The 71,630-nt window shown below is 38.5% G+C and overlaps 4 protein-coding genes across 6 annotated transcripts; 3 read left to right on the top strand and 1 right to left on the bottom strand.

Moving 5' to 3' along the window:
* The first annotated feature begins 35,213 nt into the window (after positions 1-35,213).
* On the top strand, positions 35,214-51,643 carry gnl2 (guanine nucleotide binding protein-like 2 (nucleolar)). Its single transcript, XM_036587397.1, has 16 exons — positions 35,214-35,406; positions 37,359-37,443; positions 37,576-37,670; positions 38,957-39,096; positions 41,814-41,998; positions 42,143-42,209; positions 42,344-42,502; positions 43,733-43,846; positions 45,216-45,344; positions 47,247-47,351; positions 47,452-47,610; positions 48,885-48,992; positions 49,283-49,785; positions 50,100-50,185; positions 50,910-50,989; positions 51,174-51,643. The coding sequence occupies exons 1-16, from the start codon at positions 35,343-35,345 to the stop codon at positions 51,306-51,308; spliced, it is 2,214 nt and encodes a 737-aa protein (XP_036443290.1). The 5' UTR covers positions 35,214-35,342; the 3' UTR covers positions 51,309-51,643.
* An 8-nt stretch (positions 51,644-51,651) lies between these two features.
* Positions 51,652-53,556, bottom strand: dnali1 (dynein, axonemal, light intermediate chain 1). 2 transcript variants are annotated; one of them, XM_036587430.1, is made up of 6 exons: positions 53,252-53,552; positions 52,920-53,056; positions 52,655-52,824; positions 52,199-52,377; positions 51,860-52,024; positions 51,652-51,763 (listed from the first exon to the last, which is right to left on the bottom strand). In XM_036587430.1, exons 1-6 carry the CDS (start codon positions 53,330-53,332, stop codon positions 51,728-51,730), a joined length of 768 nt encoding a protein of 255 aa, XP_036443323.1. In that variant the 5' UTR covers positions 53,333-53,552; the 3' UTR covers positions 51,652-51,727. The 2 variants fall into 2 exon arrangements, with proteins under 2 accessions (XP_036443323.1, XP_036443316.1); XM_036587423.1 differs by lacking the exon at positions 51,652-51,763 and having other exon boundaries at positions 51,806-52,024; positions 53,252-53,556.
* Positions 53,557-54,823: 1,267 nt separating this feature from the next.
* Positions 54,824-59,742, top strand: snip1 (Smad nuclear interacting protein). Its single transcript, XM_036587411.1, has 4 exons — positions 54,824-55,120; positions 56,578-56,707; positions 57,263-57,789; positions 58,813-59,742. Exons 1-4 carry the CDS (start codon positions 54,957-54,959, stop codon positions 59,066-59,068), a joined length of 1,077 nt encoding a protein of 358 aa, XP_036443304.1. The 5' UTR covers positions 54,824-54,956; the 3' UTR covers positions 59,069-59,742.
* A 6,740-nt stretch (positions 59,743-66,482) lies between these two features.
* Positions 66,483-68,668, top strand: gpn2 (GPN-loop GTPase 2). 2 transcript variants are annotated; one of them, XM_036579262.1, is made up of 5 exons: positions 66,483-67,361; positions 67,558-67,621; positions 67,784-67,944; positions 68,041-68,171; positions 68,351-68,668. In XM_036579262.1, exons 1-5 carry the CDS (start codon positions 66,945-66,947, stop codon positions 68,421-68,423), a joined length of 846 nt encoding a protein of 281 aa, XP_036435155.1. In that variant the 5' UTR covers positions 66,483-66,944; the 3' UTR covers positions 68,424-68,668. The 2 variants fall into 2 exon arrangements, with proteins under 2 accessions (XP_036435155.1, XP_036435148.1); XM_036579255.1 differs by having other exon boundaries at positions 67,465-67,621; positions 68,351-68,452.
* Positions 68,669-71,630: the final 2,962 nt, after the last annotated feature.

Below are 71,630 nucleotides of genomic sequence, written 5' to 3'. Positions count from 1 at the left end.
ATCTTTCCTCTGTTCAGTCCAAGTTCCTCTGCTTAATCTTGGTTGTAAACTTGAACTATTTGTATTGTAAGTCTACTGCCACAGGAGGCTGGGTTCTGCTCTTGGTTCTGCTCAGCAGTTCTTCTTCATGCTCTTAAGAAGCTCTCCTGCTACTGTCACTGTAGGCTTGCCTACATTTCTGTTTTGTGACAATGTCTGTCTGTAAAAAGCTCTGTATAAATAAAATTGAATTGAAATGGATTAACAGACCTGAGGTCTAGCTGCTGAGCAAGGCATTAGGAAGTTGTTGATGGTTGATTAACTGGCTGTTGATGAACATTGTTTCATGAGGAGAAACTCCCCACAGGGTAATTTATGTATTTTGCACAGCATGCACCTTTAAAATTACAATTATGAATTTTTAAAGCTGCATTTGTTGATATTGACTAGGTGGCACATTCCTATTCTCAAAGATTTAAAAACAGCAGAAAATTAAACTGGATTGTTTAGACATATGTAAAATAAATAATTGAGAGCTTTCTTGTCTTCTATATGCCACAGATTTACAATTTGAAATATGTTATTGTGTGTTATGTGTTATTGCCTTGATAACTTTCATTTAATTTTTGAAAGTGATTTGAGTTATGATCAACAGTTATGATCAAAAGATTGCCTCTCATGAAAACGTAAAGAAAACTTAACTAAAAACAAAAGTTTTCTCACTTTTAGCATGTTGTTCATAGTGAGAGAAAACCTTTCCAAAAGGCTTGCTTACTACTTTTCACTTGTAGGGTTTGACATGAAGTAAGTCACCTACACTGGAGGACTACAAGTGTTTTACTGCAGTGTATTCACTAAATCTGTTTTTCAACAGCTGTGCTAATGCTTTGAGTGCATAAAACAGATTCACAGTAGCTGTGGTGCTAGTCTTGAGGGTGTGCCACAGTCAATAGACAGACATGAATAAATTAGACATTATAATGAAAAATATAATGAAAACATTGAGAGGTGCTACATGTGTCTTCCAAACTACAACCTGATCTGAGCTAATGTTTCTTATGACTTCTTAAGAACTGAGCACTTCAAAGTTTCACTCTTTCCTCTTCTTTTGCATTCCTCTCCTTTGTATTTAGAGTAACTGAAGAGTTGGACATCCCATTATTTATTCTCACTATATTGTCTTTTGTATTAGGCTGAAAAACTGTAGGCCTATGGTATGGCAAAGAACTTGTTTTTTGTGATGTGTCAGCTGTCACCTAACCAAGTAAACAAATGCAATATTACTGAGAAAATAATTCAAAAATGAGGGAATATAAAGGACACAGTTTTAAGTAATTACAAGAGTAAAGCCATTACAAGAGTCATAACTAATTCAAACACTGTTATTGATAGCAACATGGTTTGTTAAGCAAATAGATTTTTACTAACATGTCAATTAAGTTCTTTGGTGATATCAAAGTCATGGCCCCAGATATTTATTGCTATCACATGCATTTCCATGGTGCAAGAAAATTTCAGTGTACACAGAACACAAAACAATGATAACTGCTGTTCTTCATTTTCTGTGTACTTTTAACTAATACCTGCAGAAAAACTAATAGATTCAACAGTCAGAAACACATAAACCAAACTCTGAATTTAAAGACTGAGGCTAGCAATTAAAATAAAGACATTTTTTTTTCCACATAGACGAACTGCTTGAACTTAATGGAGAGAGAACTTAAAATATTCATTTGATCTTGTCATTCTTTTTTGTTTGATGACACACTGACCTGCTGTGAGAAAGCTGGTGCGTCAAGTTACTCACACATGAAACTGAGAGATCAATGATCAAGATGAAAAATGCTGTGCTGTCAAGATGTAAAGATGTCCAACCTAATCTGTACCACATGCTGTGAGCAAGCATCCCTTTTATAAAGCTGATTCAGCAAGCTCCCATGACGCTGCAGAGTTTTTCATACAAACTCTGAAAGTGGCCCACATACCAAATAATGATTTTTATACACATAAACCAAAACCTGGTCACTGACCAGAAATGGTGCTTTTTTCTTGTTACATCTCTCAGCTGAAAACCACACTTTCCACTGTTTAACTTCTATGTGCATTCAGGCTTCGCTCCACAGCACTGCTGAGCATATTTCTTTACAGAACTTCATCAAGACCAACATCAGAAATAAACCTCTAAGAAAAATAGATACTGAGTGAACTAAAAAAGCTTCAAGTATACCAGAAAGATGAAAATGGCAAATGTTTAGACATGTTACCAGAGAAGATCATGCGGCACTTACGCAGAATTGTGAGTGTGATTTTTTTATCATTAAGCAGTGTTAGGTATTTGAATAAAACATTACTACTGCTAAAGAATAGCAGACCAACTTCCTCTCCAAGTTATTTTAGATTTTTGTGAGGTCACATAGAATCTGTAATACACTGACTCACAAAATATAATCTTCTTTAAAGATGCTACAGATGGCCCCACATAACGTACCCAGCAAATGGACATGCATTACAACATATTAAGATTGGCAACATCACTGAAAAGTTAATACAAAATAAACATTTTTTTGGAAGTGAGGCTTTTTTCATTGTCTGTCTGAACCAGGAACAGATGTAAAATCTGGCTGATGAATTGAAACCATGTGAAACAACTCTCACAGTCTTGCTCCAATAAATATACCTTTCAACACGTTAAGTGTGAGTTAGGCAGAGAAAAAAAGCAGCATAAAGTTAGTTGAAGTTACATGTGGTGTCTATCAGCTTTATCAGCAACAGATTTACACTATAGCGAATCTCATTAAAGTGAGTTCCTTACCTACAGCAGGGTCATTTTACCAGACAAAAGTAAGTAACATCAGGCAAGCTAAGGTTACATCTATGCTCCATTTCAGAGCTTTGACATTACAGATTCCTCAAGTTTATCTCATTTCTGTTCCCCTTTTTTTTACCAGCTATACACTACATGGATATGATCACTCCACAAATCTAACAACACTAAACACATTATTTAAGCACTTGTTGTTTAACAAAGCAGATCAGCACATTTAACTATCTAAATTCCAACTGAGCAAAGAAACATATTTATTGCCTTTTCCTGCAATTCACACTCATGCATATACTCACCTAGACATAACTCAGTCACCACTGGGAGTTTAAGTGTGAGTTCATCTCTTGGCAAGTAACTCTCAGTCCAAACACTGAGTTCATCTTTGATTGTTCCAACAGGACTCTGCTAGCACTAAACATTTTATTACTTGGCTAAAAGGACCTGAAATATAGTAATGATGTCCTTGGTTGTGAAGATTAAACCAGAAACAGTAGCCTCTCATTTGTGACTGTAAACCCAGCAGAGGGTAGGCACCGATTTATGGTGCATTTAACACAGGCTATTATAATAGAAATAAGCGTTAATGATAAACGCCTTAATTATCTCTTACATCCATCTTTTTTTGTTACAAAAATAGCTATAAGAGCTCCCTTAACCCCTTAAAATCCCAGGTTTATTACATATTAAGTCTTATTATTCTGTAACTACAGCGCAAACTAGCTGAGCTATTCTTAGGTTACAGAAGTGTGTAATAAAATTTTGGGTCCTCCGGTGGGCCCTGGGGTTAACATTACTGCGTCAGATGGCTATGGGATTAAAAGGGAACTCTTTACTTTTAACTTTTTTTCAATTAATAGTAAGTCTGTCCCCATTTTAGTGTAAGATTAGCCTCTACTCTTCTGTGAAGGACTTACACTGGATGTTGGAACATTGCTCTGAGGATTTTATAGCGTTCAGCCACAAGAGCATTAGTGAGGTCAGGTACTGATGTTAGATGGTTAGTTCTGGATCACAAACACCACTCCAACTCATCCCAAAGGTAACAAATTGTGTTCCATCACTGCAGAAAACACAGTTCCACTGCTCCATAGCTAAGTGGACATGGAGATCTAAGGCTCAAGTGCTACTTAATTGGCAGTGCTTTTCTAAAGAGATGCAAGCTGTTTGTGCACAGTTGAACACCTGTGTCGGTAATGAGTGCACCAGAAAGTAGCTGATAAAAGGGACGAATGGATACTTTTGGACATATAGTGTATTCAAGATGAGTTCCAATGATGACATCTTGTAACCTGTACAAGGCATAGTAGTGTAATTGTTTCAGTCAAGGACAAAAATTCTTTATCAATCAAATCAATTTTACTTTGTCAGTGTTACTTTATTGGAATGTTATTTCATCAGCGTGGGATTATTTAATGCATCATGTACAGTAATTACATTCTTATGAGAACTGACATAATAGATGTTATTTATCTTATATAAAGTGTGTTTTACCTAGTCAAATAAGCATATCTGCTTGAATATAATAATTTTCATTGAAAGTGAAGAAGATTGCATAAGACTATAGATAGTTGTGGGAAACCAGCAGTGACAGTGCAAACCAGAGCATACCAAAATGCATAGATCTTCACTGACTAAAACCTCAAACTGTTCCTTTTGAAAATGCATACTTGGCTCATGGTTAATAAGATTCCAATTCACAGACACAAAAAACAGCTGGTACTGCAGCACAGGGATATACAGACTATTTTACTGCAGTCTTTTATGCCCTCAGCATACACAGGGTAAACTTCAGACAGTGAAACAGGGCACAAGTTGATTTGAAGTGATTTTGCGGTTAGAATTTATGTAAAGTGTTGCTTTTGTTCATCTAAGCTAACATTTTGCTTTGTGTTGTTTTATTCAAAGTATTTATTTGAGCTGAAAAACACCAAATAAATTGCTTGTTACCACATGAAGTCATTGTTGTAGATTGACTTGACAAACGTTTTGTCTTTTTTTTACAGTGAAAGTCAAACTGGTGTAAGAGCAGCACTGTTCAACAATGATTCGCTTACAAATATTTCCCAACCTCACTGGTAGATTTCTTATTCTTCACAGGCTATCGTGTACATCAAAGGTTCTCAACCCTGTTCTCAGGGAATAGACTTGGTGTGATTCACTTTTTCAGCTGAATCAGCAACATTTTTTCTTATGAATTTTAAGCAGTAAAATTTGATCTGGGTCAAGGCTGGTGTAAACAAACATTTTCTGGAATTGTACATAACTGAAGTAATATTTCTAGGATTTATTCCTTAGAAAAAAAGCTGTGGTGGTTGGTACATGCCACTGACCCTCTTTTAATTATTTTTGCTAAAGTGTTTATTCATTTTTCATGCAATTTGGTTATTTCAACCAAGATCATGTGCCTAAGGATCTCTCTCTCTTTCTATTGCCACATACAGACATTTACTTTCCCAGAAACCCCACAATCATCAAACAGGCATAAAAATGCTCGTCAAAAGTCCTTAGAATGGATGAAGTTAGGAGAACAAGCACTTCTTCTTACCTCAGTTCAAATAGGAGATGATCCATGATTCTCAGGCATGATTCTATAAGAACAGAAGGTAGAGAATCCATGCTTTCCATAGTGTTCTTGACTGTTCTGCAAAGAAAGCTTTCTTCTTTTTCTACAATAAAGAAAGCACAAAGCAGCAGCCTCGATATTTTAAACAATGAACCATGAATGACACATTGACTCTGTCTTTATATACAAATGTTGGCTGTGCCTCTGTCCCAACTCATAAGCTGGATCTTTTTGGCTTCTCTTTTTATCCTCAGCTCAGGTTTGCCAAGATAGCTTTTAAACACACAGATGTGTCCAGCACTCAGGTTCTTGTCTCTGATAATTGGACGTTTTATTAACCTGCCAGTTGTGTAGTGGCAAGTTACATTAATCCCACCTGAAATTAAGCTCTAGTTAGACATAGCCATTCAAACATATATACTTACTGTGACAGTAAACATTTAGAATTTATTTGGTTGATGTTGATAATGATGCTGCAAACACAGTATCACACTTTCTGTTTTAGTTTTTAAGAGCCCAAAACTTGTCTCGGGGCCAAAGTTTGTTTGTAGTGTCAAAAAGACAAAACAATGTAGAAACGAAGAAAGAAGAGTTTTTAAAAAATTATTTCATACGAATATACTGTACAATACACTATAGACTGAAATACTTCAAAATACAATCATAAAAGGAATGTAGCAATTCAATAAGATAAATATAGAATTAAAATATGTTTGTTCTCTCAGTGAGGAGGTGGATTTAGGGTAACACACTGGTGGGCCAAAAGAAACGTCCTCATGGACCAACTTTGGCCCTGTAGGCCACACTTTGGGCAGCCCTGATGAAGAGGGTAAAAACAATGCCAGTAAGCATGGAATACTATAGGGGAGGGATTAACATGGAGCACAACATTGCATGGATATTTACTGCAGTTAAACAGGCTCAAGTTGACATCTTCTCGTATTTTCATAGCAACATTATGTGCTCATTTTCACATTCACATTTCAGAGAGATTTCTAGACATTCCTCCTGAAGAATCTGTAAAACTAACTTTTTTCCTCTAAAATATTTTTCTTTCTTTAGATTTCTGTAGATTTCTTTCTTTGTGTTTGCATTGATTTACCAGACTTCTGAGCAAATGTTATGTTGTTTGGTTGAAATGTTCATAAACAGTAAGTGCTGCAAACAAAGTTGTTTTGTAGCAGAGATTTTTATTATATTAAAATATATTAATATTTCTTAGATACATTTACAATTATTAAGAAAAAAAGCAAAGTGTTTTAGGTTATGACCCTTCTCCTCAACCATATGTATTGAATAAATGCAGACTCACTATTTTAAAACCAATTGACTAAGCTTGAAAAGCATTTTTTCCAAAAGTACTGACATGGTGATCTGAGGATGAGGATTCTCTAAAACAGCCATAGAGCTGCACAGTGTAGTGCTGTCTGCCAGTTGTCAGAACAACTGAAATTGTTTTACGTTAATTTTTTATGCTCTTAGTCATTCACCTTTTCTTTCTGTTCACAGAGGCTGAACCTTTGTTCAGGCCTGATTCAGTCTTTATGGCTGTTTTCTGAATGTGAAATTTTCTCCCATCTATACTTGGTATGGCAGGGATTTCAAGAAGCTGTTCGTTTATTGTGGACAGATGATATTGTTGATGTCAAATGGTTCCTCTATAATTTTATGGGATTTGTAGATAAACTTGATAAAAAGCATAGAAGTCAGAAAAAATGTTTCATACAGCAGTTGTTTGACCACAAAGTATTGGGACAATTTCTAGTGGTACAAATGTTGGCATGAACTCCATATTGAGACTAGACAAAGTGAAATACAGACAAGACTAATGAATACCAGAGTTGCTAAGTGCTCTGTTCCAAGTGGTTTTGTGAGGCTGTTGTGTGTGAGATAAGACCCCTGTTGTCTCGAACACACACAGGAGTGCGACCTGTGAAACACTAAGCAAGTCATGACAAATTCCCTCTGTCTGAATATGACAAAGGAGCTGCATATTCTTTTATTAAAAGTTTAGTTGAGGCCAATCCTTCATTTTTTTTTTTTTGACCTTCTCTTCTTCTGCTGTTACTTGGGCTTGTTAAGTGCCGTCCTGTGTGCTTCACACAGAAAGTGCTTGAGCAGACCAAGGCAGAATGACCTCAGTTACACCTAAAGGGGCTGAATTTATGGAGGGAAGTACTGCAAGACAGGCTTGGCTGTGCTGATGCTAGTACAGATGCGTGCCCGGTTAGAAAACACCATTATTCGGCATGGGCCATTCATCACATGGAAGCATGGGGGGACCTCACTCTAATTTACAGGTCCTGGGGCTTGCATCTAAAGAAATATTGTGGTTGGCTGAGAATGTCACTGCTGCCTCTGGACTGAACATTTTCTAATAGCTTTGGATAAGTTCTAAGGAACACATTTAAAGTTATAATAAAGGGCTAATCAGATCATATGAACAAAGCTAGTAAGACGACAGAGTATGCTTTATTTCAGTTTCAGCATTTTTGCCCAGGGTCAACATTAACTTTTTTACATATACTTTTTTACAAACATTTTACAGTAGCCCTATAAATATATATATATAATATATATATATATATATATATATATATATATAATATAAACTGTTTTAATACATGTTGTATTTTTCCTTGCTGTATTTTATGTTGTACATTTGTACATCCTATTTTGTCCTAGTACTTGTTTATGTGGGACACTTGTAAGAAAATTATTAGCTTCACCAGTTAAATACAAGTGAATAGCTGGCAAATGGTTAGATTTGTTACAGTATTAGATTAATTTTTTTCTACTTCTGATATCTAATCCAGCATTTTCTGCTTATATCACTTCAATAGCAATACCAGGTATTGGATTTGTACCATTTCTATTTAATATTATTATTTAATACTTTTACTTTACTACATAAATTACTAATACTTACTCTATCCTTTTCTATCCCAGATGTAGTCGGTCAGCCAAGACATGTTTGGTACCCAAATTTTGCTTCATTAGTTTAGAACTGGAGCTATGAGGCTAACATTGCTAACAAACACTAGAACTTAATGGTCACCCAAATATCCAAAATTAATTTGTGTAAAAATGCATCCCCACACCTTTTCGGTTTCATACATCCACATGTATGAAAGCATAACATTAAAACAATATTTAATTAGACAAATTAATTAATGTAATTATAATAATCAGCCCAGATGACTGCACAATGCAGAGATGCATTTGCTCTCTTACTGTCACTAGCAGTTTAATGTTAATTCATTCCTTTGGAATGCGTTTTCCCTCTTTGCTCATTTTCCTTTAGATCACACTCAATTTGCAGCGCATGGCAGGAAAGGATGTTGGAGTTTTTCGTCTCAGTTCTCTGTGTTATTACATGCGATAAGTACTTTATAAGAGTTATTTTGACTATTTGCAGCTATATTAACTATTTGCAGCAATCATTTTTAAATGGTGATCCTCATCATGCATTGTTGTTTTAATTGATTCCTGACCTTGTAAATGTGTAGATGTGAAGAGGTGCATATACTTTATGCTTTAAAAGCTGCTGTCATGATCCAAATGTGTTGAGGCCAATCAGATCTTATGTCTTCTCCTCACAGAATTTATATCATATTGTATTTGTAGTATTTAAATTTTTGTCATTTAACAAACTCAGTCAATCTGCCATATAAATGGTTGTTTTTGCATGTACGTGTTTGTGGACACAATTGGTGCTCAGCAGAAGCAAGACGAGAAGTTGTTTAACATTTGACATTTGACATTTGACATTTTGACATTACAAGTCCTGCCAACCCTAACTCAGTGTGTTGGACCCTAAAAAGGTTTCTACAGCTCTCTGTATTTTTGTCAAGCCATTATATATGAATTATACTTGAATTACATATATGAATTACAATTATATATGAACTGCATTGTGGCAAAAGCGCAAAAGTTATTTATTTTTATTTTCTCCTTTTTTGACTCACTGTACAGAGGAGTTCTGTCTGCTCCATATATAGCTTTACTGTGTATGTATATCTCTGACTTGCTGTACTTTTGCGTGTTTGAACAAACCTTTATGTTATTTATATGGCAACTTGTAAAATAGTCCTGATGCTCTTTCCAGGTCTGTAAACTTGAAACCCTTCTCGTACAAATCTAGATGACAGAGTGTAAGAAGAGAATACACACTGCAGAGTCATGATGAAATGTCCTGCTCCATTTTCAGAAAAAAGAAGGAATAACAGCATCCGTGATAAATGTTCTTGTTTGATCAGCTGCGAGAAGAGTCAGTGGAAGAAAGGAACGAGGGAGAGTAGAGTGCAGGCCGAGAGACGAGTGCACATAGTAAACGGGATTGAGGCCAAGGGTTGACTTCCTCATTTTATGACCACCTTGGTTAAGGTCATTAAATGAAGCTAGAGCAGCAGCATCTTGATTATAAGGACCATGACAGCACTAAGTAAACACATCTCCAGGCATTGTGCAGGACAGCTATTAAAAGAGACTTCACTGGCCTCTTTTAACTGAGGTCAGTTCAGGTCAGATATTAAGACTTGTTACTGCTGAGACTAAGTTGAAACACACAGCAGATGATGGCTCAGGACTGTGTGCAGAAGCCAACAGTAGCTTAGAAATGCACACATAGTTGTAAAGGGTCTCATTTGTGTACCCATCATAACAACAGAACTGGACAGAGCTGTGGCTAGCAGTGCACTTGAATCACAATAATACTTTTCTAGCAATATCCAAAACCAAAGAATATGAAGGGTGATGAATGGTCACGTGAACCAACAAAGGTGTAACTAAGGACTTAACTGGAACTGCACAATGTACATTTTTTTTCATAAAACTGAAAAGGTAGCTTTACTGTATCAGGAGAAAACACACTAAAATATGCTGTCCATCATTTTGTAGTCAGAGGCGTCAGAAGTTTGCCGGATTTTACAGCCACGGATGTGTTTTCTACTCTGGTGTCAGACACAGAATTTCTGAACGAATCTTCTCAGCCAGGGGGGTTCGGTGCTTAGCAAAGAAAAAGAAAGAGGCTGCCCCTGAGCCTCTTTCCACCTCATCCTCATGGCATTCCACCCAGGTCCAAAATGTACTTAAATGCTGGCTAAACTCCCGCTCGAATGCACTGGTGACTAAAGTCCCAAGTTCTTTGTGCGTCTTGCCCCCCCAGATGGTTTCTCTGTTTCTGATGAGGAGAATTTTGCCTCCAAATTTGCTTGCAGCATTTCACTCGAGCTCACAACAGAATCAAATGAACTCAGCTGAACTGCTGCTGGCATCCATGGCAGACGCTGCTTCCCGTGGGCTTATTTCAATGCCTGTGGTGGATGCTTGCATTGCTTCTAAGGTAGTGTTGCAGGATGTAGCACTGCACCCTGACCCATGCTGCCCCAGTGCATAGATGAGCTCTTTTCCAGGGCACATAATACAGCTACCAGGTTGGCCAGGATTGTTAACTCTCTCTCCCTTATGCTCTTGGTCCTGCATTCTTATCTGCAAGGCCTTAGCACATATGAAGTGACCAATGAACTCTTTAATGCTGCCCTTCAGTCAGTTTGCTATCAGGCTTGGGATCATGGCAGAACGGTAGCAGAATTTAGTTCATGGCCACTGCCAAGTGAGTCTGGTGCATTCTACGCATTCAGATTCATGAAGGGTAAGCATTTGCTCTCTGCCCCTAGTGGAGACATCACACGTGCTGCGCTGCTTTTACCTCACAGGCCTCGAAGACCATGCTAGCTAAGTGCATAGTGTCTCTGGACGATATGTTAGCTGAAGTGGCTATTTGCACAACTGAGCTAACAGGTTACAGGCTACTACTTCTCTGTTAGTTTACATTAGCTATAACCTCTTCTCAGGTTTGCAGTCGTGCAACAAAGTTTCTGCCATTTCTGTGTCAAAAACATGTTCCTTCAAGGCGGATGTGCTCAATGCCCTGACATTCTTGAACCATAAGACAGCCATGATTTATGCCCATGTTGCTTCAGATTGGATCACTTCTGCTGAAAGCAAGCAAATAAAACGCCAACAACCAAACAAGCCAGAGGCACCATAGAAGAAAAGTGAATCCACGGCTGGGTCAGACCTGCAGCAGAAGAAGTCTTCCCGTAGTTTGGTTGAGAAGGTAGATTGCTCAGACATAGCCCAAATAAACTTACTGTTAAGGGCCTTAAGCAGCAAGAGGCCAGCCAGGAGAGCCCTATAGCCCCGCTGGAACCCACAGGGCATGCTTTGCCTTCTATGGGGGAGGGGTTTGATATTCATTTACGGCAGCATCAAATTCAGATTTCCCGCTTGATTCTGCCCAGGCTGAGAGCACATTAAGGGGCACTCAGCTTATTTCAGAGCCTCAATCTGCCTCTCCATCGTGGGACTCCAGCAAGAATGGGTAAGCTTCTACAGCAATGCCAGTAAAGTAGGTCTACATTGCTGTTAAGGTTGCCTTGGCTAAGCTTGTGCCCCAGTGCTCCAGACACTGAGAATCTGTGCCTTTTTCAAACCACTTAGGAGAAATTCTCCATGCCAGTGTGTTTGGTTTTTATTGCTGAGTTTACAGCTGCCTTTCAATCTGGCCTGCATAAGCCCAGAATGGGCAAGGTGGGTGGTGGACAAAGAGGACCTCCTCTCTCACCAGGGGGGGTAAGGTGTGACATATATGACGAGAGTTTCTCCAGCTATGGCTGTGGCCCTTAGGGCCACCTCAAATCTTTTATTGTTCTCTCCCAGAATCAGAAATATGATTCAATGCTTGAGATTCTTCAACCCATGCCTTATACAAGGGCAAGTGGCAGGTGCTTGTAGGCTGCTGCTCAAAGACCCAAATAGACCTTTTTTTGGTTCTATGTGGAAGCAGTGCTTTCATTCCTGCAGGAACTAAAGGAGATGGGGAGATCTCCCTCTACTTTGAAAGGCTACGTTACTGCTTTCTCTAGCCGTCTGGCTCCGAGCAACAGTCAATCTCCCACAAGCTCATTGTGGCCTTCTCGAAAGGGGCACAGAGACTTCGCCCACCTAGCTTAATCCGGCCACTGCCCTGGGAGCTCCCCACGGTGATGGATCACATGTGTGATGGTCCGTTCGAATCCTTGACGCAGACTGTTCTCAAGTGGCTGTCACTGTAAACCATGGGGTTGCCACGGCACAGTGCAAAGGCAAACTACACACATTATCTGTCAACCCCCTGTTTCTCCAGTGAGGTCCAGATGATGTGAATGTGACAATGACGCTGAATCTGGCTTTCCTGCCACAAGTTCTCAGTCCTGAGTTTATTGACCAGTCCAGGTGGCGTACACTGACCAGTCAGACCCCAGGAGACAGCTGTTATGTCCTGTCAGGGCATTAAAGTGCTAAGTCTCTGCTACTGCGAAGGTGAGGAAGAAAGACCAGCTGTTTCTATGCCTTTCAGAAGCTAAACAGACTCTCCTCTCTCAAAGCAGCAACTTTCGCACTGGCTGGTGGAGGTGATTGAGCTGGCTTACGCAGTTGCTAACTGTTCATTGCCTGCGCCTGCCACTGGCCATTCCATCAAGAGAGTATCCACACCTTGGGCCACCTTGAAAGGGGTTCCTATCATTGACATCTGTGCAGCAGCCACATGGTCTAGGCCCTGCACTTTTTCTCAATTCTGTGGTGTCAAAGTGGCAGCATCATTGGACCTGACATTGGCTGTTCTGTCCCATGTCACAGGCTGGGTCTCATGCGCTCCTCATGATGACTTGGGCACAAGTCATCTACTCAGTAAATACCATCCCTAATACTAGTTATGAATGTAACTGTGGTTATGCAAGTAGTAGATGACCTCCAGGATTCTTGGCCACTTGGAGTGAGCAAGAAGATCCAGGTCCCTGAGGAAGTTTGCAGTGACTTACAAGATGTCTTGTCTTGGTGATATCACATGCAGGGGTTACAAACAGACTCATTTGGTGTACATTCTCACGGTCAGAAGTTGCACATGTAGGGAAATATCACCTCAGTAAGTACCCCCCCTGGCAGTCAGTCATCCACTACTCATATAACCACAGTTACATGCATAACTAGAGTTTTCAACCTGACATATGACATATAGATTAAAATTTACTTCAAACTATCATAAACCAATGTATTAGGCACCAGACAACATATCATGAACATTTAATGTAACAGCATTCTGTGAGGTAGCTTTTAGAGACATTAAACAGATCAGGCAACTGTTTCCACTACCTCTGTTAACAATTATGAGTGAGTGAGTTTGGCACATTTCACATCAAACCACTCTGAATTACTTTGTTTACATCTTAACCATTTTATTATACAGATTTTTCTTTTGTAAAAATCAGTAGAATTCCCCTTTAGCCCAGTGCAGCAGAGAGTGATCATCTCAAGTTAGTCAACGATGGGGTAAATAAAAACCCCACTATCCTCCATCTGTTGTATAAACTGAGGGAGCAGAATAGAGTATACTTCTCCAATGGTGCTGTCACCTGAAAAACATGCTGTAGTGTGTGGCCTCTTTTGATCTTCTCTGAGCAGGGTCCTCTGGAGTGACGGGTTCACGTCATGGCCTGCAGTCCAGATAGCACATGGAGAACAGAAGTCTGTGTCAATAACAACATCATCAAGAGCAAAAATGGTCTGCTCTGTTGTCTCTATCTAAGTAAAAGGGCAGCTGATAAACTCGGGAGTCAGAGCACTCATTCAAACATTTAAGCTACTTTTGGGCTCCTGCACAAGGATTGCACTGAAGGCTTTGATATGTTTCAGAATCAGGCCCATTTGGGAAAGAAAAACAGACCACTGCACAGACCAAGCTACTGACTCAGACTTAAGGACTCAATAAATATGCTTTTTAATAGGCAGTTTTTTGGTTAATAAAAGACAACTGTTTATTATAAATCTTTATTTAATGACTGCCTGTTATTTTAGTCATCTTTAAAAGCTAATAGCCTCAATTTGGTATTAGGTGACCTGCCAGCTATTCCTTTCTCACGAACGACCTTAAGTTTCTCATGCCATGGGCCAAACACAGAGACACACTACAGAGAGATCCTTCATGACAGTCGGTTGTCTGCCTTTTAAGAGGAAAGAGCTTGTTTGTTTTGGCCAAGGTATAGACAGACCTACATCTGCCAGCTTCTCTAAGCAAGTGCTCTTGAAATCAAGATTGCAGGTGAGGCACCTTTTTCGTGTTTCACTTTAGATTAGCACTGGGTTTCCGAGAAACCCTTACCACACATATTTTTCTTATCAGAAGGTAATTATTTTATTATTTCTTTAAACACAACAGGATAGTTTGCATACCTGCCTTCTATGATTCGCTTTATTTGACAGAGCAGTCCGTAAGAAACAAATGAGTAGATTTTAGGCACATTTTTTTAGAGAAATACAGCAAGAGTTTTAAAACTAAGAGGAATTCCTTAAACATCATACTCAGAACACAACCAGGAAAGCTTTGAGCTGATATTCTGTAATTACAGTGACCTTGATCATTTTCCTTTCACAAATTGTTTCTCAGATTTTGTTACTGATTTTGCTAAAAGACCACTAAGAGCAAAGTTATTTTGATTTTCTGTACATATTTCTGGTAATAGTTCCCACGTGTTTCATTCAAGACATTTAGCAGATCAAATGAAACACAACATTTACATGAAAAACCTATTGGATTAAATAAACTCATATGGTATTACAAGTCTCTACTAATCTAAACATTATTACAAGAGCAGTAGCCAAAACCCACAACCTTATAAGTGGCCATTTCTAAAGTTGGAAGAAATGTATTGATTCAATTTCCATTTCCTATGTTAGCTATTATTAGTTGCAGTTATTTACAAGCCATGAAAAGGGCCCTCTTACAGCTTTCAATAATAAACAATATGAAAAATACACCAGTATATAAACCCAATTAAAAAAAAAAAGTAAATGCAAATGAAAACAGAAAGCAGTAATTTATCAATCTACTTTAATCTGTATTTGAACAAAAAACAGCACAAAGACAATATATTTAATGTTTTATTTTAACAACTTTTTTTTTTTTTTGGTAAACATAAACTCATTCTGAAACTGATGTCTGCAACGTGTTCCAAAAAAGTTGGAACAGAGGTAATTTAACACTAGGAACACTGTGAAATGTTCAAAAAACATCTTAAACAGGTGATGCAGTCATGCTTGAGTATAAATGGATCATCCAGAAAGGGCCTCATGCTATATGAGTAAGGATGGGTACATTTTTTTCACCATTTAAAGTGCATAAGAACATCAACAGATTCAGGGAATCCAGAGAAATCTCTGTGCATAAAGGGCAAGGCCAAAGCCACTGAATGTCCATCATTTTCAATCTATCAGACTGCCCTGCATGGAAAACTGGAAGCTTCTGTGATGCATATCTCCACATGGGCTCAGGAATACTTTGACAAACCACTGTCAATATGCACCACCCACTGTTGCATCCACAAATGCAAGTTAAGACTGTACTGTGCACAGTCATATGTCAACAACATCCAGAAACATTTCTGTTTCTTCTGGGCTCAAGCTCATTTGAAATGGACTGATGTATGTTTTGTTTTGTAGTCTGTGTCAACCTTTCAGGTTGTTTCAGGGACATCCATGTAACACAACAACACCAAGCCACATTCTGCCATATTACAACAGCATGGCTGCTTAATCAGAGAGTGCAGGTGCTAGACTGGCCTGCCTGTCCTGTTTTGAAAACATGTGTCACGTTACTAAGCTCAAAATACAACCACACAGACATAATTCTCCTTGATTAAGTTGTGGCTTTAGTCACCAAATAATTATTAAGTACTGTTAAAACAAAAGGTGATGTAATACAGTGGTATATTTTCCTGTCCCAACATTTTTGGAACATGTTGCAGGCATCAAAATTGAAATGAACATGTATTTACAAAAAAATAAATAAATAAATAAATAAAATATTTTCTTTTCACTGTTTTTAATTGAATACAGATCAAACAGAATTTACTAATCACTACTTTCTGTTTTCATAATCATTTCACGCACAGTCACAACTTTTTTAGAACTGGGTTTTTACGTACATACGTCTAAGCAGACATGGTATAAATGTAAAAGCCAAAAATGATTTGAATAAATGTAAAGTTCAAAATAATTTCCCTACAAATTAGAAATTACTTTTTTTCAATCCTGTTCCTTAAAAACCAAGCATTAAACCAGTTATTCTCTATTAAACGGTAGATTGCATGTGGTAGGCTATCATAAACACTGCATTTGACAAGCAAGGTTCTGTTACTCCCTACCTCAAGCCTCTGCCAACAGATAATACAGTGATTTATGTGGTGTGAAAACTGCAGCTGCAGAGAGCACAGAGCTAAACAAGTGGAGGATTTGAGGAGGAGGAGCAAAATAAACAGAGTAAAACACATTAGCAGAAGTTTTCTTTTTCTTTTCATTGTTTGTTCCCATCTCACTTTTCTCCCAGTCCATGAATTGTAGCTTTTTCAATTGATGTTTAAACTGGCAGTGATTTGTCATTATATGAATGACATTTAGGATGCATTAGAGTGCAGAGTGGGCTGCTTGATGGCCTGTCTGCAGAATGTAGAGAGAGAGGGAAGGCCTTGTAGTTATGGGACAAGTTGGGGATACAGAATACTATTGCATAGACATCACCTCAGCATTCAGTACTTTTAGATTTGCGGGAGATGTCACCACCACTGGAGGGCAATGTCTAGTAGTGTAATCGCTGCTGTTTTCAAAAAAGCACCAACTGCCACCCCAGTAGCACCAACCTTTCCATTTTGTAGTTGAATAGCCTGATGCTCTTTAATGCCAAAGAGAGTTGTGCTCTATTCCTGCTGTGCGAACCACAGTGCATATTCATGCGTGGTTGAGATTTTATATCACACATGCTCTCTTTAGTTTGTGTTTTTGAGATCTTGTTATGTCCTTACTGTTAGAGCAGTTCAGTTTCATAACTAGGATCCAGTTAAATACTATGGGCTCCTGTTAAAAAAATACCCTCAATTAACCTTCAATTGCTAAACACATGACGATGTAATATGCTTGTTTATTTTCTTGTCTCCAAAGGTTATTCTCTTGTAACCAAAGTAATAGGTTTGCTTAATTAATCTAACTGCTCACATTTTCTTTTACCTTACCTCTTTACAGCTACCAGCTATCACAAGTCAAAACCTCTAGAGTCAGCCTAAATGTAAGACTATCCATTTGGATCCCAATAAATAGACATCATATTTAGCTGTCAGACATGCTGCATGCGACATCCTTATATAACCGTATAAGGTTATGTATACTTCTCAAAAACACTTGCAGTGTGACATAGTAACAACAAACATACATTGATACATTGTTGGAATGAAGTCATTGTAATCTTTCTAGTTTTTGGAGTAATTGTAATCTTTCTAGTGTTTATGCAGTTTTGAAAATGGTCACCTTGGATGAGATTCATAATGAATAAAAGGGAGCTATCTGTCAGGACAAGGTGATGCAGGCTATGTTATTACACTGACCTTAAACCACTGTTTTGGAATTAAGATTCTTTTTGGCACTAACTGACTATAGAAAACAACAGCCTGTATTATGTTACATAGTTATAAGCTGTGAAATCAACTGGCTAATCCATGCCGTTCTATTTGACAGTGTCAGTGAGTGTACAAGAAGGCATGCACAATGTTTAGTTTTTGAGGGCTGTCAAAAACAATTTGGGTCCCACACTCAATTTTAAAAGAAAGAAACCAAATTAAAATGGCTCAAATTTCTATCTGTGAATTAACAAAAAGCGTCACAAGAGTCTGTAGTAAGCACTGCATTCTTGAATCCTGGTGCTTTTTTGGATGTGATCATCTCCACAACCTAGCATAAGTGATTGTTGATCTACAACAAGCACATTTTGTGCAATAAAATGTGCAGACTATTCCTGTTAGTGTAGTTGGTGGATTTTAACATGTTGGGGAAAAACATAAAATGTGGCCTGTGCAAAAGTGCACTAAAATCAGCAGAAAATGCTATAATTAAGTTTGTTACCTGTAGAGCATGTGTTTTCCTTTAGAAATTCCACAAAATATGTAATTTGATTAGAGGTATTGAATCATCTGCATACAACTGTAAATGCTTAAACTGCTTAAAATTGTACCACCTCTAACTCAACAGCTTTCTGCATCTCCCTGAGCATACATGTAGCATTGTTCATATTGTAGTGTCCTGGCATAGAAGCAGACGCAGGAGAGACCATGATTTCTGCTACAAGAAGTGCTCATTATTTACACCAGCAGAAAAAGCACATAACACAGCTGGCAATAGCAGGAAAGGTCACTACTAGCAATAGGTCTTCACTTTATGGTAGATGCAAACCCACTCTAACTAACCCCATTGCCCAACACAAAATGATACAATAAACACACACACACGCCTTAAAGGTCCTTTGGCAGAGGGGGCAGGGGCTGGATGCTTGGTGAAGCTCCGCACACCACACCCTCAAAGCCCCCCGTAAGCTGGAGCAAGAGGCAGCCGCCATAATATTACAACTGCTTAATGACCTTGTAACTCATTTGGGGGAAAATATACATAGAACAATTATTTTGGGTTTGGAACATTTTTGTTTACAACAAAACTCAAACGCAGTGAATTTTTTTTTAAATGTTATCAATTTTTCCCGCAGAGAAAAAACGGTTAGGCCTAGAGTTCCCAATATAGGCGATACTAGCAATTTCCCACGCCGTGGGATTATGGCTCATTGCACTATCATAAACCATGACCTTCATGCCTTGGTCTGGATCATCTAAAGGATGTGTTAATCTAGTCCCTTTTCTGGTAAACTCTATAACATCAAGTGCTCAGGGTCCCAAGTCATGTATGATTTTGCAAAAAATGCTTAGAAACTACCATGTAAGATGGCCAATTCAATGTACATTTAACACACAAAGTCCTTTGATTAGGCTGCAGCCTGGCTCTGTTGCCCCTGCGGAGGACAACCACTTGCAACAGCATGGCTTAAACAAGACAAACTCCTCCTTCTCTTTATATTGCCCTCTTTTCTGCTGAATGAGAGTTTTTGAGGACACGTTCTCTGGCTCATCTTCTAATGAGTCTGATGAAGTGGCTATGTTGATGGGCACTATATAAAGCTGGTCTTGGCTCATCTGGGTCTAGATGTCCTTCTCACTCATTTTGGCTTGCAGGGATTGTCTGGAACTACAACTGTCTGTGCATCCTCCTTTTTGTGCTCACATCAGACAAAGAGAAATCCTAGAATGTTAAGACAGACCTGGGATATTATGGCCTGGAAGGTATGCCCCTACATATACCTGATAGTTTCCTTGATCATCATCAGTTACCAACCTGAAGCAATTATGGAGAGCACTTCAAGTTGTATGCTATATTACCTGAGCCTGTGACAGGCCGAAAGCTTCTCAGGGTTATGGTTATCACGAAGTATTGTTGGCTTAGTCTCCATTCCTGGGAGGCCTGTAAGAGGATCCTGAAAGATCTCTGGTACCTGAACAGCTTGGCACTAAGACTTCAGAACTATAACAGTTGTGAGAAAATCTTTCTGGAATTATCTTTAGAATTATCTGGATTTCTGCATGAATGGTTTATGACAGTACACAACATAGAATATTTTATACTAGTGTATCTTTAAATAATCAAGGTCCTCTGTGGGAAAACATATGCAAATAATATGGCAATAATCTCAACCACATGCTTTCTGTAATGGATCAGTCATGCACACTGGTAAGGATGTATTTCAGCCCATTCCTCAATACAAAATGGATCCAGTTTGTTTATATTTTTGAGATGCCTTGTTTGAAGGACCTGCCACAGCCTTTAAATGGAAATGGGGTCAGGACTCTGACTTGGCTATTCTAAAATATGTAGTTTGTTCTGTTTGACCCACTCTGCTGTTTATCCTGTGTTTTGGATCATTGTCATGTTGCATGACCCAGCTTCTTTTGAGCTTCAGATCACAGACAGATTCCCTGCCATTCTGCTGTACAGTTTCCTGATAAGAATTCATTGGTTCCTCAATAACTGTAATCTAGACCCTGAGGAAGCAAAGCTGGCCGATACTGTTATACTCTTACTGTCAAGTTTTACAAGAAAGGGTGAGGTTTTTGGGGTTGGTATGTAACATTCAGGTTTCTCTAAAGCAGTGTACATTTACCCAAATTTTAAAATTTTGTCTCATTTATCCACCAGACAATGTTCCTATGAAGCATCCATGTGGTCTTTAGTAAACTTATTATGAGCATCAGTGTGGATTTTTGGAGAGCAGTGGTTTCCTTTGTGGTTACCTCACATTAACACCACTCCTTTAAAGTGTTTTCTTATGGTAAACTCATGAACTCAGACATCTTCAAGAAATGTCTGCATATCCTCAGCTGTTGCTCTAGGCTTCTTCATCACTTTTTTGAGGATTTGTTTGCCCTTGCACTGATCCTGGTAGGATGCCTCTCCTCAGTTTCTTCCATTTGTAAACTATCTGCCTGACTTTGGACTGAGGGAGGCCCAAAACCTTCTGTAATCCTTTCCAGTCTTATGAGCTTCAATAGCTTCTCTCTTAAGGTCTTCTGAACTTTCTTTTAATTGGGACATGCTGTATTTGAATAGAATTCAAAGTAGTGCCTTTCTTCTCAATCATTGGTTCCAATAATATTCACCCGGTACATGCAGGGTGTATTACCACCCCTGAGGTAGTAAGAGACAAAAAAAAAACTTCCCTGGATGATTAGTTCCTGTGTGCCCCCATAAGGTGTCAGACCATGACAGACACATTATCTGTTCAGATGCTGTTCTGTCATGGAGGCTTGATAGTTTTGGTGTCAAACTTGCTCAAGTGAAAGATCAGCAACATGTGAATCAGTGTGTTGAGCAGGCTTCAGCATCCTACTTGTCAGTAAGAGCAGGATTTTAAGCATCTTCTTTTGTGCCTAGTCTGTTTTCTGAGACATAATGTTGGCTGTATTACTGGCAGGCATCAAATGGAAAAGTTATTTGTCTGCTTTTGACACAGAAATAGAGGAGAACAGAAAAGTTTTCATTAAGCAGAGGTAATTTCTGTAGCCTACAAATCCATCCAAAGCTGGGACCAGTGTCTTGTCATTCGACCAGAAGTAAATCCACAACTTGGCCAGCGTTACATAGCATTCCATTCGTTTGATGATTGTGCAGAAGTTACTTCATCCTCATTTTGCACACTGTCCTGGTTATACAAGTCAATATGGTTTCCCCTCACGTGTTGAGTTCAGCAGTTATACCACAGGCTACCTTGTCTTTAATCTAGACAAGTCCTTTGGTGACCTTGTTGATATTAGTGATCCAATGGGCTCAAACTGTCAGTAGGAACAAAACAAATTGCAGGTCATGCATGTAACTCTGCCTTTGTGAAATCTGGTTGACGGCCAGAGCGGTTCATCACACTGAACGTGGAAGGAAGATGTTTTACATGTAAGCAGGGCATTTATTTTACTTGCCACATCACAAATCATGTCACTGCAAGACTTCGTTGATATAAGCGCCCAGTGTATGCGCAGGCGTGCAAGTATCCACTGTGCTTTGTACTGCCTCTGGTGATCACTCGGAATTCATAGAACCACAGTTACATGCGTAACTAGAGTTCTAGCCATCAGCAATTTGTCTCCTTTTGTTTTGTCATACCAGTTGAAGTCTGCACTCTTTCACCATGTTGGCTATCCATGTCTGATTCAAAACAGAGCCACAACTAATGAGCAGAGCTGAAATATTATCCACAAACCCACACATACGATTATTAGGCAAGGCACTTCCATTTGACGTGGCTATGCACTGCAATGGAATATCTGACACTGGGCCTGTTTTGATTATTCCCCGGTGTGTTGTCGATTTGAAAGAGGCGCATACCTTTTTAGCCTGTAGCATCCTCTGCATCTGGCATTTGTCTAGAAATGGAGGGGCAGCTCACATGTTTTCAACGAAAAGAAAATATTTATAATTCCTGCCAGAGCATATTAGGGCTCTGAAGAACAGTGAAAGAGTAATGGCCTAATTGTATTGTTTATGATATATCAATGAGCATTTGTCCATGCGGTTTAACTAAAAACTCTAATTTTCTTCAGCATCCTCTCAAGACTGTTGTATAAAAAGAGAATTTGGCCTAAATATCTCCAAGTTTCCTACGCAATTAGCCCTAAAAGATACAGCCCTTCACTTGTTTCTTTGTTGAGATAAGGGTTAAATGTGAAGTTTATCTCCCCACATTTTCTTACTTATTCACCTGGAACAAGCATCAATGCAAAGCTACTAATGCAGTAATAATAGTGAAGTCTATCTAACAATGCACAGCTAGAGTACTATATCACTTTCATGGAGCATGTTAATGTTAACCTTAACCAGCCACAAAATAGGTATATGCACAAACAGATCTGTACACCCAATAAATACACAACCCTTTCCAAAAAGTTGAGACGCTGTGCAAAATGTAAATAAAAACAGAATGCAATGATGTGCAAATCATTTAAACCCTATATTAAATTAAAAAATAGTACAAAGACAACATATCAAATATTGAAACTGAAATATTTTGTTGTTTTTTTTATATATTTTGAAAAATATTTTGAATTTCATGCCAAAAACACTTTTCAAAAAAAAAGCTGGGACAGGGGCATGTTTACCTCTGTGTTGCATCACTTCTTTTAACAACACTCTGTAAGTATTTGGGAACTGAGGAGACTAATTTGTGTTGTTTTGAAAGTGAAATGTTTTCCCATTCTTGCTTGATGGGATTTCAGCTGCTCAACAGTTCGGGGTCTCTTTTGTTGTGTTTGTTATTTCACAATGCACAAAATGTTTTCAGTGGGTGACAGGTCTGGACTGCAGGCAGGCCAGTTTAGCACCCTAACACTTTTACTACAGAGCCATGCTGTTGCAATATGTGCAGAATGTCGTCTGGCATTGTCTTGCTGAAATAAGCAAGACCATCCCTGAAAAAGACGTCAGCTGGATGGCAGCATATGTTGCTCCAAAATCTGCATATATCGTTCAGCATTCATAGTGCCTTCACAGATTTGCAAGTCACCTATGCCATGTACAGTAATGCATCCCTATACCATCATGGATGCTGACTTTTAAACTGTGTGCTGATTACAAGCCAGATAGTCCCTCTTCTTTTAAGCCTGGAGGACATAGGCTCCGTGTTTTCCAAAAAGAATTTCAAATTTTGATCAGGACACTTTTCCACTTCGCCTTAGTCCATCTTAAATAAGCTTGGGCCCAGAGAAAGTGGTGGCTACAGAATCATGTCCTTTTTAATGCAGTGCCATCAGAGGGCCCAAAGACCACAGCCATCCAGTAGTGGTTTTTGCCTTGTCCCTTGCATACAGAGATTTCTCTGGATTTTCTGAATCTTTCAGTGATATTGTGTACCACAGATGATGAAATCCCAAAGTTCTTAGCTATTTTATGTTGAGATATGTTATTCTTGAATTGTTGAATTTGCCCACGCAGTCTTTCACAGAGTGGTAACTCCTCCCCATCTTTACTTCTGGTAGACCCCTCCTCTCTGGGAACCTCTTTTTTATACCCAGTCATGATACTGACCTAATTAAATGAGAAATGTCCCAACTTTTTTGGAAATGGGGTTGTACATTAAAAGACACAAATGACTAGGTGACACGTATAATAAAGAAGAAGCTGCGTTTGGCCTTCTTAGAGAAGACAAAAACAGTTTTATTCTTAGCTATAAAAATAGAACACTGAAGTTCTACCTATCACTTCTGGAAAATATGAAGTAGAGAACAACATTCTCATTTCTTTCTTTCTTTTCCATGTTTCTTATTTTATTGTTTGCATTCTCTCCATTTAACCATGCATTTTAAATAAACCTTTCACAAACCTGTTTCAAAGGGATGGTTAGGTCCCTTTTTGTCCTCTCACCTAAAGCATTTCCCCTTACTGAAGCTCCAAAACAGCAGTTCAAAATAGAGCACCTAATTCAATACAGAACTCAGCATCTGACCTATGAGCTCACTCCACCCATTCCAAAAACAGAGAGAGCTCCACTCACCGAACTTACCCAGAAGCAACTCATAATATTTCTTTCCCTGAAATGTATAAATGTATTTGTTGACTAATCTTGCAGACATCATGCAGAGGAAGCGGCCACCAACAACAATGTACCAACATCATCATTTTGTTGTGGGAACACAGGATGATTCCAGCATTACTCAAAGTCTATTGTACCGGTACAAGTTTATAATAAAGAAAGAAGAAAAACAATATAAAAGGAGTGAACACTGCTCAATAAAAATAGTATTTATCAATTATCTGCTTTTCAAAATACAAAGCTAGTATGGTAAATTTATTGCTTTTAAGTTTGAACATACTGAGCAGATATCCTCTTATGGATTTATAATGATGTGAGTATCCAAAGTGGAACATTATAACCATCATCTAAAAAGCCTTCATGGTTTAGCAGATAAACAAGCAGGCTTATCCATACCTCAAACAATATACTGCATAGCACACTAAAAGAACAAGAAGGTAGAAATATATGTCTGTTTAAAAATCACAGTAATCTGTGTAGAGTTAAACTGAAAAATGTTCTTCTGTCAAATAACACCTGCCAGTTTAAGACTGATGATGGGCTACTCATGGAGCCCTTAACCTGCTGACAAATCAGGAGCCACTGGGTTGATGTGTTCACGGCAGTCTACATCTTTTCTCCAAAAGGTCAGACATGCACAAAAACCCAGAGAGGGCTGTAATCTCAATCCATCATCACTCTCTCCTAAATGGCTGCTAGGCAGTTTGCTGGCAGCTCAGAAAACAGATTAAGTGTGTACCAAGAGGGATGTCATGACCCTGCACCTTTACTCAATCCAGAAAGAAAAATGAAACAAACAAGCTTTCCCTCCTGCACTGTAATGCAGTTGGGTCATTGGGGGTGAAGGGGTGGCTGAGAGGTCTCAGCAAGCCATCTTTCAAGTACCTCTCACTCCAACTTCTTGGACAAAGTGCAAGAGCACATGGGGCTTCCCTGTCTGCAACCGCTGTTATGTAGTTCTATAAAATCTAATACATGCTGAATCCTTTATTTTGGTCTAAGATTGCTCACTAAGTCTGCTATTTATTGCAGTGCTTTAATTTGGTCTGGGCTTCTGCCAAACTCGTTGTCTGCACGAGAGCATGGAGATCTCACTCCACTCAGAGACGCAGGATGTCTGTGTAAACTCTGCAAGTTTGCTTGAAAAGCTTGTGTTTAAAACACCTGTGCAATGTGATTAACCGTTTGATTCCTTTGTATTCAAGAGAGCTCTGTTACAACTCCTCTAGTAGATGCTTGAGCAAAAGTCTTTTAATCGTTTGCCTAATTTTAAACTGAACCTTTTACACCAACTAGCCACTTTGTTAAAACTACCTCCTTGCATCTACATTGTTTGTCCATTTTATTACCTCCACTTACCAAATAGGAGCACTCTGTAGTTCTACAATTACAGACTGTAGTCCATCTGTTTCTCTGCATACTTTGTTAGCCCTCTTTTACCCTGTTCTGCAATGGTCAGGACCCGCACAGGAATACCGCAGAGTAGGGTATCCACCAGCGTGGTGGATCATTCTCAGCACTGCAGTGACACTGATGTGGTGGTGGTGTGTTAGGGTGTGTTGCACTGGTATGAGTAGATCAGACACAGCAGTGCTGCTGGAGTTTTTAAACACTTCGCCCACTCACTGTCCACTTTATTGGACACATCTACTTTGTTGGTCCACCTTGTAGATGTAGAGTCAGAGACAGTGGCTCATCTGTTGCTGCACAGTTTGTGTTAGTCATCCTCTAGCCCTTCATCAGTGGTCATATAATGCTATCCAAAGGACGCTGTTGGCTGGATATTTTTGGTTGGTGGACTATTCTCAGTCCAGCAGTGACACTGAGGTGTTTGAAAAACTCCAGCAGCACTGCTGTGTCTGATCCACTCATACAGCACACATTAACATGCCAGCACCATGTCAGTGTTCCAGTGCTGAGAATGATCCACCTTTCAAATAATACCAGTTCTGTGGGGGTCCTGACCACTGCAAAAGCAGGGGATAACAAAAAGGACAGAGAAACAGAGGGACCACAGTCTGTAACTATAGAACTACCTAGTGCATCTGTATGGTAAGTGGAGCTGATAAAATGAGGGAGGATTTTAAAAAACAGATGGTTTTAATAAAGTAGCCAGGCAGTGTACATGATACTGCATTCAGAGTACTTATCATGCTTTTATTTATATAACACTTCATGCAGGTGGCATGCAAAGCACATAAAGTGCATTAGAGACAAGTGATTAACCTTAACAGTAATAGAAAAAATTACAAGAATTAAAAATCATATAAGAAAATGACATAAATCAAATTAAAAAAAAGAAATACCAAGAGAGGTAGAGTTTTAATCAAATGCTAAATTAAAGAGATATGGTTTTAAATGTTTCTTAAACGTGTGCACTGAGCTTGACTGTCTAATGTCCTATGTCGGAATTGAGTCCCAGTTTAGAAGCATATTAACTAAAAGAGGACTCTCCACATTTTCTGTATTTTGTGGAAGGTATTTGTAGAAGGCCAGTATCAGTGGATAAAGAACACATGCTGGAAATAAACAGACAGACATTCTGTGATGTAAGTGGGTGCTACGTCATTTAGAGCCTTAAAAACTAGTAGCAGAACTTTCAAATCTATCCTGAAAGATACAGGCAGCCAATGCAGTTCTTTCAAAGCTGGAGTGATATGAGCTCTCAGTTTTGTTTTTGTTAGGATGCACGCTGCTGCATTTCGTACAAGTTTTAGAGGATGGATTGTTTTCTTAGGGAGCCCAGTAAGAAAAGCATTACAGTAATCAACTCTGCTCATAACAAATGCATGAACAAGTTTCTCTGTGTCGCTCTGAGATAGAAAAGGCTGAACTTTATCAATATTTCTCAAGTGACTGAGTTTCCACACGGGACAAAACAGAGCTCAGAGTCTAAGATTACACCCAGATTTCATACTTCAGGTTTGGTATTTGAAGCTAAAGAACTGAGCTTCTCATAAAGCAGCTTTCTCTGAGTTTTAATACAAAGGATCAGTATTTCAGCTTTTTCATCATTTAGAAGTAGAAAATTTTGTGACATTCACTGAGAAAATGTCTGACACACAGCTGGTAAGCCTGTCAACAGAGGCTTGATCATCAGAAGAAATGGCAATGTATAATTGTGTGCCATCAGCATAGCTATGAAAATTGATATGTTTCTTTATTACATTACCTAGAGGTAACATGTACAAAGGGAAAAGCAAAGGCCCTAGAACTAAACCATGTTTTTGATGAATGATTAAGTGAAACCATGAACTGTCTATTAACTAAATATGACTTAAACCATTCTAAAACTGTGCCTAAGAGGCCTACCCACTATTCAAGATGGTGGTTAAGAGTCTTGTGATGAGCAGTATCAAAAGCTGCACTAAGATCCAATAAGACCAGAATAGAAGGATCTTGTGCATCAGCGCTGAGACTGAGGTCATTCACAGCACAAACCAATGCTGTGTCAGTACTATGGTTAAAACAAAAACCTGATCAAAACTTGTTTGATATTAGATATGCATTTAATTGTTTCAAAACAGCTTTTTATAAGATTTTACTTTAAAAAGGAAGTTTTCAAATTGGTCTAAAATTATTTAGTATGGGAGGATTCATGCGACTCTTTTTTGGAAAAGCATGTCATTCAGTGAGACCAAAATGCGGCCCAGTCCTTTCCTCTTTAGAATTGACTGGGTGATTGTTTGATCTATTTAATAATGAGTTGGATATAACTTGGCCTGCATGAAATCCATTCTTCAAGGACAACATGCCACTTTCAATGTTCTTAAAAAAAGAGAGAGAGAGAGAGAGAGAGAGAGAGAGAGAGAGAGAGAGAGAGAGATAGAACTTCGAAGAATTTTGAGGCATTTCTTCTCCAGTAATCAATGAACAAGAAGCCTGCAGTGGTCATACACAAGTTCAAATGTAAAATTATACACAATAGCATTCCCACTCAAATATAAACTTTCTTGGGACTATGTAGCCATAAGAAAACCACAATTCGATTTTAGTTTGGAACTTATTTTTATGCTTGCGATTTCCTGTTTATTACTACACGTTGTATGTTGTAGAGAGATGATCTTAAAAGGAGAAATACAATCTGAAAATAATTAAAAAGGATTTCTTGGTCTTCTTCCTTTGTTGAATAAAACTATGGCATCTACTTGGCAAAAAAGTGCAGCTGCCGTGTCTGTGATTTAAATGCATTTGCGGCACATTTCTGATGCTGTCAGTTTCAATCTTGTCTATGTGAAAGTGAACAGAGAACATTCCATGGTCTGGACTCTTCTACTGTAGGAGACTGAGGCTGAGTGTAAGTTGAAAATGGCCTGCGCTGTACCACTTAGTTAATTCCTCCAAATGTTGTTTTGATCTTGTGCATAAACTTGGACTCTGGGGAAATGTACTGCCATTGTAAACAGTTCATGATGAGAAAACAGCAGTTCTTATTCATAAACATGTGGGTAAGTAAGGATACTTCAAATCGGGCTGAGATGATTATGAAATTGTTAAAGATTATGTCGCAAAATTACAGAGACTTACAAAAAGACAGTGACATTCAACGTAAACAGTGAGAAAATACTCTATAGGAAACAGTAGTATCAATTTTGCTGTTGTATATTAGGCTATACATTGGACAGGATGTAAGTGAGTAATTACTAGACCTATGCATGTATGCCCTCTTCTGGATACACTGAAGTCCTCACTGTTCACACAACAAGACAGGACAACACAACAGATCTAATACTAGAAAATATTATTACGCTACTAGCCTCCAAAGTGAATAAACATTAAGTGTCATTAGGAACTGGGTTACAATGGGTTATAATGAGCTGTTACCAAACTATTTGTTTATTTACTTATTTATTGAAGTCAGTAAAAATGCATTGGTGTCAAAAATATTTAAAAGTATGATAGAACACAGACACATTATTCTAATCAGCTCAGCAGTGGATCTGCTCAGTGTAGTTATTTTGAAATGAACCAAAAAAAAACTCATGGCAACTACATAAAGCTTGTTGCACAAGCTCACACCCAGTGTGTAGTCAAAACATCAACAGAATGAGCTTCTGCAGCAAATGCATTACAAAGAAAACAAACAAAAGTAGAGAAGTTGACAAAATCAAGCTTCTCTCACTATAAGTCCTTTAGAATGAAGCAAGAGCAGCTAGTGAATATAAAAAAAGTCAGTCAGATTAAATCTATCAGAGGTTGCTTAGCTTTGGAACAGGAGCCAAGAGAACATACGCAAACATCAGAAAACACTATGAGTGTACATTGACTACACAATGATTTTCAGTCTGCACTCATTTCTATATTGAAAAGTCTGCATTACTTTCACAGAATAAAATTAACATGTAAATGCTTTAATGAGTAAACATGATAGGAAATTAATTTTGTTTAACTTTTACATTCACAGTCAATAATTTTACTGTGTAAAATATAGCAGTAGGTCCAGGAAAGCAATTCATTCATTCCTCACTTAGCCAAAATGTTGACTTAAACCCCCTGCAAACTGCAATAAAACTGGTCATATAAATTTACTGCATGAGAAATTTGTGCATGGTCCTCTGCAGCCTCACAGATTAAAGCACTGATACAATCTCATATGTTGGTAAATTAACCATTTTACAAATTATATAAACTATTCTGAGTGCTCATTGTGGTGTCAGCCGTTCATTCAGCTTCATGGCATCTGTTTCATCAAACATATCTGTTCTGTACCATTTGTGAGCTGCATACTCCATAATGAAATTTATTTTTAATGGGAATGTACTCACTATCACATACTGTAGAAGATGATGCTAACAAAATCTTGACCTAATTCTGTAACAGAATGTGAGATAAAAACTCTCTAATGATTGCTCGCTCTGTTTGGGACATCTATCGGTGACCTTACCTTCTTATAGATGGCATGAGTTGTGAATCATGCCATGCTGTACTCCTATTGGCCTTTTAGACATGTTGTAGTAATGGTCAGTTTCTGACATTTTTGTGCAAAATGTCTGACACTGTCAGAACTTTGTTGTTGACGGTCTTTGATGACAAAGACACTAAATCACTAAATAGGCTGTCAGTGAGCACATCATCTTAAATATCCTAAGATCACTAATTTTACTTCACAACTAAAGAGTTCTTTCAGAATTTGCTATTTATGTCTGCATGAGAATCATTATGCCAAAAATCTTGTGTACCTGCCTTAGCAAGCACTAGATCCTTGGTCCTTGGACAACATAATATATGGATATATAGACTGAAGTCCTGGTGCACTGGGCCATGATAGCCAATCCCAGTCCTGGTGAGCTATGCTCTGCGCTTTGTGATTTTCCCCAATGCAGCACACCGAATTAAAATGAGCAGTGAATCATTAAACCCATCATGAGCATAATTAGCTGATAATTTGACTCAGGTCAAACAAAAACACACTGTGCACTGTGAGTTTCCAGAACTGAAGTTGGGAAACACCTAAACCGCAAATTTTGTTAAAGCAGCCTAGAACATTTTGTGCAGGAGGAGGTACTAATGAGAATGTTTCTCAAATGTTCTAGTGAATGACAGATTAAGGCTATTTTCCATCAATTAATAGTAGAGTGCCCACCAGTGACCCTAAACCTAACCTCATACATTAACACACTAGGCCTCATTCACAAATACCTTCGTAAGTTTTATCTTAAATTTGTTCTCGGGAAAGCTGCGATGGACTGGTGACCTGTCCAAGGTGTATTCTGCCTTCCACCCAATGACTACTAGGATAGGCTCCAGCTCCCCCCGCAACCCAGAAGGTTAAGTGGCTTAGAAAATGTGTGTGTTCTTGGGAAAGGCCCTAAAAAAAAGTCCACATCAGATTCATGACGTGTTTTTAAACCACAGAAATATTTGCACATTTGTGCTCTTGAGTGTGCACAGATTCTGTTCTTACCTCAGAATAAATCCCAAACAAGAAAACATTGGTGAATGTCAGAATCTTTATGAAAACTGCACAAGTGGGTTTTAGAAAGAAATTTCTTCTTAAGAATGGTTGGTGAATGAGGTCCATTACATTTTTATCTTTTTACCTCAAAGGGAAAACCACAAAACTCCACTTGGCATTATGGGTATTGGGGACTGATGCCAACCTCCAATATTTTTCATGTTAATATCTGCTGATACCAATAGATAAACATTTATAAAATGAAAAATTGGGACTGGATCTGCCTGGATTAGCATTACAGAAATTCACACATTAAAATTACAAATTCACACATTAAAAAAATGAATAAAATGGGCACATAATGAAATAAGGAATATGACAAAGGAGCCCCCAGACTGTTGAGCAGCTGAAATCCTATATCAAGCAAGACTGGGTGAAAACGGGAAAACATTGCACTTTCAAAACTACAACAATTGGTCTCCTAAGTTCCCAAACGCTTACAGAGTGATGTTAAAAGAAGAGTTGATGCAACACGGTGGTAAACATGCTCCTGTCCCAACTTTTTTGAAACGTGTCACTGGCATCAAATTCAAAATGGGCATATATTTTTTTTCAAAAAACAATGAAATTTCCCAGTTTCAATATGTGATATGTTGTCTTTGTACAATTTTCAAATAAATATAGGGTTTAAACCCCAAATTAGATTAGATTAAATTAAATCAGATTTGCACATCATTGCACTCTGTTTTTATTTACATTTTACGCAAAATGTCTAAAATTAGTATCAGGTGCAACACATCAGCTGCAAATGATTAGAACATCAACAGAGAGGATTTTGGAGGAGCCTGTCTTATTTAAACCTCAGACATTTAGTTTGATTTGCTCCTGATTGTTGAAGTGAGTAGTATCACCATGTCGAGACCCAAAGAGCTCTCCGAGGCCTTCAGAAAGAAGGCTGTAGATGCATATGAGTCTGGGAAGGGATTTAAAAAGATCCCAAAACAATTAGAAATCAGCCATTCCACTGTCTGGAAAATAATTTACAAGTGGAGAACATTTAAAACAACTGCCAACATGGCCAGGTCAGGTATTCCTAGCAAGTTCAGCCAAAGAGCAGCCCGCAATATGCGTAAAAAAAGTCTCCAACAATCCTAAAATGTCATCATGAGACCTACAGGTAGCTTTTGCCACAGTTGATGTCAAAGTACATATATCTACCATCAGAAGGATTGCACAAGTTTGATTTTTTAATGGGAGGTCTGCAAGGACAAAAACCTTGTTGTCAAAAAACATCAGTCCAAGACTAAAGTTTGCCAGAGAACACCTAGACAAAGACTTTGGACAGATGAATCCAAGGTTTAATCATTTGGGCACAGTAACAGAAGACATGTTTGGCGCAAACCAAACACAGCATTTGAGCAAAAGAACCTCATACCAACAGCGAAGCATGGAGGTGGAAATGTCATGGTTTGGGGCTACTTTCAGCAGCAGGGCCTGGCAAGCTCTCCATCATAGAATCCACTATGAATTCTTTATCATATCAGAAGGTGCTTGAGGAAAACGTGAGACCATGTGATCAAAAACTGAAGCTGAAGTGGAGATGGACCATGACAATGATCCAAAACATTCTAGAAAATCCAGCAAGGAATGGCTCAAAGGAAAGAAATGAAGAGTTCTGGAATGGCCAAGTCAAATCCCAGATATTAGTTCAATGGAGATGCTGTGGAGTGATTTGAAATGAGCTGTGCATGCAACCCACCCTCCCCCCCAAAACATCACACAGCTGTGTGGGAAAAACTTTCTCCCAGTCAATGTCAGATACTGATAGAAGGTTATAGGAATCATGTAATTAAGGTTATTTCAGCCAAAGGGGGAAATACTAGCTATTAGGGCATAGGGTGTCCTAACTTTTACTTTTAATCTTTTTTTCATTTTTTTGTTAAATAAATGATAGACAAATTTTCAGTGTCTTTACAAAGGTGATGCAATTACATCAACTTTATCCATAGATATTGTTTGAAAGAAGATCAAATATTGATATGTCTATGTTTCTTAATAAAGAACTATATTATATGATGTCCTAATTTTTTCACACAACTGTAAATGTTATCTAAACCTCTTCGTGAGTACAATGAAAATTTCATCAAATATCGGTCAAATTTAATCATTTATCCAATGCCAATGACTTTTTAAGCAATTATCATTATCATCATTCATCCTTAGTTCACACTAGAAGAGCCTTCAACACCACTGATACAGGGCTGTGAACAAGTATTTGCCCCTACCCTGATGTTCTTTATTACTGCAAATGTATTATTGTGAATGGTTTTAGAACCTTTAAACAAAATGTAATATTAGAAAAAGAGAACCTTTTTAAACATAAAACACATTTTTGTATTTACTATTTAATTTACTGAATGATCCAACATCATCCAGGAAGTCACCAAAGGTTCCAGGAGAACATCCAAGAAACTGCAGGTCTTTCAGCCTCAACTAAGATCAGTGTTTGTGACTGCACGGTAAGAGAGGGACTGGGCAAAAGTGGCATTCATGGAAGGGCAGCAAGGCAGAAAACACTGCAAACAAAAAGAAACATCAATGCTTGTCTAAAAACAACAACAACAACAACAACAACAAAACCGAATCCCTAAGCTTTTTGGGATAATGTGCTATTGACAGACCAGTCGGACGTGTAACTTTTTTGACAACACCGGTCCCTTTATACCTTATATAAAAAAAGTTCTGTATTTCACAATAGGAATATCACACCAACATTGAAACACAGTGGTGGGAGTGGGAAGGTGTGGGGATGTTTTGCTGCCTTGGGACCTGGACAACTTGCAAATTATTGAAAGAAACATGAATTCTGATCTGTACCACAGAATTCTTAAGTAGAGTCTCTGCTCCACTGTCCATGACCAGAATCTGAAACATAATCAGGTTATGCAGCAAGACAATATCTAAACAGCTGAAAAGAAAAAAAAGATTGTTTTGGAGTGGCCCTGTCACAATCCTGAGAATCTTTTTTAGTAGAGATGCTGCAGCAAGGCCTTCAACGAGCAATTGATTTTCAAAAACCTACCAGTGTATCTGGATTAAAGCAGTTCTGCAAAGAAGAGAGGGCTCAAATACCTCCACAACAATGTGAAAGCCTGATGTCAAATGACAGGAAATGTAGTTTGCAGTTGTTGCTGCTAAAGGTCATGCAATAAGTTCTAGATTTAAAGGGGCAATTATTTTCTCACATGGGTGTCCCACATGTTGGATATATTTGCTCCTTAAATAAATGAAATAATCATAAAAAACGTGTTTTGTGTTTGATAAGGTTCTCTTTGTCTAACATTACAATATATAATTAATTGTAAAGATGTAAAAGCATTTACTGTGACAAAAATGCAGTAGCTGAGAAAATCAGGAAATGGGCGCAAATACTTTTTCATGGAACTGTATATCAGTGTTTTATTATATTGCCCCAAAACTGTCTGGAAGAAAAAAATATATATTTGCTGTTGGCAGATACAATTAGCAGAGTGACTGATTAAACACCTATAACTCCAAAATACTGTTTTTAATTTTGCACTTTGTTTTTATTCTGGTCACCTTCAATCGCTTTAGCAATATATATTATTATATTACTATATACAACATTAACTAAACACAAGGAAAAGGATGAAATAAAGTAAAACAAAAAACTATGACTTTCATTTCTCCAACAAACTTAAATCCTTCTTATACCTAGTACTAGACAGCGTTTTTTTATTGCTAAGGCATTTCAGAGACTCAATAAATAAATTAAATTCAACTAAGAAACACTGAGGCGAGGCTTAGATTTACCAAAGTTTGTCGTGTGTAAGTAGTATTTCCCATCATCAGACTCAGGAGAAAGGTTCCTTTTCTAACAGCAGTCGCCCGACTGATGACGTGTTTCCGCCGGGTTGCATGTGGACTTTTACAGTAACACGTGTAATTCAGCAGTGAGAGGAAAGTCTCGGCTTTAGTCTTTATTTCACTTAACAAGAGGGGTTTTCAGTCGCAAACCAGAATGACGAAACCAAAATTCAAGGGCAGAAGTTCCATAAATCCGTCCAACTCCAGCAGTAATCCCGGTAAGACTGCACTGCCCTCTCTTTCTCTCTCTCTCCCTCTCTCTCTCTCAGTCTGGATGTAAACAGATAACGATACTAAAGCTAAAGTCAAGACAGGTGCACAGAAACCAGGATTACGTTAATATGAAGTGAAATTGTGGAAGCATTTCTGTGTATCTGCATGATGTAATATGAGACTAGGCCGTTTTTGTGTTTGTTTTATTTATTAAATGTTCGCATGCGAACTTTATGCTTAGCATGCTTAGCTAGCTAGCTAAATAAGGGAGCCAGTGCCCGGCGAACCGCTCTGTATGATCCACTTCTGAGTCAGTTTAGCCTGCTGTCTGATTTCCTCAGCTGAGTCTGATACCAGCCTGTATGCGAGGACGTACTGTTGCTTCAATAGATTGTTTTCTTGTCTAAATGCGCTGCCTGCGTTCAGACAGATAGACTTGCCTGTGACTCTCCTGGTTTGTTTACCTTCTTTCAGCTCAGGCACAGACATTAACTGATACAGACTTCAGACTGTGGAGGACCAGATTTGCCAAAGTGAAAAATAAATAAAATTAAAAGTAAATGATTTAGTAAATTAATATATGAAGTAGAATTGCAAAGAATAATAATGACAAATCTAAAAATGAATATACGTAACAGTTAATGTATTAATAAATAAAATCGTACATAAATTAATATGTCTGCATTTATTTATGTCTGTTTAGTAATTTCCCCTTCTTACTTTTTTTAATTATTTATGTTTATTAACATTTTTTCTGTTTTTTATTAATGTATTAATTTATTTCCATAACTATTAATTTCTATATTTATTTATTCTTCTATTTATTTCTGTATTTCCTTGTCCTCATGCTAATAAAGGGGCTGTCAGTCAATGATGTCACAGCGTCTTAATATTGGTTGATCGATGTCAGATTCTGTAGATCGATTGTACATGTCTTGCTCTCTCAACGGTAACTAAGGACAAGACAGTACCGTAATGGCTTCTTACTGGCAGCAGACAGCCAGAGATCTGAGAGTCTCGTCTGAAAATGCAGGTCCAGATTATTCACTCTTTTGTGTGGAGGCTGTGGGGACAGTTTGTTCCATTTTGCTGCCTCTGCTGATACAGAGGTCGACCAGTAGTGTTCAGAAGGAGGAGGTGGTTCATCGTCTTTTTCTGTAAAATTCAGATCACCCAGACATTTGGACGCCCTTCTCACATTCGGCCTGTGAAAGCCATCGAAAATTATTTGTCGGCAGGGTTGTCTGTTCGTGGCATTGCAGTCCTTTGTGGAGTGAAAGAACAGTTTAATCAGCTCTTCTCCTTCTGGTCTTGATTGCTAAGCCTCAACGTGAAAAACACACCCCCTCATTATCATATGAACGAAGAAATAAATGAATTAATGAAAAAAGAAATTAATTAATTAATGGAAAAAAATGAATACATGAATCAATGAATAAAGTGAACAGTTGTTAAAAACATAGATATGGAAAAAAATATATAAAGATGGCATTAATAAAACAAAATAATACACAAATAAATGAATTGAGAAATATATAACTGCAGAAAAAGGAAATATGTGTATATAATTACAATCACAATAAGCAATATATACTTTATTTAGTTTTTTTTATTTATTGATTAATTTACTGAGCCATTTATTTTTTATTTATTTTTCAATTTGGCAAATCTGGTCCTCCATATCAGACAACTACTTCAGCACTGTCACACTTGATACAGTGGCCTGGATTTAGCATCCGTTATACGGTGTATGACACAAGTAGAATGGGACCAAGATGTGAAATACCTTGTTATTTTCATTTTTGGCTAGTCAGTTGTTGTAACTGTCTTGTGTAAGCCTTCTGGTTCAGTATAGACTTGTGCAAGAAAAAGTATGTCATTCCTACTTTCTCTGTAATTATTTTCTTTAGTTTTACCCACTTTAACTGCATCTGAGTTACTTATTCATTTTTCCTAGATCGAGTAAAGGGAACTGGAGGGAACAACATGAGGGACCGTGGCACTATCAAGCGTCTGAATATGTACCGGCAAAAACAGAGATGGTAATCATGTGGTGTTTAACGTTCATTGATAATAAAATGGTCAATAATAATTCAAAATGTTATTATGCACTGTATTGTTCTACATTGAACAGTGAATATAAATAGTAGACATACTTCCACATGTTTCTTCAGTAACAGTCGGGGTAAAGTCATCAAGCCTTTACAGTACCAGTCCACTGTGGCCCCTGGGACTGTAGCCAGAGTTGAACCCAACATCAAATGGTTTGGTAAGTTTATAAAATGTTACTTAAGTCCAAAGAAGAAGTGAACTATGCTATCAGTAACGTACAGTGAGGTACAGTTGCCTTAAGTGGTACTGCCTCTGCAGGTCAAAGGTGAGCCTTATTACTGTAGCCTCCATAACACAGTTAATTAAGCAGTTGTGCCATTTCCAGTACTCTGAGATTGACGGTGCTGTCAGGTTTTAGGAGAGCTTGCAACATTCACAAATTTTCTTGTGTATATAATTTTTTTTTCCCTTGGCACCAATGAAAGGGCTGTGTCAGTAGCACAGTTTACATGCTCAGTGGCCATGGTAAATGGTTCGACCTGGGGAACGTGAAATGAAACTCATTGTATTTTATCGCATGCATTCAACATGAGGAGTTGTTTGTTTTTTCTCCAGTGTTAGAACCTTTCACCTTTCCAGTGCAGTATTTACTTAATTTGCTTCATTGTATAGAAGCTTTTTAAAAAAAAAGGTTCTTTGTGATGATCTGCTGTCAGAGAAAGCTGTATACAATTTGTCTACCATTAGTTCTTGTTCATTACTTTAAATAAATAGCATGTGTATAAATGTTATTAGTTTAAATTGAAAGCATATTGTGAGATTTAAGATGTGACCGTGGTATTTGACTTTTGTACTTTAAATTATATTTCAAAGCTGTTAATGTTATCACTAAAATGACTGTTGAGACTATTACATTATATAGGGGGAGTCAAAAGTTAGAAACCACCCAAATGTCCATGTAAGATGCTAGATGTATTAGACCAGTGCTTCTTGGTCCTGCTTTTGGTGACCCCTAGCACTGCACAGTTTTAAGCATTTGTTGTCTCAATAGACCTAATCCAGCTTATCAGCTGATTATGAGCCCTTCATGAGCTGGATCAGGTGTGTTGGGTAAGTGAGTAATTGTAATTGTGCAGGGCTTTGGCTCTGATAATGATGAGATCAATCTAACAAAGCTTCCTACATATATTTGGGTGACTTTTGACATCAGTATCAATATCAACTTGTCAAATGTAAACATTTAAAATTAATGTTAGTATTTTCTGTTTAAATCATGCCTTATAGCTTGTTTCTTCATTTTTTTTCCTGTAGTGTACTGTTTTTATGAATGACCCTTCCGGATAAATTGGTTGGGACACCACGGTTTTGTGGTTTCGGTTAAATTAATGTGCAGTATGCACCCATTTGCAAACAAGTGGGTTGTGGGCATCAGGCCCAAAGACAGTTGGCAAACTTGTTCGGTACTCTTGTAACTTGTTTCTGTCTCCACTGATACTTATGCAGCTAATACTCGGGTCATCAAGCAGTCATCCCTCCAGAAGTTTCAGGAAGAGATGGGTGCGGTGAAGAAGGATCCATACCGAGTGGTGATGCGCCAGAGCAAGCTCCCCATGTCCCTCCTGCATGACAGAATAAAAGCACATGTAAGAGCACAAATACCAAAACTCTTCCTTTGGCGTCTTCTACCAGTACATTTTTTAAAAAACTTGAAATTTATGCTGTTATTTGCACACATACCATTGAAATGGCAGTATATCATGTTAGTTTTATTTTTGTAACCAAACGCATTCTGAGATAGGCTTACTGTTGATGCTAATGAGGCAGTATTTCGTGGGCAGTATGTTAGGTGCCGAATAAGTCAGCACTGGTGCATTCCTGTTACAACTGATAAGCTGATTGCAATTATTTCCCACAGTTTTTAACTTTCACATTCGTATGTTTAGAACACAACAAGCAGAATGTGAATTGAGTGCATTTCCATCAGTTGGGTTAAGGCAAATACATCAAATAAGAGTGCAGAACGCATCGATTGAGACATGTAATGTCTTACAGAAACAACAAGTGTTTTAAGTTTTGACTGGTGCTATGACACACTTGGAGGGCAGCTTGAGTTGTGTCTGTTGTCAGTTGGGGGCTACTATGTATTAACAGCTAGGAAGCATACAGTGAACAAAATAAAAGAAAATTAAATTGTTAATCGCAGTTATTTATATGGCACTTGGTCGTAATTGTGGAATGTGTTATGATCAATGTATTTTAAGGTGAGACCCTTGTGAAGGATTTGCACCCATTTCCCCTCCCTCAAGGAGGACCTAGAGGAAACCTTTCTTTCTGGCATTTCTGAATCCTGTCTCTGCCAACACTGAAGAACAGAGAGAGTAAAACATGCTTGAAATAACACTTAACGTTTTACTTGGTTCCTCGTGTTCCTTCAGCAAATGTTGTTGACTTTCAGTGGGATTTTTCTCCCCCCTTAATCGGTTCCATGTGTTAGTAAGACCTTTCAAGCAGTGTGAGATGAATGTCCGCTTCCCTTTCGTTCTCCTTTTTCCCCCCTTGACACTCTCTTTTATTTGGTATGCCTGAGGGTTCTGGTGAACAAAAATCTGACGTTATGCCCTGTTGTTTTAATGTTTGTGTTGATTTGTGGTGAGTCTTTCTAAGCTCTGACCAACTGCCCTGAGCTGCTCGGATCCAGTGTGTGCTAGCCCAGTGCTGGCCCACTGTCAGAAGCATGCGAGTGTGTGCGTGCATGAGTGTCAGGTGGGCATTCTCCGAACATGTTTTTCTTTCTACTCCCTTGAAGATGTGTATGATGTAGTAGATTGCCACAAATCAGGTTATTTCACGTAATTTGTGTTTATTGGTACATTTGCTTTTATTGAGAAATTAAACTTTATCTTTAAAAGTTATACGTTCTGACAAGAGTTGTAAATTGCTTGTCCATTCTGTGTGTTACAACACCAGTATGACTTCCTTTCTGTTTTTGGGGTCAATATGTGTCCTACTTTGGTTTGACACATCTTTAGACCCTAATTTACAGCTAAGCGAAATAGTTTTTCTTGTAATTCATGTGTGGTGTTGGTGGATTTTTCTGTTCTTTGAAATGTTACCTTCTATTTCATGGCTGAGCATTAATCCTTCTGGCCCAGCAGTATCTTTTTTAAAATGCAAAGGCAGTTCATCGTGTCCTTGAAAACATTTGGACCTTCAGAAGAAGTACTTTTAGAAGAAACTGATTGACATGGCCTGTATACAAAGTACAACACTTTGTCCTCTGACCACAACCGTGGTTCCAAAGTAGGCAAACGTCATATGCTGTATGGCAGGCCATAAGGTTTATCTGTTAGGCAGGTAGTCTCGTGGGGCCAGACATGATCTTGTAACAAGTAGACATCTCTGGGGACCACTTTTTAAAAACTTGGTGTTGAATTGCAGCAAAATCTGCCATTAACAAGGGTACACTGCTGTAAAACTTGCACCCAAGTTCCTCTAGTCTGTGCTCTTTTAATGCCTGGAGTACAATCGACAACACAAGCAAAACAAGCTAGCTTGATATCATTAGCTAACAAAAACATTTTTCCTTTGCAGAAGGTAAAGTGAATTTTTACAGCATGTAATGTGTTATCCGCACACGCAACACAAATCTACGTGCTTAATTGGATTTTTTTTGGAGGACTTTCAGCCATGCTGATGTTACAGTCATGAGAGTAACGACAAGCTTGTATATCCACTGAACAGTGTGGAAGAGCACAGCATCGCCCCTGCTTTCACATTCAGTTTGTTTCCATGCTAAAAAGTCTAGGTTCCCACTTACATCTAGCTCAACCTTTCTTATAGCTGTGTTACGAGATCATGTCTGACTGCGAGAGACATGTACCTGTAATGTTTTGTACACTGAGGGTGTGGAGCAGAGATGTCCTGGTACATATACATTTTAAATTTTGCCGACAGTTTATTCATGCACTAAGGAAATATTTGGTTTGCATTGCAAACAAGGGTACTCTTTAACATAATGCAGCCAGCCATAAATTATACTGGTGGGTATGCTGCCCTGCCGTGCCTCCTCTGGTTTGCGGCTGAGCCATCCTGGCCTTGAAGAGTATGAGAATGGTTCAACTCGAAACTCTTAATAGAGCTCAGACGTCAGGCGCAGCTTTTGGAAAAGGCCTGGGGTCATGATGGATGAAGATGAGGAGAAATAGAACACTGAAAGGGAAAAAAAAACACGTTTCTCATCAGTTTCTCATACTCCATCCTTTCTGTGAAACTACCTTTATATTGTTCCAGTGGAGGGCGAGGTTGCAATGACCTTACAATAAAGATCCTGTTCGATTTATATTCTCTTCATGCCTTTCAGAACTCCAAGGTGCACATTCTGGATACAGAGACATTTGAGACCACGTTTGGGCCTAAGGCTCAGAGGAAGAGGCCTAACCTGAGTGTGGGGGAACTGAAGGAGCTAGCTGAGAATGCTGAGGCTTCAGCTCAGGGCTACAGTGCAGAGAAAGACCGTGACCTGGTGACTGAAGATAGTGGAGTCAGGTGAGAAGGCCCCATTCAGTGTCACTTGTAGCTCCAAAGATGGCAAAGATGCATGAAGTCTCAGTCCTAACATAGCAGAGAAAGGCGTAATTCAGTGTCTTCTGTGACCTAACTAAAACCTATGGTTTAAACATGTTGCTTTAGGGAAGAGGCTCGTGAGGAGATCTTCAAGAAAGGACAGTCGAAGAGGATCTGGGGCGAGCTGTATAAGGTAGTTCTTTGACTTTTACAGAGGAATTAGATGGCCTCTGGGTTCATGTAATTTATAAATATAAATCAACAATGAGTGATTAAAGGCATTATGGGCTCACTTCCTCCAGTCTCACTAGTGGCTTCTCTTTGCAGGTAATCGATTCTTCAGATGTTATCATCCAGGTGCTGGACGCTCGAGACCCCATGGGCACCCGGTCACAGAACATTGAGACCTACATGAAGAAAGAAAAGCCCTGGAAGCACCTCATCTTTGTGCTCAACAAATGTGACCTTATTCCTACTTGGGTGACGGTGAGCTTCAAAGTCAACCCATGCATGTTTTATTAAGACGCTTTAAATTGTCTTCTTTTGTAAAGCATGTAAAGAATATCTACACTGTTTGTAGGCATCTACACATCCATAGTTTCTTCTGAAATCAACAGTATTAATAGGGAGTTTGCCCCTTGCTACTGTTACAGCCTCCCCTCATCTTGTAAGGCATTACAACAGATGTTAAAGTGTTGCTGTGAGGATTGGATTGCATTCAACCACAAGTGCATTAGGGAGGTCAGGTACTAATTCTTGGGCAAATAGTTCTGGATCACAGATACCACTCCGGCTCCTCCTAAAGGTGTTCAGTGGAGTGCCATCACTCCAAAGAATGCAGTTCCACTGCTCCACAGCCCAGTACTGGGGCTTTATACTCTTGGCATTGGGCATATAGACCTTGGGCTTATCTGTGGCTGCTCTAGGATGTCATATACTATTGGCAATGCTTTCCTATGGAGATTATTTAATATTTAGTAAATACTTGGACGGTAACAGTTACCTTATCTCAACACTTCTCCTTACTAATGAATTCAGCTACTTTATTTTGCACCAATTGCTGACGCAGGTGTTCAGTTGCGCACATACAGCTTGCACCTCCTTTGCAATCAAATCCTCACAGAAGTGTTCCAATCTAGTGCAAAGCAAAAGAGTAGAGGATGTTACTGCAACAATGCACTTGATTTCTGAAGAAATGTTGGATGAGCAGGTACTTTTTCATACACTCTTGAATAAACATGTAGTGTACTTCAACATTATAGTCTGTAAAAACTGGCAAAATTCACATTAAATCGTTAAACAGGATGGTAAAAGCTTAAAACAGCTGTTTGTTCATAAGTGATAGTCATTTGCATTATAGCCAGTAAGCATTTGAGGACCCTTCCAATTGAATGAATAAGCCATTTGTGCTCCTAGTAAGGCTATGGGAAATACTCTTGTGTCAGAAAGGAAAACACAATTTTGCTAATTATATTTGACACCAAGGCTTGAATTATGGCTGCAGCCATCTCATGGCTTTTGTTCTGTTCCTTTTGGTGGTATAAACTGGAATCAGTGTTCATTTATTTCAGAACCAACAAATTGATAACTTGGAGAGACAGTATGGACATCATTCGACACCAGCACTACATTTACAGGAGAACATTCTAATTTAGGCTGATTCAATATTAGATTGATGTATGTTTTTTTGGTTGTGTGTGTTCTCTCACTCATTAGAAACGCTGGGTTGCAGTGCTGTCTCAGGAGTACCCTACGCTTGCCTTTCATGCCAGCCTCACCAACTCCTTCGGCAAGGGCTCTCTTATTCAGCTCCTCCGTCAGTTTGGAAAGGTGAGAGTTCACCCCTCTTCCAACTATTTGCAGGTTGTTTCATGTATTTGTTCTTGTTCCACTGAAGCAAACACCAGTGAGTGAGAGGCACAACAAAGACAAGCATGCTGCAGTTACATCAGACTGATTGCTGTTATCAGTTATCTGGTCTATAAAGGCAGCAGAGCAGAAGTTTGGAGAGCAACTTGGCCCCCTTCCCCATCACCTTCATAGCTACTGGGCTCCACTTCTGTCTTCACATCTGCTTCAGGGCTATTTTTGGGACATTAGCCGTAAACAAAGGCTTGGAAGCACACAAAGCAGAGGGGGTTTGAAAATATAAATTCAGTTCAAAGTTATACAACAGAGGTAGTCTTAGGCTCAGGAAAACAACAGCACACAAATTTCATGGTTACCAAGTGAGGGTATAAATCCAGACATCTAATGACTTTAAAGAGGCTTGCGTAAGGTGTGTATCCAATTGCGCAGATTTTTTCCCTGTGGTTTTCCCCTATTATAAATGCTTCAGACATGAATAGAGAGGGGAAAGTATTCAAATGTAACTATTTTGGTTGATCTTTTAGGTAGGTAGTTGAGGTATTTCAATCTTGGTATTTTTATTTTTATCTGTTCTGGCTAAGATCAAAAAGCAAATAGTTTTAGACTGTATTCACAAAGCAGTATGTTATGCAGTTGATTTTTGTATTTGATATTCAGTTAAGAGTTTCTTGCTATTTCTGACACATTATATCAGTTTGAATTGTGGGCACCATTCTTAAATGCCCTACTAGACTATTTGGGGAAACTTAATTGACCTACATGTTAGACACAGTTCTCACAGTATTCAATTGGCTTACAGCTTTATTACTGGAATCTGTGTTTTACTGTTAGCTATAGGGTCCTGCATGAACCTACTATTGACTTTCAAACAAATAGCAATGTTGGTCATGTTGATTGAGAAATTCTTGCGAATTTGTGTTTTGTCCGTTAGGTTTGGTTGGTCTGTACTGTGTTGGATGTTTTTCTCTCCAGTCAGAGTCAGGGCATATTTTTAATCCTCTTTATTTGAGCCTGAGCGAACATCAGTGCACAAGCTAGCTTGTGATCTGAGCATTTTATAGGTACCTTTCCATTTTTTTTTAATTAGTTACTCCTTCTGTTTGTTCTTCATTTAGTCAAATAAAACTTAAAAAAATTAGTCCATAATTGTATATCTCACAGATTTAATACCCAACTTCTTTCAGAGTTAGGTTTAGGGTTAACACTAACACTACTGTCAGTGGCTTCTTTACGCTGCCATGCTGACCTCTGTCATCACCATGTGGTCTGAAACATCTCTGTAGTCGTGATCAAGCAGTGCAGTTCAGTTCATCTTCTTGTTCCTCTCCAGCTCCACACAGACAAGAAGCAGATCAGCGTGGGTTTCATTGGTTACCCCAATGTAGGAAAGAGCTCCATCATCAACACCCTGCGCTCCAAAAAGGTCTGCAATGTGGCGCCCCTCGCTGGTGAGACCAAGGTAGGAGTTAATAAAAAGAGGAGGGGGGGTGCTTACTTGCATGATTAATCATCATTAGCCGAATCATAGACGTTGAGCGACTAAACATTTTTCTTATACGTAACGTTAAACAACTTAGACTTTGTTTATTGCAGAGCACACTAGTGATCAAAAGATTACATGCAAGTGAGACATAGCATCAGTGTGTGACATGTGTTAACATTTTAGATGTATTAGGTTTCCAGCAGTCCAGTTTTGGCTGCAACAAGCATGTATTTATTCCTGTGTGTGAAAATGGCCTGTTTACCCCATTCCAGCTTGTCAGACCTTTCCTCTCACTGTACAAACATGGAACTGCATAATGGTTTACAGAACATTTAAAGAGAGAGATTAATGACCAAGTCAGACAGCTTTCACAGAGCTGTGTTCATCATACTTAGAATGGGGTGTTGTCCCTCCCTTTATTGATGTCCTCTTGTGGCATGAAGATATGCTTGCAGAACATGCAATTATGGAACGAGGATGTGATCATGTAAACTGAAGATATGCTCGCGGTACAGACTGAATGCATGCTTGCAGCAGAAGCACATGCACGTTCGGACACAAGACATACTTGCGGTACCTTCTCATGCGGAACTAAGAGGTACTTGCGGTACCTTCACATGCAAACTGAACAGCTTGACGATAAAAAAATAATTAATTTTAAAAAGTTATCTAGTAGCAGCCTTACGCTGTGCCCATAAACCCCCCCCCCTGTAAGAGGGACACATGAGTTCAGTATGCACTTGGGTATAACATGTTTTTTGAGAGGTTTGAAAACTCAAAGAATATTGTATAGAATCTTAAACATGAGGACCCTTTTGCTCAGAAGTGACCAAAAAGCTGATTTCAGTTTTTGACAGTGCGGTTAAAAAGACCCTGTTTCTTCCTCTCCTGCATGTTTGAGCAACTCGTCCCCAAAGGGTCCAGTTGTTGGTGAAGGAAGCGGCTAGGTTCGCTGTTCTGAAGATACATGAATGAGTGCATGTGATGGTACCTCAACCATGTCTTGGATCCTAGTCCGAAAGCTTGTGTACTGCCAGCATATCTACAGTTTGCATGAGTACATCCTCTGCTACTGCAAAGCAAAGCAAATCTTCACACTGAAAGAGGATGTCAATACCCCCCCCCAGTTTGTCCAAATCACAGAGTTTCGTTGTTTCCTTGACTTCAGGAGACCACCTTTTCTTCCCAAAATTTTGAAGAAACATTTATCAGTCACAGTGTTATAGCAGTCATGTTGTTACTACTAACATTTGTAGTTCAGAGCATGGTGTGTGGAAAAACTGCCATTGACAGTTCAGTAAGAGTGTAGTCCTACAGCCAACAAATAAATCAGTCACTATACACTCAACACCATTAGTACATCCGTATGGTATGACTCCCACTGTTCTAGCAAGTGCCCTGAAATAAAATAAAGTGGAAACACCTTTTAACAGGAAATTTAACTTATACTACTTAAGATGCCCAGATAGCTGTTGTCCAGCAGCCTTTTACATGAGTAGTGAATTTATATATTTCAATGTATTTGCTTAACTGTCTCCAAACCTCTCCTTGAGGAACCCCAGAATTCTATACCTGACTTGGCTCAATTAATACTTCTTGCAGTAAAATCAGGTGTGTTGGTGATGGAATTTAAAAAATCTACACAGTATTTGGGGACCTCAAGGAGAAATCTGTTTTGTTAAATTGTGGTTAAAACTTTAACAACTGGCATTCTTGTTACTTTTTACTTACTGATGTTTATTTGCATTCTAGTAATATGTAGTGTTTTAACAAGCAAGAACACATATATTGTCCAGGAAGCAAAAAATGGTTAAAAAGACTTTAGCACAGTTCCCTATGTATATATTTATGTATATTTATTTATGTCATCCTTGCTAGGTTTGGCAGTACATCACACTGATGAGGCGTATTTTCCTTATTGACTGCCCTGGCGTTGTCTACCCCTCTGAGGACAGTGAGACTGACATTGTGTTAAAGGGAGTGGTAAGATGTTTGTCGGTCTCAACATGGCTTCTACAGGTGTACCGCTCTGTATCATTTCAACGGATCATATTGTGTTATATTTGTCACACCTGTCTTCTAGGTCCAGGTTGAGAAGATCCGCAACCCAGAGGATCACATTGGAGCTGTTTTGGAGAGAGCGAAGGCCGAGTACATCCAGAAAACATATCGTGTCCCATCCTGGAGCTCTGCCGAGGACTTTCTGGAAAAGCTGGCCTTCCGGACGGGGAAACTACTCAAGGTCTGGCTTCTGATTGTGAAGCATCGCACAGCATGTTGAAGTGCAGTTCCAGCTCAGTGTTTGTTTACTCTGCGCTCTCAGTAAACAACCCCAGTTTAAGATATGCTTAAACGTGCCAGAAGTAGAACTCAGAACAGGGCTGGAATCAGTTTGAGCAGCAATATGTGGGCTTTTACTCCTGATTGTTAATGAAAACCTGCTTTTAACTATCTGAAAGTTTTCCATTTAAATGAGAAAGGCATGATAAGTGTTTATAAAAATGGAGTAAAAGGTAAATGAAAATAATAATTCCTGTGCGATTTTGTAGCTCCCGCGGGTTTTTGGCCAGTATTGGTCAAGGGTGGCAGGCATCTGCATTTGGAAAGAATGAACCTTGTTGCACAGCAGTGATGCTAGTGAAACTTTTCTCTTGGGTTTAATCAGAGCACACAGTGCACAGTTACATCTCTTATCCTTCATAAAATACAGCCACTGCAGACTTAATCACTCTAAAAGATTAACCTAATGATTAATCTTTCAGTTTAAGTATTGGTTATAATCAGTTATGATAATATTCAAAAAATAACATTCGAATTACTTGAGAAATTCTGAAATATTTTACTTTAAATGTCCCAAGGTGGTTGGTGATGAGCAGCACCGTTGTTACAGACCTGGAAAATGTTGAGTTCTTGGTCCCTTTTTGTCCCTTTGAGCTGATGCATGTTAGCAGTGCATTAGCAGCTGCTCCTGATTTAGGATCAACCTCCTACTCATAATTCAGCCTTTAACACTCTAAAACAAAGGAAAAATTTGGTCAAAGATCAAATTCCTTTAATGCGTTTGACAGTGGGAAGTCTGTTTAAGCATGTTATTAAATGTAAGCAAGCAATGTTACTAGCATCAAAAGCATTTTTAGTTGTTGAAGGCTTGGAACTAGAGGGTCATAAGTGACATTTTGGGCAAAAACTAGATCCAGTTAAAGCTCTTGATGAGATCTCATGCCAAAATCCAAATGTGCATGCAGTTTCAATGTTTAAGATTATTATTAATAATAATAATAATAATAATAATAATAATAATAACAACAATAATAATTTGCTCTCCTGTAAAATTTGTCACATCCCTCTAATTCAATTTGGCTATCTTCTCGTCCAACTCTTTGTTCACCTCCCGTGCAGATCCTGACCTATCTCAATTGTCACGCACTATGATGGTACATAAAGAAAAACTGGGAGGTAAGGGGTATTTTGTTTAGATTAATAACACTAATCTTGCTACTGTATTTTGCTATGCAGGGAGGAGAACCTGACTTGTCCACTGTCTCCAAAATGGTGCTAAATGACTGGCAGAGGGGACGCATCCCCTTTTTCGTCAAGCCGCCTGGATTTGAGATAGATGAAGAGGTAAAATAGAGGAATGATTAAAGCTTTTGTTTCAACACTTTCTGGTTTAATTTAAGAACACAAACTTGACAAGGCTCAGAAAGCACTTTCCAAGATGTAGATCTGTACCAAGCAATGCAATCGCTCAGGTGTGAAATGTTAAAACCAATACAGGGCATGTTTAATGTTTAAATATAACAGCTCATTTGATATGATAATCTTGTTCTGGCCTGTTGTACATAGGATTTGGATCAGATGGTGCAAAATGGCATACACATCTGTAAGTATCTGTTGTTTATCCTTCCTCTCAGGCTAAGGCACTGCTGCCAGTGGAGGCATCTGGAGTGGAAGCAGAGCAGGACGGTTGTGAAGACAGACCTGAGCAGCAGAGCACAGAGACAGCAGAGGCCACTGAGCAGGATGTCTCACTGCTGCAGAGACAGAAACATGAACAGGTGCAAATGATCCTGGCCAGCGTCAGACAGAACTTCGGCAAAATTAATGTAGCCCCGGAGTTCAGTGAGGAGGACCTTGTGCCAGTGGATATGCCTGACCTCCTTGACTCTTCAGAATCGGAGGAGGATGAAAAAGAAGATGGGAGTGAGGAGGAGGAGGATGAGAATGTGGAGGAGACTGGAAAGCAAGAAGAGGAGAGTGGAGAAGCCGAAGATGGAAAGGAATTGTCTGCAGATGGCCCTTCTGCCAAAGCAGAGGGCAAAAGTGCACGGGAGGTGAACAAAGAGTTGGACGAGAAGATAGCCAAATTGAAGCATTTCCTGGACCGTGCCAAGTCCAAACGCTTTTCTGCCATCCGGTCTGTGTGCCCCTTCATTTTTCTCTCTTGCGCTGTTTTTTTCATGTGTACTTTCCTTTGTTCTAACAAGGCAGTGAAACCAGACTTGGGTTCAGTAAGGTGAACTCAGGCCTCCACCTCCGGACTGGCAGGAGCACTGGCCTCATCTGCTGATTTATGTCTTTTTTTCCAGTATGTTCTGCGTCATTGCCTTGTTTTTTTTTCTTCTGACCTACAGATCATGAGGCTGAAACAGACCTGGCAGCACCTCTAAAACCTTGATAATTAGTTGAGTGTCCTGTAAGTAATAAGGTTTCTGTTTTTGTGTTCTACAGAATTCCCAAGGGCCTTTCTGAGAAGGTGTTTGTTTCAAGCGAAACAAAAACAGCACAGAAGGGCATAAAGAAACCACAACCGAAAGGTAAACTGATTTCAATTATAATAGGCAATACTTCAAATACTTTCAGGGTGGGGAACTGAAGACTGGAGTCCAGCATAGTTTGGCAGTTTCCCTGCTTAGACACGCCAAAGAAACTTGCCAATTAACTGGTGAATCATGTGAGTCTGAGCAGTTAAATCATTACACCTTGCACGATCCTGTCTGTCCAGGAATGTATATATGAAGTTTAATGGTATATGTTCACATTTGACAAATAAAAGCATGTTTTTAGACTCATTCAGCCTGCCTTTAAAGCATTTTTTTATATTTCACAATGTTTATGCAGTATTTTCAATGTTGTCTAATGGAGTAAATTGTCACTGTCAGGACAAAACCTTGAATCTTCAAAATAGCAGTTTTACAGGTGAAGGAAAATATGTTCTTAATTTTGAATAGAAGTTAATGGCACAATATTATTTTACAAGAAATTAAAGGTAAGGAGTTAAAAGGTTTTGTCCCAACAGTGACAATATGTTTAATGGTAGGTAATACTATTTTCCCACTTTAGTTTGGAAACGGGATTAAAATAGATTAGTACAACTAGCTTGCATGTGGCCACCTCTGACAGGAAAACAGATCAGGAGAAGGGACCACACTTTCCTACAGATCCTTTTCTGGAGCAGTGCAGGCACTTGATGATAAGACAAAGGTTTAATATTTCAAAGGAGCGAACAGTCACACTTATCATTTTCTCTTTGTTCTTCAGCTGTGACGCATGTCGGCAGAAAGAGAAAAGCTCAGGAGGATGAGGAGTCAGCGCGGCCAACCAAACTCACGTCTAAAGAGGTACGTGTTGTTCTCCCAGATCCCCTACTGATGTCAGACATCTCATCCATCTATCCAGATACCTTAGATGGATCTGTGCTCTTGATGGTCTTCTAAGGGTAGAGAGAATGCTTCTGGTCTTCCTCAGTGCACATCACTCACATTAATCTTCTATCTCTCCATCTTGTACTTTTTTCCTCCACAGAAAAGGAGAATGGAGCGTACCCAGAAGGTGAAGAAGGTCGGAGTCCGTTATTACGACACACACAACGTGAAGAACAAAAATAAGAACCGGAAAATGCCCAAGGAAGGCAGTACAGGCAGAAGAGCCAAGCGATAAGACCATTTGCTCTGACGTATGCCTGAGCACACATATTTCTATGGACCTGTCTAGTTTGGGACATTGGGGTGGGAGGGGAGGTATAGCGATGAAGAGCATTTACTGTGAGGGTTTGATTCATCTCTGATTTGAATCATTACTTCACAGATATACATTTCTTGCACCATCCATCAACATAACAATGATGATAATGAGCTGCTACACCATCCTTATGTGTAAAAGCCCAAGGAGGTTTTACCAGTGATTACCTGAATACTGTTGACAGAAAATTTCGTTGTTCAGCAGCACTGAAACTCAGTGTGTGAGAAAATATCAATAAAGTGGACAGCAGTGGACTTTTTTTATTATTATTTATTTAATATTTTATTTTGAAAGCCAGCAGAAAACAGATTTTATCATTTGCAAATAGTCTGAAGGGTTTATTTTTTGGGGGCAATGATTCCTTCCAGCTGGGCCTGGAAAAAAAAAAAAAAAGTTTAGCTTTTCATTTCGGTGTCACACTAAGACACCTATTTTTCTACATAGTAGTTCACAGCTTTTAATGGCCGTACCTTCAGTTGCTGGTTGGTGCGTTTGAGGAACTGGATCTCTTCTGTGTGCTTTTTCTCCTCGACCTGTCGCCGTTCAGTTTCTCGTCTCTCGATTGCCTCACATTTAGCCTTCTGCTCATTCACCTGCCTTTCCAGATCCCTCTTCTCATTCTCCAAATCTGAAATCTGACCAGGTACAAGAGATTAAATTGATCTTACAATACAACACAGTTATAATTCTGAATATAAAGTATGTGATCACATGGTCAGGTTTTAGAAAGTAAATAAATCAATAAAAATACAGGGGACTATTAAAAAGAGATGGAGAGAGTGTTTGGGAAAACAGGCTGCCATGCTTACCCTCTGCTCCATGTCTGATTTCCCTTGTTCAGCCTGCAAGGCTTTCCTTATCCCAAAGGCCACACTGCTCTGATACAGGGTCTGATAGGCAGCGATAGTCATACGAATCTCATCTCGCACTCGTAAAAGCAGCAGCCCCCTCTCAGCACAGTTGATGGTGACCTGCCTAATTAACTCATCTAAAGGAAAAACAATGTATGCCTTTGTGTTTTATTGATAGGATTGTTGACCTTTTGCCATGTATAAAGCAAAGAAGTGTTCGTGTTTTGTCATTTGTAATTATTATTATTATTATTCACTCCTGACTGTGGCTTTATCTGAACACTGAACTGAGTTTATTTCAGTAAAACATTTTGCTTTGTGTGCTGATGTGTCAGTATTATCAATGTCACATCTATGTGCTGATAACGCAGACAACTAAGTCACAAGGCTGTTCTAGTGGACACGTTTACTAACCAAAGCATTGAGAGTAAAGCTCTCTGCGGACAGGACAGATGCTCGTTTCTCTGGCCTGTCTCTGCTGCAGTTTGAGGTCCAGTTGCTCCTGCAGGTGAACAACGTCCATTCGTGTGCAGGGGGTGCTGGACACCTGCTGCACCCAACGCTGGTTGTTCTCCATCCATTCCCTACAACAGCATGGTTATAATGGTTATATATAAACACTGTTAAAATGTGGCCTACAAGGAGCACAAAGAAATGGTTCAATGGAGGGAGCCCGTACCTCGGTGGGAGAATGGCATTAAGTATCTCCTCGGTCTGCTGCTTAAGTGCATCGGCTGAGGGTGACTTTGGTTTAGGTGGAGGCGGCACTGGGCCGGACACGGCCGGCTGCTGTGGACTCACTTTCAGAGGCCGAGCCTGAGTTCAGTACAGGTGGGAGAGAAAGTTACCTGCTTCAGGCGTAAATTCGGTAGCTAACATAATATGCGAATCAACTTTCGTTTCCCCTGCATTCAGTTCATCTAAGTGCAACAGGGCGGATGTAACCCAGCTCAGCTCACTAACTATTTCACTTCATTAACGTTAGCTAACATGGCGGTTAGGTTAACTTACCTTTGGTGATTTCTTGTCCGTGTTCTTGCTCACCAACACCGGATTATCATACTTCAGCAGAGAGTCGGCAGGAAGAATCATGTTCAGGATGTGAGTGTAAGATTTTAAAGCCTCACAAAGTTGCGAACTTAATCAGAAAGAGAGGAGGTCCGAGTGAACCGGCTAACTGAATTATCCAACCAAGCTGAGGGTGTTTACAGTTACTATGGCAACTGCTGAACGCGTGAGCTGACCCGCTCCAGCTATGAAAGACCTCCTGACAACCGAGCGCGTTATAAAGTGAAAATCGTAAACATTCAAAAATCAGATGTATAACATAAATCTAAATATATACTACAGCTGTTATACATGAACAGGCTAAAAATAAAGTAATGTTTGCAAAACACAACAGTCTCAGGGAATACAGTGTAAAACACTGAAAATGTGTGTATGATTCTACAATTTTAAAATTTAGTGTTGAATTATTCTTCTTTGCAAAGGTTGAATAAACATATGAATAAATCATCGCTTGTTTTATATACAATGTATTTAAAAATTGCTGATATATGATCAGACCTATCTGAGAGCTGTATGGGCGCGGTAGTCTAATGAGCACGCGTGTTTGACAGTCCTCTGTACAGAACTCCCAGCCTGCTACACCACCGAACTAAACACAACAGCAGGAGCTTATTAATGTGGACGGACGATACCGCACATGTTCTTTTCGATCTGATGGCAAGTAATACCAGGGATAATGTCCTAAAATCGATACTTTTAAGAGAAAATCCTTTGTGATTTCTACAGTTAAAATAAGGGAACAGTTTAATAAGGGAACATTAAAAATATATTTGAAATTGTCTGTTTAAAGAAATAACTTGATCTGCCAATTTTAGAGCATTGTGTGTCTCCTCTTGCTGTCTGTGCCTGTGTATGTAAGAAACAGAGACAGACGAAGGACGGAAAAGTTTTTTTTATTTATTTATTTATTTTTTTTGGCGACACATTTATTTGCTATGATCATGTTTTGATTTTTCACCATCAGTTTACTGCTTAAAGAAAACACATAGTATTGTCACGTATGGATCCGTTCTCAAAAAGGAACATCAGGATCAGGATCAGGTGTCGATCCACACATCTCTGACTTGACAGGGAGACAGTTCAATTAAAGCTGTGTGTGTGCAGGATAAGCCACAGCAGCCGTATGGTTGGTGAGGGTCCCGCTTATGTAAGCACTACCTAAGATGAGGACCGCCCACTTTACACTGAAAGAGGGGAATTTTAGCAAAATATATCGGCCATTCAGTGGACATTGCGAAGTTATTCACAGGACATACTTTGTACATGTATACTGTGTGCCCACAAGAGCAAGATTAACCTGCTTGGAAAGAAAGCATGTATTTCAAGTCCATATACAGCACTTCTAAAATAGTGCACCACCATTAGCAGCACCTTGATTAAGAGTAGTATGTGTAGTAGTGTGTGATTTTAGACGCAGCCATGGTGTGCAAAAACGGGGACGTCACCACCAGATGGCGTAGAAGTTCTCCACCAAGCGGAACTAAAGTTCCGTCCCATGTTTAGACAGGGTTTATTTCGTGAACGTACACGGACCAAGAAGAGGCGGACATGGAAGGGTTTTTTCAGAATGTTCGTCTTTAGTGGGAGTTCTTTCACTTTATGACGAAACTGATCGCAGTTCGAAGGTGACCGTCAGTCAGGGTTCGAGATGGACGCCAAGAAACGAGACAGAAGGTCTCCGGGTCGCGACAGCAGGATCAAAGTTAAGGAGGAGAAAGTTAGTCCGGCGAGGCCTCAGAGAGCTGAGAGAGCGCGCCGCTCCAGCAGCTCACACTCCGACAGCAGCAGCAGCCCGAGGAGACACGAGCAGCGGTGAGTGACTTACTACTCACACACACACACTCTCTCTCTCTCTCTCTCTCGTTTCAGTTAACATTATTGATGTGGCCATAATTTAGGTACAGTATTGCAAAACAAGAAACACCAAGAACTGACATATAGACATTTAAGAGCTTGATGATGATGATGATGGTAATAATAATAATAATAATGTAACACAGAAGAAGCTGAGGCAACTCAATGTTCGCGCCCATAACGCAGGTCTGTTTGTATTTATTTACGAGAATGAAAATTCGCTGTTGTAAAGAGGGAAATACGCTCTTTAAACCCTTCAGTCTGAGCGTTTTATCATCCCGCCGGTGATTATAAATTAGGTCCCAAACCTGGATGACGGTAATTCACACTCACACAACACAGTTAACATTACCAACCAGAACTGCTGCAGCGTTCACATAGCCTCTAAACATTAAGGTTATATTTGAAAATGCAACCGAAAATCTTTACTTACTGTTTTAAGACCAAATACAACCCAGGTAAGCATGAGCAAAGCATCAGGAGGCAACGCGTGCTCTGGCGACGTGATGCTGTTGCTAATAATAATAATAATAACAATTAGAGAGTAATATAAACTTTAGAAGTCAGAATGGTGGTCTGCAGTGACAGAATAAAATAGATACATTCATACATGTTTACACACAGGGCAGCAATTCTCCTATAGATCCTGTGGACAACAGCTCTTCTGAAAGCGACTCTGGCACTGGTAAATTTAGTTAATGAGATAAAAGAGCGACTATAAAATAAAAGTCCAAGTATGATCAAAGATAACGCTGTGTGTTCTGACTCTGGAAAGGACAAAGAACAAACTAAAATCCAAATTAATGTTTTTGTTTTTGTTTTTTTTTATTTTGTGTGATTAAGTAATTGATTTGATTTAATTTCCTAAATCCTAAATATAGTTTCCCAAATACACCTGCATTCACCCCCTTGTGGAGAATATGTTGAAGAATGACTCATCTGGCCATATCACTTTTTTTTCCACATCTCTGTAGACCAGTTAATGTTATGCTAATGATGCACCACTGAACTCAGAAATGCGCAGATGTCTTTGTTGTGAGGGGTTTATGTGCTGCAGACTTACTATATCCTTTTTCTGTGTAGTTGTGTGACTGTTCTTGCTGACTCCATCTGATCATGTCCTGTATTGACATTCCTAGTCACCTGAGGATGCTTTTCCTTATATATCACACTAGTGCTTTAGCATCTTGGTCATTAAATGTGCTTTCAAAAGAGGTAGTGACATCTGCACTTAGATCTATGGGAAGTACCTCAGTATATAGTGTTAGAAATCATGGTCAACCGTGATGTTCATGCATTAGTGTTGAGCAGTCTTTGGGACTGACAGACAGGGCTCTTATGTGTATGGGAGGCAGGTCAAATCCACACCTTACAGAGAAAATTAATTTCTTTTCTGGATATTTTTCCTTGTACAGAGGAAAACACAGATCGCCAGAAAGAAAGGACCGGTCATCAGGACGGCAGCGGGATAGGGAAAGGGACAGGTCCCCCCGAGGCTGGCGGAGTCGAAGTCCACATCGCAGCACTGATGTTCGGATAAAGCGGGTGACTCAGACGGCACATGTTTAGAATTATTATGGCTCATTTGTTGTCAGTAATGAAATCATTAAGTGCCTCTATGAGTTATAGTTAACTATCATAGATGGAAAAATGTTCATTTTTTTAATTTAACCTGTTACTGTGCTCTTCTCCAACATCTTGCCTGTTTCAAAACTAGCTTCCTAGTAATTTAACTACTGATTGCTGTCTTAAGCTGGAACTCCATTTTATTGTTGCTTTAGTGACTGAAATGACACTGTTGAATTACCTGAATAATTAAAGGGCCCATATAATGGAAAAACTAATTTTCTTTGCTTTTTGAAGTAAGATGATGTATTATATAAAGTAGTATATAAAAATATAACACTCCTAAAGGCACAGTACCAAAAACAGCCTGTTTAATTCTTTGGAGTAAAGAGACAGTGGATAATGTCATTTAAAAATCAGTTAAGACCGTCATGAATGGACCTCAGTGTTAAAAAAAAAAAAAAAAATTAAGAAAAATGTAGAACTTGGGCCTTTTTAATTAATGGCAATCACAATCAGTGGTTTCTGTTTCAGGAAAAAGATGATCATCGTGAAAGAGGAAACAGGCCAGATGAGCGGCGGGTGAAGAGGGAAGACGACCGTGAAAGAGGGCAGGAGCGACGAAGAGAGAGGTCCCGCGAGCGGGACGCACGTCTACACCAGCAACAGCAAGATGAAAGGGAACAACACAATGAGCGTCGACGAGAAAACCGCCTTAGGCAGGAGGCAGACAGTGCAAACGAGACGCACGTTTTTGGTGGTGAACAGGGAGAAAATTCTGCCCCCACTGCTGAGAAAGAGAAACCCAACTTTGAACTCTCAGGTGCTCTTGTTGAAGACACAAACACATATCGAGGGGTAGTTATTAAGTACAATGAGCCTCCTGAGGCTCGGATCCCTAAGAGGAGGTGGCGACTGTACCCCTTCAAGAATGATGAGCCACTTGCAGTCATGTACATCCATCGACAGAGTGCTTATCTCCTTGGAAGACAAAGGAAGATTGCTGACATACCTATTGACCACCCCTCCTGTTCCAAACAGCATGCTGTGTTTCAGTACAGGTGAGGAAAGTTTTGGGGATCTCTGGTCCTTTTCACACCTAGTTTACAGCAATCATTATTTTCGTTTGTAGTTAATTTTATTATACTTGCCTATAATTACTTGATTCCCAAAACCTAGATATTAACATTTTGTGCTCAGTCAAGCATTAAGACCATAAGAAAGTATGCGTAGAGAATTACAAGCACACGAGCTCCAGTAAACAGCAATTTCGGCTTACACGTTTCACCAGTTCACAGTTGTCTTTAAGACACTTGTATCTGATCTCTGCCAGCAAAATAATAATATAATGGCAGGCAAAAAATGTGATTTGTCCACCAGTCTGTAAAGGCTGTATGGGCAGATATTAACTTCTCTTTAACATCAAAACCAGAACACAGGGATTTACTGTGGGCCAATGCCAATATCTGATATTTTATGTCGTTTTATGTTTTTATGTTATTTTATTAAGAACTTGGGCCCTTATTAATTGATGTGTGCTTGTGCAGATGAATTGTGTGATATATATATATATATATATATATATATATATATATATATATATATATATATATATATATACACATATACACACACACATACATATATATATATATATATATATATATATATATATATATATATATATACATACATACACACATGTCTCTGTTGTCGGAATAAGACCTCGTATCTCCAAAATGGTGGCTTTTCCCCAAGTAATTTTGAGCCATTTATCATGAAATTTACACACAATGTATTATTAATTAGCATTAATTAGCATTACAGATGAATGTAACATTCATTTATTTGTAGGGGGTTGCAAATCCAGTAAAATAAATAAAATGCAAACATTTTAGTGTACTTCTGCTAAGGTGGACTACTTTTTCATTTGTTTTCTTTTGTTTTTGTCCAATAATTATCTACCCATAACAATATAATCCCAATATCATGCAGCGCTACCAGAAAAGTTAGATATTCTTAGGGATAGATGAGATGAGGATGAAGAAATGAAATATATGATTTTGATTTTTGAACTTCTTCAGGTTGGTGGAGTACACACGAGCAGATGGTACCGTGGGCAGGAGAGTGAAACCCTACATTATTGACCTTGGTTCAGGGAACGGAACTTACCTGAACAATCAGCGCATAGAACCACAGCGTTACTACGAGCTCAAGGAGAAGGACGTGCTGAAATTCGGTTTCAGCAGCCGGGAGTATGTCCTCCTGCATGAGTTTTCTGACACAGCTGAGGTTGACGCTAAGAAGGAAGAGGACGATGACGAAGGCCTTGATGAGTAGTTGCCTCTCAGTGTTCACCAAAGTACTTTTATTGTATTTAGGCTCTTTAAAAGTTCTGACTACACAATCAGGATGGCTGTTATTGACCCAGATGTTAATGTGTTTTTTTTGTTGTTTTTTTTCATTTATTAATGGTTTAGACATGACCGTTATGTTGTAGACAAGGTTTATTAAGAAATACACTGATAGGCTTCAGCCTGACTACTTTCTGTGTATAACTCTTATTCTCAGGTGGACAGCATAAGCATTATATCAGACAGCTTTGCATTGTCTGGCACTGCCCAATGTAGTCCTTTCAAACCAAGTGCTCAGTGCCAGAGCAAATGACTTAAATAACATATATATTTTGGATAATTCATTATGTTGATAAAGTGTAACATCCAGATTTTTTTCACTGTAAATATACTGGATGTAGTCGATGTGGGTGGTGTTTCACTTACATGTCACTTTCTAAGTTTGAATGATTGAAGAGCTGTTTCTAGTTTGTAGACATTTTTATTTTAATATCGCATAGCAGTGAAATGTCTTCATGTCTTTATTGCCCTATAAAATTAAAAAACAGTTTAAGACTGTATTCTGGTCCACAGGTAATGACATTCTTGTTTGAAAATGTTGGGTTGCAGATCGGCGTCTTGTTTGCATTTTAGATGTTTTGTACTGTAAAATAAAAACAAGCAGTAATGACTGTGTTTTTTGCTTTATTTGAACATGCTGAACACCATGCATGCAGAATTGTATTGGTGCAGTTGGTTCATGGTGATTGTGCGCTAATTACTTTAATAATGCAAAACTTTAAGTAGTGGAAATTATTTTTGGAGTACTAACATTACTGCAAATGCAATGTAGTATTCTGTATTACATTTAATTGATCAGTGATGTTACAGGATTTATTGCTTTAAGTAAGGGCAAGATGGAATAGAGCAACAGGTTTTTATTAAGAATGTGTTATGAATGTTATAAAAGTCCTCACATCCCTTTGTAGTAAACTATTTTTAGCTGTAAGAAGTTGGGAAAAGTTATATTTCTTACAGTTCAGTTCATATCAGACAAAGCAACTTTACAGTAGTCAAGGTGCAGACCACCACTGAACAAACGGAGGACAACAGAGGCAGGAATTACTCTCTACGAGTGTGAAGAAGAAATAATAGGCGATTAATCCTCTGAACTGCAAAGGGTTGTAGAAATGCAAATAATCCTCTAAATTTTCCTCACTGTATTTAGAAAAGGCTGTGATGGAGTATGTAAACATTGTTAAAGTTTCAAAACATATAATTCACTCATATAATTTATATGTAGAAATTAAGTTGCAAAAACAGCCCATTTTAAAGTTACTTTTTTTGTCCAAAAACATGCATTTACATTTCCTTATCTTTCTCTCAATCTCTCTCTGACTTTGACCATAGCTTCCTATATAGACAGAAATGTTTATACGATATGTCTACGTCACTGGGTCAGTGTATAAAATGCGTGTAATATGTTTAACATTACATTTAAATCTATGTAATATGTATTATATGGCTTTTTTTTTAAATGACCTCGATTGTTTAAACTAATTGTTCATGTTAGATACACTACTGCAAATCAGTGTATATTCTTTGTGTTAAAAAGCTTTTTATTATTATGCTCTAGGAATTCTTATAAAAATTCTGTAATATTTTAGGGGGCGTTCATACAGACATCCAAGAATGCAGAAACTTTTTCATGCAACTGTAAAAACACTAAACACAGCTATGCGGTTTTGGACGCAGCCTCGGTCTCGTCTCGGTCCCAGAGTAATGTGGACCTGTTGTCGAGACCAGCCGAGCCCGATGTCTCCGTCTGAGGTACCTGGAAACTCGAGGCTAAGGTCGGCTTTTTATTCACCGGCTTAACACTGAGAATTGCATATGTAACTAGAAAAGTGCATTTCCTAAAGGAAACGTGGAATGGTTGCGCCGTTACTATGGAATTCTATAGGAGGAATGACGAATGAAAAAAGTACTCATAGAGGAGTGTAGGTCAGTATGGCTGTGGATTAGAGCTTGGAGACCTGATCTGAAAGAGTACAAGTACTTTGGTGGCTGTTGAGAACAGGGTTTTGTTGTGAAAGAAAATAAATGGGACTCTATGGGAGGAACGAGGGATGAAAAAACGACAAATAGATGAGTGCGGGTCAGAGTGGCTGTGGATTAGAGCTTGGGAATGTGCCCATGCATTTTGGTGTCTGTTGCACAATGGAAAAAACAGGGCTATGGTTTGGCCGAAAATAAATGGGATTCTAAGGGAGGAACGAGGGATGAAAAAACGACAAATAGATGAGTGCGGGTCAGGACTGCTGTGGATTAGAGCTTGGGGACCTGCCTGAATGAGTACATGCATTTTGGTGACTGTCAGGCAAAGAAGTAATAGAGTTTGAGTGGTGGCGAAAATTAATGGGAATATATGGGAGGACGAGAGATGACAAAACGACAAATAGAGGAGTGCGGGTCAGGACGGCTGTGGATTAGAGCTTGGGGACCTGCCCTGAATGAGTACATGCATTTTGGTGACTGTCGTGCAAAGAAGTAATAGAGTTTGAGTGGTGGCAAAAATGAATGAGACTCTATGGGAGGAACGAGGGACGAAAAAACGACAAATAGAGGAGTGCGGGTCAGTATGGCTATGGATTCGAGCTTGGGGACCTGCCCTGAGTGAGTACATGCATTTTGGTGGCTGTCGGGTAAAGAAGCAATAGAGTTTGAGTGGTGACCAAAATGAATGAGACTCTATGGGAGGAACGAGGGATGAAAAAGTGACAAATAGAGGAGTGCGGGTCAGTATGACCTTGGATTGGAGCTTGGGGACCTGCCCTGAGTGAGTACATGCATTTTGGTGACTGTCGGGCAAAGAAGTAATAGAGTTTGAGTGGTGGCAAAAATGAATGGGACTCAATGAGAGGAACGAGGGATGAAAAAACGACACAAAGAGGAGTGTGGGTCAGTATGGCAGTGGATTAGTTCTTTTGCTAGCTAAGTGCAATTCCACCTTAAAAACAATTCCACCTTAAAAACAATTCCACCTTAAAAAAAATCATTATTGTGCTGACACTGCTGAGCATTAGGCTGTGAGCATGTGAGACATTGGGCTCCGTGCGCGAGTTTGTATGGGTGTGTGAGTTAAGGGCCCATTGTGACATCACGTGTGGCATGCTGCCAACAGTCCGCTCAATGTAAGTCTATGAGAGAAACGAAGGATGGAATAAAACGACAAACGGATGAGTGCGGGTCAGAACAACAGTGAATTCATGCTTGGGGGCCTGCCCTGAGATAGTGTATGAAAAACGGTCTCGTTCGGGCAAGCAGAAGTACCTTAGATTGGCATGCAAATGTTCACCCCATTCATTCTCTATGGGAAAAAATTCCGCAAAATTCCATTGCTATACGGAATCCGTGCATCCGATCAAAAAGCTGTATACAAGCACGCATCACACAATCAGGCCGGACAATCTGGAGTTGGAACGGTGTTCACATCTCGAAAACTGCGGGACGAGTTACGCGGCAAAGAAACGGCAGAAAAATAAGAATAAAAGAGAAGAATAATATAAATTGGGTAACAATATAGATGTGCCTTGCTAAAGTGAAGTTGTGCTTATTTGCTATTTACTTAGCATCCAATTATCAAAAGTCTTTAAATGCTGAATTATGAGAGATTTTGCACTATTGTTTTTATACATAGCTGGTAGTAATTACATTGTCTGCTTGATAACTCTGAATATCTCGTGGTTTTAATGTTTCAAGCCTACCTTACTGTACCAGTGTATTTAGTGTGGACAACACTAAATGCAAAGGCTTCTGCTCTCATTTTCTGTGTAATTACCTTGAGATTGTCAAAACTGACACTTCACATACCAGCTATATCTATAGAGTGTGGATAAAATCTGACAGATTTAAGACACAGTAAATCAAAATCCTGAAGAAGAAATAATTTTACTGTAGCAGTCAGTATGAACTGTTCTGTGAGACTAATGTTGTGGTCATCCTACAGTAAGGCTTGTTGATCTTTCTGCTTATTTTCTCTGGTTTTATCTCTTCATTATAGTATGCCGGGTTGTAAGTACAGTAATGTGGAAAAAATAATTATATCACTAAAAACAAATTGTAAAATTCAACAACAGATTGTCAGCAACTGTTGACAAACAGTGAAACAAAACATTTTATGTGCTGGTGGCTCAGTCGGAGAAATGTCAGCTGAATTTATGAAAATACTCATTAATGAATACATGACTGAGGAATTAAATTTGAGAGGTGTAACACTGTAAAAATAAACTGAAAATGATTTTTATTGTGACAAAACACTATTATGACAGAGAAAAATAAAAAATAAAATTACTTCTAAAACTAAACAGGGAACTGGAACATTGAGATTAACGTTTTTGTTTCAAATAAATGTGTATCGTTTCAAACACACAGTACCCATGTCGTTTACTCATATTCACATAATTAAAAAGGCATAAAAATAATGATGTTTCATAGTTATATCAAATGTCTTAAAAATAAAATAATTTCTCACAATTTAAAACTATTAGACAGAAAGAACACGTGTGATTTTCCTACCTTGTCTTGGTGAATGAATCCTGAAATATTTTCAACAAGAATGGGGGCCAAAAGAGACCCCTTTGTTAGGACTGTATAGTCATACATATTGTGGTTAGAGGGTTAAAGTGGAAAGAGTGTTAAAGAGAAATGTCTTCTTTTTCATGATTTTGATAGTAGGTTAAATTATGTATTACATGTTTCTCAGGTAAGATTACTGAAAAACTTTGACCGTCAAGGATGACGGAAAACAGCCTAAAGTACAATGTGCCCAATCTTGGCAGTCTTTCGTGTGTAATTCACAGTGTCAAATGAAAAAAAAGGCCACAGTAAAATGTCTTCTTCTTCATATTTTTGATATTTTGATCTTATTCAGAATTTTTTAAAAATTGGTTAAACTAAGAGTTGCACTGGTTTACACATATGGCTGTTATATTATATTTTTGACCCTGACTGTCAGAACTTTTAGACATTTTGAGAAGGAGGAGAAAATGCCCTAATTGAGCTGAAAGTGCAGTTTGCCCACACTCTGTAGTCTCAAACGCAACTGTTACAGGGTCATAATGAAAAAAATCTAGCGTAAAATTTCTTCTTATGCAGGAGTTTATTAGTTTGTTGTATTGTATCTTAAACTTCACTGACAGATTTTTAAGACATTTTGACAATCAGGAGATAATACCTATAGTCGACCCAGGAGGATAAGCACCTTAGACGATCAGTAAGTGAGTGAGTGAGTGAGTGAGTGAGTGAGATAATACCCTAGGAATAAAGCTGAAAGTGTAATTTAATGAAATATTCTATTTTCTCAACATGCTATTTTCACAGGGTCATCATAAAAAAAAATTCTACAGTAAACATACTGATAGTTTGTTATATTGTGTTTTAAACCTCACTGTTAGATTTTTAAGATGTTTCAGGAAATAATCAGGAAATAATGCCCTAGAAACGAAAACAAAAGTGTAATTCGTTCAAGCTTTCTATCCTCTCATATGTTCACAATAAAAATGTGCATTAATAAAAAAAAGTGAGCAAAGATTTTTCTTCTTCAGAATTTTGATATACTGTCCTTTTGTATATTGACACTCCTTGTCAGATTTTAAGAGTTTGAGAATCAGCAGATAATGCTCTGGGAATTAAGTCAACAATGTAATTTGCTCAGATATTGTATCTTTTAACATGTAATGTATACATGGTCATGATAAAAAAAGTTAAAAAAAAAAAGATAAAAAAGATTAAAAAAAACATTTTAGGAATGAGGAATGAATGCCCAAAGTATTAAGTTGGAAGTGTATTTGCCCACACATTCTATCATCTCACATACTATATACACAGGGTCACAGTAAAAAAATCTACTGCCAAAAAAATCTACTCTTCTTCAGCATTCTGATAGTTTGTTATATATTGTCTTAAATGTCCCTGTCAGATTTTTTAGATGTGTTGACAATCAGGAGATAATGCCTTATGGTTTAAGCAGAACATTCTAAAGCCCACATTCTATTGTCTCAGATGTCATGTTCACAAGGTCACAATAAAAAAAGTTAAATTTAAGACTTTTGATAGTGCAGTGTATTTTATCTTAAATGTGATTGTCAGATTTTTTTTGACATTTTGATTATCAGGAGATAATGCCTTAGGAACTAAACCAAAAGTGTAATTTGTCCACACTCTATAGTCTTAGAAGCTATGTTCACAAGGTCTTAATAAAAAAAACCCCACAGTAAAACTTCTTCTTCCTTAGGATTCTGATTCTCAGATTTCTTTCTGAGAAAAACAGAAAGACATTTTGAGAATCAGGAGAAAATGCCCTATAGGACAAGTTTTCCACACTCATCATCTCACATGCTATGTTCACAGGGTCACAATTTCAAAATCTCTTCTTCAGGAGTCTCATAGCCAACTGTCAAATGTTTGAGTCATTTTTAGAATTAGAAGAAAACGCTATAGAAATTAAGCTATAATTATACTGAAAGTTATTTCATTTGTCAATTATACTAAAAATCTATAGAAAAATTCTTGTTCTTCAGGATTTTGATATTTTGTTTCATTGTATTTTGAACCTGACTGTCAGATTTATTTTAAACATTTTGACAACCAAGAGATAATGCCCTAGGAATTAAATGTAGTTTGCCCAAATAATCTCATAATCTCATTTTCTCACATGCTATGTTCACATTATAAATAAATCTACAGCACACCTTTTTCTTTAGGATTCTGATAGTTTGTTATATTGTGTCTTAAACCTAACTGTCAGATTTTCGTGACATTTTGTGGAATAAAGCAAAAAATGCAATTCACACACTATAGTGTTATATGCCATGTTTACAATATTCATATATTTGATCCTGGCTTTTAAGAGAGAGAGAGAGAGAGAGAGAGAGAGAGAGAGAGAGAGAGAGAGAGAGAGAGAGAGGGAGCGAGAGAGATACAATTTAGACTGAGACCTGATAAAATTTGATCTCAGTCATGTCTTGGTCACAGCCACTCCTGGTCTCGGTCTTGACTCGGACTGTGATCTAGTGGTCTTGACTACAACGCCACCAGTTAGCTTGCAATTGGCCGCTACTCGAGAATCAATAAGCCCACCTCTATTAGAGCATATTGTCGCAGTCCAAGTATTTGCATTTAAATAAAAATCTTTTAAAAATGTAGATACAGTTTTTCAGACAGCGACTATATGGATTTGCAACAAAAACACAGACTGGAAAATAAATCTATAAGAAATATTGACAACATAAAAACTTTCGCAAGGCACATAAGGGTTCAGAAACCTGTTGGATCCGCGGGCAGTTTTCCTGAATTCTGTCCATCGCTTTGTCCCATTAGAAGACTTTTATTCTGAAGCTGAGGTTAGACGTTGACCCGGGTGTGATATTAGCATCGTTTACTCACATTGGTGATGTAGTTTTTCGACAATTTTTAATTTTATTTTACTTTACTTGCGAAATATTTTGTACAATTCCTGCTCTTGTTTATCAGGATCAGTATTCATTCATTTTGTGATAGATAGCTAGCGTTTGTTTTGTAACACGTATTTCTTTAGTTTAAAGCGTTGACCATGTAGGTTAGATTAGATGTTCATCATGTGTTGTAACGTTACTCTGAGTTCATTAACTTACAGTTAGCTGGTTTGTTCGTTAGCAAAACAACTAAACGTCTGCCTTGCATGGTTTTCCTGTCATCCGGGTTAAAACAGACTTGTGTTTTAAAATGCGTGGGGTGTATGTAAGTGTGTGTTAATGTACCTGCGATGCCCATTAATTTCTAAAATGTATATAGCCTTTATTTTGTAGTGTAGTTTATTTGTGTAGCGACGAACTTCTGTGACCATGTCTTCTGAACCTGAACAGTCATCCCTGCGTTTTGGGCAGGTTGTTATTGGGCCACCTGGTTCAGGTAAAACCACCTACTGCCGTGCAATGCAAGAGTTCTTGAGCCACTTGGGCCGCAAAGTGGTTGTTATAAACCTGGACCCTGCAAACGAGGGACTGCCATATACATGTGCTGTGGACATATCAGAGCTGGTCACCCTTGATGATGTAATGGAGGGTCTGAAACTAGGCCCTAACGGTGGTCTTATTTACTGTATGGAATACTTGGAGGCCAATTTGGACTGGCTGGAGGGTAAGCTGAAGAAGCACCATAATTACTACTTCCTTTTCGACTGTCCTGGCCAAGTGGAGCTTTACACTCATCATAGCTCAGTCAGAAATATGTTTGCCCAGCTGTCCAAGTGGAACTTCAGGGTGAGTAACAAAAGACAGGTCGTTGAAGCTGCTCTGGTGAATCTCCTAATTGGATTTGGTTGCATTGATATCCTTTATCAATAACCCTTATAAATGTTTCTAGTTGACTGCAGTGCATTTGGTGGACTCCCATTACTGTGCTGATCCAGCCAAGTTTATTTCTGTGCTCTGCACCTCCCTATCCACCATGCTCCAGGTGGAACTACCTCATGTCAACGTTCTCTCTAAGATGGACCTTATTGAGCAGTATGGCAAGCTGGGTAAGTAGACAGCTGATATAATATCCTGTGATATTGTTTAATGCATGCCACAACAGATCTGGTCTATATCGATATATTGTATTACTGTATGAGAAGCCTCTTCCCCTGTTTTCTGAGCTAGAACCATCAAATTTGTTTTTCATGCCTTGTCATACTTCATAGCTTTCAACCTTGATTTCTACACGGAGGTTATGGACTTGTCATACCTGGTGGAACATCTGGCTGCGGACCCGTTCTTCAAGAAATTCCATCGTCTGAATGAGAAGTTGGCTGAGGTGATTCAGGACTACAGCCTGGTGTCTTTTGTACCTCTGAATGTGCAGGCAAGTGCTGTTTCTCTTCCACTGTAACAACAGCCACAGTTACTTAGGACCAACAGACAAATTAAATCATAACCCTTTATGACTTTTTTTCAACAGGATAAGGAGAGCATGATGCAAGTCCTGCGTGCAGTTGACAAGGCCAATGGCTACTGTTTTGGTGACTTGGAGGAAAGGAATCTCCAGGCCATGATGTCTGCTGCTGTGGGTGCAGATTTTCAGTTCACCTCGTATCCTTAGCTGATGTTTTTCTCATATTCTTGTTTCCTTGAGTTCTTTTTTCTTGACTGAATGAACTTTAAATAATTGACTTACATGCACCTTTGTGGGTGGAGACATTAACGGAAACAAAGCAGATTCCATAGAATAGCTAATACATGTTTACATCTTCCTTAACATTTTATTCCAGAACTCTCGGAGTGCAAGAGAAATATGTAGAACCCAACAAAAAGACTTTGGAAGAAGAGGTTATGGACTTGTAACTGTCTTTACTAATAAAAGCCTAATCTTACTGCTTGGTATTGACCAATCTGATTTTCTTAAACAGACAAACCTTTCAGTGTTTTAAGGAAAGGTAAATTTCAACAGGTAAACAATGGAAGCCAAAGAACACACTGTCAGCAGCTACCATAGTTCTTTTTAGTCTGATGACTTGTATTTTACAGGATATATTTCAGTTATACAAGTTAGATTTTTTTCAATAAAATAAATGTGTATTCTCATTTAATATCTAGTCTGCCCAGACTTATTGTATTTCTTGCATTTCAAAGTCAGAGTCTTTTTTGTCATATGCACAGTATTCCAAGGACATCCGTACATTGGAATGCTTGTGATGAGGCTCAGGTGATAATTACTGTCTACGGCTGTACAATACAAAACATACAGAAAAGAAGACAATATACAGAGAATGATATATACAGAAATATTCTAAAGAATTCTATACATCTGTAGATAAATAAGAAATATTGCAGTTTCAGTATGAATATTATGTAGTATGAAAAAATGTTCACATGTGTAGGGACAAATGTATAGGACTGGAAGTAACATTATTATTATTATTCTAGTGCATAGAGAGAACTACAACCAAATAGCAGTGGTGTAGTATATAATTATTGCTATATATTTTACAGTTTGTTCACTGTAATGCTATAAGGTAGTTGTTCCTACCCTAGAATACATACAATGCACCTAAATATAGATGTTAACTGACTGACTATTTTTAAACATGATTCTAAATTAAATGTAAAATTTCATATACTTGTTTTCTAAAAAAAAATCTATCATTTGAAAAGAATTATCAGTATTTACAAGTAGTATTGTAGTGTTAATTTTGTCTTCACTGTGATTTGCATATCGTTGCTGTCCAAAGAAAAACAAGTATCTCCAAAATAGTAACTTGACAGGAGAGGTCAAAAACGTTCTTTACTTCCAATGTAGGTTAATGGAAAAAGATTTTATTCTAAGCAATTTTGGAGCATTTCTATTGGTTCAATCATCATGAAATGTTCACACAATGTAAAGGACAGCTGCTGAGCTCAAATGATGCAGAAAAGTAAAAATCGCAAAAAATGGAGATACGTTTTTCATTGGACGGTGACGATATATTTAAAAGGAACCCTGACTGTTAAGATATGTAAGCTTTAATAAGCTGTACATATCCAGTACTGTTGAAATATGTTGTATAAACTAAACAAAATACTTAGCAAAACACTAGAGTGTTACATCACCCAAGAGAACTTTTTTGATTGTCTTATTGGACTGACTCCATTGCAACCATATAACATTATCGCAGTGTGGTAATGTCGACCTATTAGTAAATTGATTTTGTGTTTTACACAGAATATTTACATTTGGTTTACACGTCATATTTCTATAAGTCTTAACAGTATAATAGTAAACAATAATATTTCTATAGTTCGTAGTCAGACATTTTAACACTACATATACACTGACTGGCTACTTCCTTAAGCACTTCCACAGAGCAGATATTATTTGGGTGGTGGATCATTTTCAGCACTGCAGTAACACTGATGTGGTGGTGGTGTGTTAGTGTGTGTTGCGCTGGTACCTCAGGGTCACTGCTGGACTGAGAATAGTCCACCTACCAAAAATTAATTAAAAACTCCAGCAACACTGCTGTGTCTGATCCACTTGTGCCAGCACAACACACACTAATACGCCACCACCACGTCAGCATCACTGTAGTGCTGAGAATGATCCACCACCCAAATAATACCTGCTTTGTGGGTCCTAACCATTGAAGAAAAGGCTAAAGGGGGCGAACAAAGTATGAACAGCAACAGATGGACTACAGTCTGTAATTGTAGAACTACAAAGTGCTCCTATGTGGTTAGTGGAGCTGATAAAATGCACAATGTAGAAACAAAGAGGTGGTTTTAATGAAGCGGCCGGATGGTGTATAAAAGAGTTTACTGACTGTGCTTTGGAAAACATTAGAATCGACTCCTTGTTTGGTGTTCATTTCATAAAGTGACTTAATGAGTCACATTTCCATTCAGATGTTATCTATACAGTTACTGAAGACCAATTACAGTTCATGATTTTAAAAAGACGTATGGCATAGGATGACACTGTGGTAAAAATGGTAAATTTACACATCACATAGTGTGCACATAGTGTGAAATTACACTTAAATTTAATGTAGAAATTTTAGGAGTAGGTCTAAAATCCTGTTGTTCAACCATGTTTTGAAGAAGGTTACTTTAAACCGTTGTGTTTGACCTTTTAAAGGTTTGCCACCAGAGAGCGCTGTCACACAGAATACATGTGCAACGACTAGTTTAGCAGGATGTAAAGGTCTGCGTTGATTTTTCAGGTAGCTCCACAGACAAGCTATGATTTCTATGAGCAGAATATGAACGGCGTTTGACCGTCTTCTAAAGGGCCTCCCTTAATGTACTCATTGTGTGTGGCTGGGACATCAGAGCAGATGGTTAGTGTTGCAGTCGGTGGTAGACTGTAAATTATTATTTTTTACGCAAGGTTTTCCTCGCATGTAACTTACAAATTGTATCCACATCATTTCTTGTACTTAAGTTTTTGTCGCACACTTGTTTCAAAGCAGATATACTGCAGTTGATCCTCCTTCCCCATCATGTGCAGCGTGGACCTTGTAAAGGCCCCATCACCAGCGGAGTAACACAGGAATGCATTGTACATGCGAGGGAGAGATGACAACTATGTTACATAGTGCCTCTTGATTTCAGAACTTGTCTTTTCGTGCCTTCTTTTCTGTGTAAAGATTATGTTTTTGGGGCTTTTCCCGCCAAGTCTAGGTACTCTGTACAACCTGTGTCACATCACAGCCTATTAAAGGTTTTGCGCTAATAATCACCTTAACGCATACTTGTGTGATCCGCGGAAGTAGACGTGGGTCTAAAGAGCAGTGCTTCGCCTCTTAGCGCACTCTGTGTAGCTGAGCGTTTCTAAAACACGGAGTGGAACAGCAGGCACACACGGGACCAACTCAAATGAAGCAGGAACTGCATGGTTTATTCGAAGATATTAAAGTTTTTGTTAAAAAAAAACTAAATCATTTTATTGAAAAGTTTTGTGATGAATGATGCATTGACCGTATTTATTTATTTATTTATTTATTTTATTATTTATTTATTTTTTTTTAAAAGAGCCAGCAGAAACAATGTGGCCAAATGTGCTGCACACATTTC

The sequence above is a fragment of the Colossoma macropomum genome, unplaced genomic scaffold (genome assembly GCF_904425465.1).
Source record: "Colossoma macropomum unplaced genomic scaffold, Colossoma_macropomum, whole genome shotgun sequence".
Lineage (NCBI taxonomy): Eukaryota > Metazoa > Chordata > Actinopteri > Characiformes > Serrasalmidae > Colossoma > Colossoma macropomum.
This window is presented reverse-complemented; position numbering and strand designations above follow the sequence as displayed.

What these genes read in the sequence shown, in the direction of transcription:
- gnl2 (XM_036587397.1), top strand. Translation starts at nt 35,343, where the DNA reads ATGACGAAACCAAAATTCAAGGGCAGAAGTTCCATAAATCCGTCCAAC. An exon ending in GGACGGGGAAACTACTCAAG is followed by an intron (nt 47,611 to 48,884) that starts GTCTGGCTTCTG and finishes TTTGCTATGCAG; the next exon opens with GGAGGAGAACCTGACTTGTC. An exon ending in GATTTGAGATAGATGAAGAG is followed by an intron (nt 48,993 to 49,282) that starts GTAAAATAGAGG and finishes CCTTCCTCTCAG; the next exon opens with GCTAAGGCACTGCTGCCAGT.
- dnali1 (XM_036587423.1), bottom strand. Translation starts at nt 53,332, where the DNA reads ATGATTCTTCCTGCCGACTCTCTGCTGAAGTATGATAATCCGGTGTTG. An exon ending in GCTTTACTCTCAATGCTTTG is followed by an intron (nt 52,378 to 52,654) that starts GTTAGTAAACGT and finishes TTTTTCCTTTAG; the next exon opens with ATGAGTTAATTAGGCAGGTC. An exon ending in AATCAGACATGGAGCAGAGG is followed by an intron (nt 52,025 to 52,198) that starts GTAAGCATGGCA and finishes GTACCTGGTCAG; the next exon opens with ATTTCAGATTTGGAGAATGA.
- snip1 (XM_036587411.1), top strand. Translation starts at nt 54,957, where the DNA reads ATGGACGCCAAGAAACGAGACAGAAGGTCTCCGGGTCGCGACAGCAGG. An exon ending in CTGATGTTCGGATAAAGCGG is followed by an intron (nt 56,708 to 57,262) that starts GTGACTCAGACG and finishes TTTCTGTTTCAG; the next exon opens with GAAAAAGATGATCATCGTGA. An exon ending in CATGCTGTGTTTCAGTACAG is followed by an intron (nt 57,790 to 58,812) that starts GTGAGGAAAGTT and finishes GAACTTCTTCAG; the next exon opens with GTTGGTGGAGTACACACGAG.
- gpn2 (XM_036579255.1), top strand. Translation starts at nt 66,945, where the DNA reads ATGTCTTCTGAACCTGAACAGTCATCCCTGCGTTTTGGGCAGGTTGTT. An exon ending in TGAGCAGTATGGCAAGCTGG is followed by an intron (nt 67,622 to 67,783) that starts GTAAGTAGACAG and finishes CATACTTCATAG; the next exon opens with CTTTCAACCTTGATTTCTAC. An exon ending in TTGTACCTCTGAATGTGCAG is followed by an intron (nt 67,945 to 68,040) that starts GCAAGTGCTGTT and finishes TTTTTTCAACAG; the next exon opens with GATAAGGAGAGCATGATGCA.